This window comes from Mchenga conophoros, linkage group LG3 (genome assembly GCF_057382185.1).
Source record: "Mchenga conophoros isolate Kocher_MC1m ecotype Shallow Benthic linkage group LG3, M_conophoros_male_GT1.1, whole genome shotgun sequence".
NCBI classification, from domain to species: Eukaryota; Metazoa; Chordata; class Actinopteri; order Cichliformes; family Cichlidae; genus Mchenga; species Mchenga conophoros.
The window spans coordinates 59,665,719-59,737,807 of record NC_140528.1 but is presented as its reverse complement, the minus strand read 5'-3'; the positions used below and the strand labels follow the sequence as shown (position 1 = coordinate 59,737,807).

The window sequence follows — 72,089 nt, the reverse complement described above, 5'->3', positions numbered from 1 at the left end:
TGGTCTTTTTTGAAAGACTGAAATCTGTGAAAGCTAGGCCGGGTAATTAGCCACTGATTTCTTATTACAAGTAAAGCACAACATGAATATAATGAAATACATGAAGTGTGGAACATTTTTGGCTGGTTTATGTGTGTTTAGCAGATTTTAAGCAGTTTAGTAACTGCTATTTCAATCATGCTTGTTTCTGCTGTCTTTGGTAGTTTTAGAAATGGTTTATATGACCATTTAGCTAAAATTATAAGGCTTCTGTGGATACTACGTGATATTTGCATGGAGGTTTTTGCATAACTCTTGAGCCACAGTACTGGTGGCTATAGAGCGTAAGAGGATAATTGTAATTTTTCACATAGCTGTGATTTGTTGTGCGTTCATTGTGAGTTGTTAAATTTGCATCATGCTAATTATGCAGGTATTGAGAAAATTTTGTTATTGTCTCACATTTATTTTAGCCTTGTGAATCTGATGTTTAATTATTTTTGGTAGGTGCACAGGTATAGATTTTAACCTGAGCATAACTGGTCATTAAAAAAACCATGCCATTTATGGGTGGGGTTTTGTCTTTGTCACAATTTTAATTGCTAGGGTTAAGGTTTCTTTATTTCTGTTTCAGTCTGAAAATGACCTTTTTCTGATCTTATGTCAATAATGTTTAATTGTACAATATCTTTTTTGTATTAGGAGATCAAACTTCCTAAGGGACATCACGTACAGATACTTCAGAAGGCTTGCTGTGAACTTTCAGCAGAACAGCTGGATTTGGTGTGAACCAAGGTAAGTTATTAAAAATGCTGACTATAGCCTTACATGCTTGAGGTTTTAACAAGGGTTTTTTGACGTTTTTTGATGCTTCCTGTTAAGAGCAAAAAGTGGAAAGAGAAGGTTTAAAAAATGTTCTCCAGTATTGTTCAGTGGGTCGTTAAGTAGTCGTTCAGTGGGCTATTCAGTCGTTTGTTCAGTCAATGGCAGGGGGGGTGAGATTCTAATCTCAATGCACTCACCCCCCCCCCCCCCCCCCCACATCACTTGTATAAGTTAATAGTGTGGAGAATCTCATAAAGCCTTTAGGCAATCAAATGTAAATGACAATATTTATGAGTGTCTTATGTTTTAAAATGGTCAGGTTTGATTTGAACATGACTGGAAGGTCATGTTCCACCCCCTTACTTTAGTGTTCGTAGTCATAATAGAGATTGACAGACCACATGACTTTCATGCATTGCATGCCGGGCACTAGTGGCAAAACAATTAAAGCAATGCATCAAATGCAAGCATTTGCAGCACCGCAAAACGTTCATTCTCCGGTTCTAATACCTTCTTGCTTTTACTTTGCCCCCCAAAAGAGGTATGTACAAAAACGAAGGAGAACAATACCGCTCCGTACAAAGACAAACTTGATGAAAAGTCAAAGAAAAGATACGAGGAAAAAAATCAAAAGAGTGAAAGGGTTAGACCCTTACGAGCACACAGAGTGGACAAAAGAGTTAGCGAGAGCCCAACTTTCACCACGCTCAAATTGATAATCATACGGTTCTTGGAGTGAGTGCATACACTCATGAAGTTTTTAGTAACTTCAGGTCACTTTAACAAGCCCAGGTCTAGTTTACCGACAGATGGGTACAGGACCTTGAAATGCACCGTGTAGAATGAAAGACCATCGTACCTATCATAAGTTTACCAGTCTCACAAATCGTCTTCATAAATACACATTCGTTAACCATTTATTAATAGGACCTTTAAGCTCAACGGTAATTAATTAGTAGTGGAAATATTTTCTGGTTCATTACAGAAATGTAGCAGTGACAATAATATTGTATGCTGTAATCGTACTGGGCAATTAGTGATACAAAAAAAAAGTTTTATCCTGTGAATAAAAGTATATGTTTTTGTTAATGTACCATGGTAATAAAAGAAACGAAACGCAATATTGTGTCAGGACAATTCAGTATTTATGCACAATAAACACAGGCGCATAGCGCGACAATTTCTGTTCAGCGCCAGACTTGCTTGTAACCTATATCAACAATTCTGTTATGAAGAATGACATATTAGCTACTACAAAACACTGACCTTTGTGTAAATGCTTGGAGCAAACTAACATGTGAGCTGGAGTGTGGATGTTTGTTTAATATATTTTTTTTCTCTTTTTATTGTAGATGCCAAGAAAAAAGGGTTTTCGCATGCGGCGCACACCAAGAATCCCCTCTGGTAAGTCCAATGCTAACCCAAATGTTTGCATTTGTGCAGAGAAGTTGCAAGCATCCATTGTTGCTGGGACTGCTGTTCAATGTGCACCATCCACTTCAGATGTGAATGCCTTAATTGCCTGCAGTGTTGTGGCTGCAATCAAGCATATGATAGCTCCAGTGTGTACATGGAAACCGGAGGATGTTGATGATATATGTGTAGAGGGGTGCCAATTAGTTAGGTATATAGCTAAGGCAAGACAGGACATTGGCAGCAAGCATAGCGTTTGCAGGCTGATTGGACAGCACACTGTGTTTGGCCAAAAATGGAAAGTTGATATTGGCCCGCCAGTTTACATAGATTTTGGGCTGTCGGAAGGGGAGGCTGTGTTGTATGAAAAGCTGCAGGAACATCTGTTGAGGGATGGCATGTGTCTGTTGGATCTTCACACTGCAGTTAGTGTCATCATTCATCACAAGAATTATTTTGTTGTTGTTGATTGTGGCACACGTAATGCAGCTGGGCTGGCATCTGAGATTGGCACAGCTGTGGCTGTTTTTAACACATGCCTTGACGACCTGATGCTTCACATCAGAAATTTACAGACGTCTTTAGATGCACAATGGTATGCTGTTAGCAGCATTTCTGTGCAGGCAGGTCAAGTTGATGTTGACGTGGAGAGCAGTGCAGTGTTTGTGGACAGGGATGTTGACACGAATCTTACAGCTAAAGTTGATAACACTTCTGTCAACCTTGAAACTGTTAATGCTGTCACAGGAGTTGGAGCAGAGGATAGCTGTTGCATTATAAAGAGTGTGAGAGGATCATTTCACCAGGCTGATGATCGATTTAAATATGGAGGAGTTCAGTGTATGGCTATAGGTCTGGTTAGCCTGGCAAAACATAAAGTTGATAGCGTCTTTTCATGGGAGACAAAAGTTCTTGACAGAGTTGTAGTTTTAGGTGACCTTTTGTACACCAATTTGAGAGACTGCAACATGATAAGCAACTCATCCAGTGTGTTGTGTGTCCCTGATTTGCCTAAAAAGTATTGTATTGATGGGCAAAACTTTGAGTTTGAGTATGGAGATTTTGTCAGTGGGGATATTGATGTGCTTGAAGGGGAACTCATTGAGAGTGGTGTCTACACTACCCTGCAGACTGGGCTGCAAAAGATCTGTGCCATGTATAATACATGTCTTCTGACATTGTGTGGCAGTACATGTGCAGTCATTTCTGAGAATGGACAATATGCACTAGTTGATTCTCATGCACGCAGTGCTGTGGGTTTGGTCAGTGAGCAGGGAAGAAGTGTTGTTTTGTGCTTCAGGTCACTTGAAGATGTGGTCAGACACATCTGCCAGCTGGCAACGGGCCTGAGTCAGAAGCAAAAGCCTTTTGAAGTAGCTGGTGTTTGTGTTAGGTACCTTATGGTGTCTGATAGTGCCACACCCAAAGACAGTTGTGAAAAAACGTGCAAAACCTTTACACCAGAATCAAGTTGTGATTCAATCCAGAATGAACCAAACATCAATGATGTTATCATCGTGGAGTCTTTAATAGAGGCAGAGAGTTGCAAAACGTCTGGAAAGACCTTGAGTTGTTCTGAGTATAATTTGGGGTTATTATGTAATGATGCAACAAGAAAGCGCAAGATTTCAGTGGGTCACAGTGAAGCTAAGAAGTTAAAACAGTATGATGTGTCTCAGGTGAATTCAGATGTTGAATTTGTTAGTGAAGTGACAAACAACAAGCTGGTGTTTAGTCCCATTTCTGAGTGGGTTTGTCAGGCTTTGTGCACACAGTTAAATGTGGAGTTTGAAAAAATTAGTGTACCAGCGTCTACATGTGTTGGTTTGTTAGGTGTTCCATGCAAAAATGAAAGTATAGTGGCTGATGGGAACTGTTTCTTCAGAGCTATTTCTCAGGTTGTGACTGGCACACAAAAGCACCATCGCAAGATAAGACTTGCCATTGTGAAAGAGTTGGAGAGGAATGCTGCAATATATAGAAATATTTTAAGATCAGAGTATTCAACAGTTGCAGACTACATTCAGAAATCTAAAATGAGAAATGTTAACAGCTGGGCTACAGAAGTTGAAATCCAAGCAACTGCTAATTGTTTAGGAGTTGATGTATTTACATTTCATGATGAGCGTTGGCTAAAATACGGCTGTAATGGCAAGCTTTTGTCAGAAAAGGGAATCTATTTAGAAAATCGTCATGGGAATCATTATGAGACAGTGGTCTGTGTTCATAAGCCTCAACTGCAGACCTGTTATGGCTACTGCAAAATCAGTGCATCTGTTATCAAAGGATACAGCACTAGGTTAAAGAGTAAGGATAGTTTTTTTTTTGACAAAACACAGGATCACACATTTTGTGCAGATGAAGTAGTGTTAGATACACATGCTGATGGTGAGGTTTTGAATGACGCAAGTCAGTTTAGCTTCAGTCCCATTTCCAATGGAGTTGCACAAAGTTTATGCTATAAATTTAATGTTGACTTTCAGAAGCAGGATAACAAAGTTCACACTGTTTATGGTCATTTAGGTGTTGTTTGTAAAACAAATAAGGTTATAGAGGACAGCAATAGTTTCTTTAGGGCTTTATCTGAAGTAATCAGTGGTTCTGAGAAAAGTCATAGAAAAATAAGGCTTGCTGTTTTGAAGTATATGGAAAACAATGGTGAAGAGCACATGAAGTTCGTGGTAAAAGATTATGTTTCAATATCTGAGTATATTTCAAAGTCACAAATGAAGTATGTTGGGAATCCTGCTACTGACACAGAATTTCAGGCTGCAGCAAATGCTTTTGGATTGGACATATTTATGTTTAATGGAGATAAATGGCACAAGTATAGCTGCACAAGTACGGATACCACAAATGAAGGGATATACTTGAAATGTGAAAATAGTCATTTTGTGCCAGTAATTTGTGTGCAACATTTTAATAAGGAGGGTTGTTTTGGTTTATGCAGAGCGACTAATTTATCTACACCACAGCACATGTGTAGAGGAAAAACAAAAGAAGCAATGAAGGATACATTAAATATATGTAGTTCATCAACTAAACATATGGTTTCTAAGCATTCAAAAAAGAAAAAGTATTTTAAAAAACAAATTGCATACCAAGTAAATGCATTACATAAGGAAAAGGTGAAGGCAAGGAGCATAAAAAAATATCAAAAAGATTTGTTGCATAGGCAAAAGGTAAAAGAAATAAGCACCTGGAAATACAAGCAAAATGTATCTCATAAAGAAAAGGTTAAAGAAATGAGCATCAGGAAATACAAGCAAAATGTATCTCATAAAGAAAAGGTTAAAGAAATGAGCATCAGGAAATACAAGCAAAATGTATCTCATAAAGAAAAGGTTAAAGAAATGAGCATCAGGAAATACAAGCAAAATGTATCTCATAAAGAAAAGGTTAAAGAAATGAGCATCAGAAAATACAAGCAAAATGTATCTCATAAAGAAAAGGTTAAAGAAATGAGCATCGGGAAATACAAGCAAAATGTATCTCATAAAGAAAACGTTAAAGAAATGAGCATCAGAAAATACAAGCAAAATGTATCTCATAAAGAAAAGGTTAAAGAAATAAGCATCAGGAAATACAAGCAAAATGTATCTCATAAAGAAAAGGTTAAAGAAATGAGCATCAGAAAATACAAGCAAAATGTATCTCATAAAGAAAAGGTTAAAGAAATGAGCATCAGAAAATACAAGCAAAATGTATCTCATAAAGAAAAGGTTAAAGAAATGAGCATCGGAAAATACAAGCAAAATGTATCTCATAAAGAAAAGGTTAAAGAAATGAGCATCAGGAAATACAAGCAAAATGTATCTCATAAAGAAAAGGTTAAAGAAATGAGCATCAGAAAATACAAGCAAAATGTATCTCATAAAGAAAAGGTTAAAGAAATGAGCATCAGAAAATACAAGCAAAATGTATCTCATAAAGAAAAGGTTAAAGAAATGAGCATCAGAAAATACAAGCAAAATGTATCTCATAAAGAAAAGGTTAAAGAAATGAGCATCAGGAAATATGAGCAAAATATATCTCATAAAGAAAAGGTTAAAGAAATGAGCATCAGGAAATATGAGCAAAATATATCTCATAAAGAAAAGCTAAAAGAAATCAATATAAGGAAATACAAATTAAATGAGCTGCATAGGCAAAATTTAAAAGCAGTAAGTTTTAAAAAGTATCATGGAAATCTAGAATATAAAAGGCGTGCTATTGCTGGTGTCAGCTTGAAAAGGCAGCAAAGGAAAGAAAAGGGAGAGCAGTTTGATTTTGTGATGACAAATTTTTTAGATAAAATAAAAGATGGACCAGATTTTGTTTGCTGTGTCTGCCATAGGTTGTTATTTAGACATCAGGTGTTACATTGTAAAAAAAACTATTATAACAAAACTAAAACTGCAGCACTGATTGCAGAAAAATGTTTAACTGAAGACTATTTACACAAATGTAATAAAGATTGTACAAATCCATGTCACTGGTTGGAAACAGTTAAAGCTAAACTATGGATCTGTTATACATGCCATTATAAAATTAATAAAAATGAAGTTCCTCCAGAATCTGTAAAAAACCATTTAGAAGTTCATCCCATTCCACCTGAATTGGCATGTTTAAATAGCTTAGAACAACATTTAATAGCTTTACATATACCATTTATGAAAATGCTAGCCTTACCTAAGGGTGGACAAAATGGAGTACATGGACCAGTGACATGTGTACCAGCAAACATTGTGGAAACCACCAATGTCTTACCCCGTTCTAGCATGGAAGGATCTTTATTACCAGTAAAGCTAAAGCGCAAGTTAACTTACAAAGGCCACTATCAATACCAGTTTGTTGACACTATCCACATAAGACAGGCTTTACAATATTTAAAAGAGTCAAATGTGCATTATAAAGATGTAGAATTCAATGAAAGTTGGCAAAATCAATTTTGTATGCATCAAGAGGAAGCTGTGGAAGAGGAGAGTGATAAAAATGCAGTAAGCGGTCTTATATCTTCAAATGTTGATGACGAGCTTTTACATGACAGACAGCAGCACTGTATGTTTCAGGACACATGTCTCATGCCTGTTGATATTGGTCAGGAAGCACTAGATCAATATTTTACTAACATATTGAATCTAGCTCCAGCAGAAGGGAATAATCCTGTAAAATTACTTTCTGATCATGCAAATGAAGCCAAATGTTTCCCAGTGTTGTTTCCAAAGGGGGTGAATACATATCATGAAAACAGAGAGAAGCGTTTGACACTGTCCCGTTATTTTAATAACCGGATTTTACATGCTGATGGCAGGTTTGCACAAAATGTTGAATATATCTTTTTTGCTCAGTATATGTCTGAGATTGAACAGGTTATCTCTAATGTGTCAATAGCATTGCGAAAAGGAAAAGGTGATTGTACATATCAGAATGTTAGCCATGAGTTGTTGAAAGATGAAGAGTCTTTGAAGAAGTTGTTGGAGTTTGATGATGGGTACCGTTTTCTTAAACCTATTAGAGGTACTCCAGCTTTTTGGCAGGCAGCACAGCGTGACCTCTTAGCTTGTGTTCGTCAGCTTGGTATACCCACTTGGTTTTGTTCATTTTCGTCAGCTGACATGCGATGGACAAATCTTCTTTATAGTATTTTGAAACAGCAAGGTAGAACAGAAACAGTTGAACAGTTAGAGTGGGCAGACAGGTGTGATCTGCTGCGTCGAAATCCTGTGACTGCAGCAAGGATGTTTGACTTTCGGTGGCATTGTTTTTTGAAGGAGGTACTCATGTCTCCATTGCATCCGATTGGTAAAATTAAGGATTACTTTTACAGAGTGGAATTTCAACAGCGAGGTTCACCTCATGTGCACTGTCTGTTTTGGATTGAGAATGCTCCACAGATTGATAAAAATACAGATGAAGAGGTGATTCAGTTTATTGATGAATATGTAACTTGTGAATTGCCTTCACAAGATGAGACTTTATTGGACATTGTCTCATCTGTACAACAGCATTCAAAGCGGCATTCTAAAACTTGCAAAAAAAAAAACACAGTTTGCCGGTTTAATTTTCCCAGGCCACCATCCAGTCGAACATTTATATGTCATAGGAAAAGTGATATTTCCGAGCAAATATGCAAGTGTCAAGTGGATAAGAGAGAAGATGATTTACAACAATGTGCCTGTGAAAGTCAGCGTCAGCAAGACTCTTTTAAGATGAGAAGAAAGCAGGCAAGTGATATCTTAACAACAATCAAGAAAGCTCTTTCAGATGAGAGTAGGAGTTTTGAAAGTGTGGAGCATTTGTTTCAGAGTTTAGGTATGAATCAGGCAACTTTTGAGGAGGCATACAAATGCTTTAGTCGAAATACACATGTTGTGTTGAAAAGGCAGGTAAACGAGGTTTGGATAAATCAATACAGTAAGCCACTGTTGAAATGTTACAATGCTAATTTGGATATTCAATTTGTAATTGATGCTTATGCCTGCTGTGTTTACATAATTTCTTACATGTCAAAATCTGAAAAAGAGATGGGTTTGTTGTTAGGTAATGCTCAGAAGGAAGCATATAAAGATGGAAATGTTAGTGCAAGGGAGGCTTTGAAGTCATTAGGCAGCGTATACCTTCATAACAGAGATGTTAGTGCTCAGGAGGCTGTGTATAGGCTAACAAATATGCATCTAAAAGAATGTTCTAGGAAAGTTGTGTTTGTGCCAACAGGGGACAATGTAGTTAAAATGAGTTTGCCCTTAAAAGTGTTAAGACAAAAAGCAACATCACAGGATTTAACAGCAGAGGACATGTGGATGACTAGTATTGTAGACCGGTATACAAATAGACCAAAAAGCAGTGATTTTAATGATATGTGTATGGCCACATTTGCCTCCGAATATCGTGTTTTGAGTAAAAATGAAAAATCCACTAAGCCAATACAGTTGAACAATAGATGTGGTTTTGTTACTAAGAGAACACGGTCACAACCTGCAGTTGTTCGTTATGCACGATTTTCAGAGACTAAAAATACTGAATTGTTTTATCAGAGTATTATGCAGTTGTTTTTGCCATATCGTGTAGATCAGGAACTAAAGCCTTCAAACTATACAACATTTGAACAGTTTTACAAGAATGGTGTTGTGAAGTTTAGCGATGGATTTCTGCATTCAGTGAAATCAGTTGTTGATGCAAATAGACGTAAGTTTGAAATAAACGCAGATAAACTGGATAATGTTCAAAATACAATTGATTTGGATGGTGTAACAGAAGATGCCTGGTGTGAGCTTTGTCCAGAACAGGAGTTGGAGCGTTTAGAGTGTGAGCAGGAATGGAAAGATAAAGAGCAAATAGGGGAAGAAGACAATGAGAATATTCCAGATTTAGCTGTGTGCAGCCAACAGGTTTCACATTTAGAAAAGAGAAATGACATTATGCCCAGAAGAGACGGTTTGGCTTTAATTAGATCTCTAAATGAGACACAGCTTTCAGTCTTTTATCAGATTAGGCAGTGGTGCTTGGATAAGACAGTAGGCAAAAACCCAGATCCATTGCATGTATTTATTACTGGAGGTGCAGGAACAGGGAAAAGCCATTTGATTAAAGCAATTCACTATGAAGCAGCAAGGTTATTGTCACCAATGTGTCGTCATCCTGAAAATGTTTGTGTTTTATTAACTGCGCCTACTGGGATTGCTGCATATAACTTACATGCAACAACAATCCACAACACATTTAGCATTGGTAAAGATGTCCGCTTACCTTACACCCCTCTGGGTGAGGAAAAGTTAAATTGCCTACGTGCTAAATATTGTGATCTGCAGATCCTGATAATTGATGAAATCTCCATGGTTGATCAGAGACTAATGGCTTACATCCATGGTAGATTAAGACAGATTAAACAAATTGGAGATTTTTCGCCTTTTGGAAATGTTAGTGTTATTACTGTTGGAGACTTTTTTCAGTTGCCTCCAGTAAAAGGAAAACCCCTGTATGTTGAGGATGTTGGTATGAACTTGTGGTCTAGTCTATTTAGGGTTGTTGAACTAAATAAAATAGTAAGGCAGAGCGATGTTGGGTTTGCAGAATTATTAAACAGGTTAAGAACTCACATTAAAGGGGCTCCATTATTAGAAAAGGACATTAAAAGCTTAAAGCATTGTGAAACTGGTGAAGTTAGCTCAGCTTTACACATTTTTCCAACAAACAAACAAGTAAATGAGCATAATATGCAGCAGTTGTTTAAGATGTGTCCTGATTATGTTGAGATACCTGCTCAGGATTTTGTCAATAGTAGGAAAACAGGGAAACTGGAGTTAAAAACTGGACATCATGCCAAAACATATAACACATGTTTGAATGAAAAGCTTCTCTTGGGGAAAGGTGCCCGCGTAATGTTGTGTAAAAATGTAGATGTAATGGATGGTCTTGTTAATGGTGTATGTGGTACGGTAACACACATAGTTTATCTTACTGAGGACAAGAAGCTTCCCAAAACCATTTACGTAAAATTCGATGACAATCATATAGGTGCACAAAGGAGGAAAAACTGTGTGTATTACCCAGCACTTGAAATAGGCTCTACAGGTATTGAAGCAGAAGAAGAAAAGGTAACTGAGAAAGGTGGATTGCGGCGGCAGTTTCCACTGAAACTTGCATGGGCTTGTACAGTACATAAGGTACAAGGAGTTACTGTTGATGATGCAGTAGTGTCTCTTAAAAATGTGTTTGCTCCAGGACAGGCATATGTTGCCTTAAGTCGTGTTAGGAGTTTGTCAGGTTTAATAATTCAAGATTTCAATGAAAAAGCTATTTACTCTAAAGGTGGTGTAAAGGATGTAATCGAAAGAATGCCCCAATTTTTGTCTGAAAATACAGCATGTACTAAGACACACGATTTCACAGTAGTGTTAATGAATGTGCAGAATTTAACTCTACATGTAGCTGATCTGGTATTGTGCACACAGCATTTGCAGCCTAACTGTATTGCTGTTACAGAGACATGGATGTCTGCCGATTCTTCATTAGACACTGTAAAAATTGACGGTTATGGGTTTCAGCATAATCCACGAAGTGCATCTTACACTAGAAGTAACCCAACATTTATTGAAATACAAAGCCAACAGCATGGTGGCGTTGGCATGTATACTGCAGACAGTTTGACATCTGAAATTATAGCTATACCAGATGCCAATTTAGAATGTTTACTTTGCAACTATTGTACATGGAACATTTTAATAGCAGTTATTTATCGGCCTCCTTCTTATACCATGGCACTGTTTAAACAAAACCTAGGAAAGTTACTTGATTGGCTAGATAAAAAAAGTAATACAGTAGTAGTAATGGGAGATTTTAATGACAATGTTCTAAAATCTTCAAGTATTTGCAAGTTTGTCACAGACAAAGGATTCATTCAACATGTAACACAGCCCACCACGGAGAAGGGCACATTAATTGATCATGTGTATGTTAAAACAACACATTATGATGTAAAAGCTGTAGTCTTTCCAACATATTTTAGTGACCATGAAGGGATTTTTTGTACGTTTAAATCCAAGACTCCTACATGACAAAAGGGCAGTGAGCAGCAGTGTATGTGTGTGTGTGTGTGTGTAAATTTATGTAAATAATGACCTAAAAGTACAAAAAGCACAGCTAACCATGAGAGAAAAGAAATATTCCGCTCTTCTCCTCTCTACTCTTCTTCCCTTTTCTGGAACGCAGTGGGGAGGTAGAGCGTACAGCCTAAACCGGCGGGGAGGTGTGGGAAGCCAGACCAGGCGCCCCCCTTCTAGCTCCCTCTCTGCTCTCTCCTATCTTGTCCCTTTTGTCTTACTTCTCTCTATCACCTATTCTATCCCGTTGAAGAAGTTATCCTCCGTAAATCCTCCGTAAATCATGAAGCAGATGTGAGGAAGCAGTTTAAGAGTCTGAATGCTCGGAAAGCTCCCGGCCCAGACGGTGTGTCTCCTGCCACCCTCAGACACTGTGCAAACGAGCTGGCCCCAGTGTTTTCTGGCATCTTCAACTCCTCACTGCAGGCATGTCATGTGCCTGCCTGCTTCAAGTCCTCTACCATAATCCCTGTCCCCAAGAAACCTAGGTTCAATGGACTAAATGACTACAGACCCGTGGCTCTGACATCTGTGGTCATGAAGTCATTTGAGCGCCTAGTTCTCTCCCATCTCAAGACCCTCACGGCCCCCCTCCTGGACCCCCTGCAGTTTGCATATAGAGCCAACAGGTCTGTAGACGACGCCATCAACATGGCCCTACACTTCATCCTGCAGCATCTGGACTCCCCAGGAACCTACGCCAGGATCCTGTTTGTGGACTTCAGCTCTGCCTTCAACACCATCCTTCCAGACCATCTCCGAGACAAGCTTTCCCAGATGAATGTGCCTGATCCCATCTGCCGGTGGATCACTGACTTCCTGACGGACAGGAAGCAGCATGTGAGGCTGGGAAAGAATGTCTCGGACTCCCGGACCATCAGCACCGGCTCCCCTCAGGGCTGTGTTCTTTCTCCTCTGCTCTTCTCCCTGTACACCAACTGCTGCACCTCCACCCACCAGTCTGTCAAGCTAATCAAGTTTGCAGATGACACCACCACCCACCAGTCTGTCAAGCTAATCAAGTTTGCAGATGACACCACCGTTATTGGACTCATCTCGGACGCCCCCCTCCTGGACCCCCTGCAGTTTGCATATAGAGCCAACAGGTCTGTAGACGACGCCATCAACATGGCCCTACACTTCATCCTGCAGCATCTGGACTCCCCAGGAACCTACGCCAGGATCCTGTTTGTGGACTTCAGCTCTGCCTTCAACACCATCCTTCCAGACCATCTCCGAGACAAGCTTTCCCAGATGAATGTGCCTGATCCCATCTGCCGGTGGATCACTGACTTCCTGACGGACAGGAAGCAGCATGTGAGGCTGGGAAAGAATGTCTCGGACTCCCGGACCATCAGCACCGGCTCCCCTCAGGGCTGTGTTCTTTCTCCTCTGCTCTTCTCCCTGTACACCAACTGCTGCACCTCCACCCACCAGTCTGTCAAGCTAATCAAGTTTGCAGATGACACCACCACCCACCAGTCTGTCAAGCTAATCAAGTTTGCAGATGACACCACCGTTATTGGACTCATCTCGGACGCCCCCCTCCTGGACCCCCTGCAGTTTGCATATAGAGCCAACAGGTCTGTAGACGACGCCATCAACATGGCCCTACACTTCATCCTGCAGCATCTGGACTCCCCAGGAACCTACGCCAGGATCCTGTTTGTGGACTTCAGCTCTGCCTTCAACACCATCCTTCCAGACCATCTCCGAGACAAGCTTTCCCAGATGAATGTGCCTGATCCCATCTGCCGGTGGATCACTGACTTCCTGACGGACAGGAAGCAGCATGTGAGGCTGGGAAAGAATGTCTCGGACTCCCGGACCATCAGCACCGGCTCCCCTCAGGGCTGTGTTCTTTCTCCTCTGCTCTTCTCCCTGTACACCAACTGCTGCACCTCCACCCACCAGTCTGTCAAGCTAATCAAGTTTGCAGATGACACCACCACCCACCAGTCTGTCAAGCTAATCAAGTTTGCAGATGACACCACCGTTATTGGACTCATCTCGGACGCCCCCCTCCTGGACCCCCTGCAGTTTGCATATAGAGCCAACAGGTCTGTAGACGACGCCATCAACATGGCCCTACACTTCATCCTGCAGCATCTGGACTCCCCAGGAACCTACGCCAGGATCCTGTTTGTGGACTTCAGCTCTGCCTTCAACACCATCCTTCCAGACCATCTCCGAGACAAGCTTTCCCAGATGAATGTGCCTGATCCCATCTGCCGGTGGATCACTGACTTCCTGACGGACAGGAAGCAGCATGTGAGGCTGGGAAAGAATGTCTCGGACTCCCGGACCATCAGCACCGGCTCCCCTCAGGGCTGTGTTCTTTCTCCTCTGCTCTTCTCCCTGTACACCAACTGCTGCACCTCCACCCACCAGTCTGTCAAGCTAATCAAGTTTGCAGATGACACCACCACCCACCAGTCTGTCAAGCTAATCAAGTTTGCAGATGACACCACCGTTATTGGACTCATCTCGGACGCCCCCCTCCTGGACCCCCTGCAGTTTGCATATAGAGCCAACAGGTCTGTAGACGACGCCATCAACATGGCCCTACACTTCATCCTGCAGCATCTGGACTCCCCAGGAACCTACGCCAGGATCCTGTTTGTGGACTTCAGATCTGCCTTCAACACCATCCTTCCAGACCATCTCCGAGACAAGCTTTCCCAGATGAATGTGCCTGATCCCATCTGCCGGTGGATCACTGACTTCCTGACGGACAGGAAGCAGCATGTGAGGCTGGGAAAGAATGTCTCGGACTCCCGGACCATCAGCACCGGCTCCCCTCAGGGCTGTGTTCTTTCTCCTCTGCTCTTCTCCCTGTACACCAACTGCTGCACCTCCACCCACCAGTCTGTCAAGCTAATCAAGTTTGCAGATGACACCACCACCCACCAGTCTGTCAAGCTAATCAAGTTTGCAGATGACACCACCGTTATTGGACTCATCTCGGACGCCCCCCTCCTGGACCCCCTGCAGTTTGCATATAGAGCCAACAGGTCTGTAGACGACGCCATCAACATGGCCCTACACTTCATCCTGCAGCATCTGGACTCCCCAGGAACCTACGCCAGGATCCTGTTTGTGGACTTCAGATCTGCCTTCAACACCATCCTTCCAGACCATCTCCGAGACAAGCTTTCCCAGATGAATGTGCCTGATCCCATCTGCCGGTGGATCACTGACTTCCTGACGGACAGGAAGCAGCATGTGAGGCTGGGAAAGAATGTCTCGGACTCCCGGACCATCAGCACCGGCTCCCCTCAGGGCTGTGTTCTTTCTCCTCTGCTCTTCTCCCTGTACACCAACTGCTGCACCTCCACCCACCAGTCTGTCAAGCTAATCAAGTTTGCAGATGACACCACCACCCACCAGTCTGTCAAGCTAATCAAGTTTGCAGATGACACCACCGTTATTGGACTCATCTCGGACGCCCCCCTCCTGGACCCCCTGCAGTTTGCATATAGAGCCAACAGGTCTGTAGACGACGCCATCAACATGGCCCTACACTTCATCCTGCAGCATCTGGACTCCCCAGGAACCTACGCCAGGATCCTGTTTGTGGACTTCAGCTCTGCCTTCAACACCATCCTTCCAGACCATCTCCGAGACAAGCTTTCCCAGATGAATGTGCCTGATCCCATCTGCCGGTGGATCACTGACTTCCTGACGGACAGGAAGCAGCATGTGAGGCTGGGAAAGAATGTCTCGGACTCCCGGACCATCAGCACCGGCTCCCCTCAGGGCTGTGTTCTTTCTCCTCTGCTCTTCTCCCTGTACACCAACTGCTGCACCTCCACCCACCAGTCTGTCAAGCTAATCAAGTTTGCAGATGACACCACCGTTATTGGACTCATCTCGGACGGGGACGAGTCTGCCTACAGGAGGGAGGTTGAACGTCTGGTGTCTTGGTGCAGCCCCCCTTCTAGCTCTCCTCTCTGCTCTCTCCTATCCTAAAGCAATGCATTATCAGGGACTGTAATATCTAGTCCTTTAACTGAATCACAATGGCTGAGTAAGGGAGGGAAGTGGAAAGGTTACACCTCACTTCTAGCTATGCTTTATATGTTAGTCAGCCCAATTCTGTGCACACTCATTCTTAATGACTAACCTCAGCCAATTGCTATTACAGTGGTTTTTTTTTCCTGCATTAAGTGACTTTACCATTAATTAATAAACGCAATATTTTAAAGTTTTTTGTAGATATCTTTGGGTATTTCACAAAAATTTACTGGGTTCTTGTGCACATGAGGAAATTCTGTCCATAGACTTCTAAATAACTGTAACTGTTTTTTCATTCATCTTTCAGATACAATGTATGCATCACACATAGAAAAATAAAATGTACAATTTGCTAAAGATAGCAGTAAGTATTCACTTTTAAATAGCACATAGTACAGTTGTGCTATCAAACAGAGTAGTCATGCTCACATGTTGTTAATGCAGGTTTTGCTTTATCCACTTAGCCTTAAAAAGCAAAAAGACACTGGTAATGGTACTCCTGGTTTACTGGGATAGGGTTCGACTCCCTGTGGTGTCCTTGCTTATGGCTATAACGGACTAATACATGCTATTGACCATTACATTTACATTAAAGTAATAAACAACCATGTCAATCCAGTTACATCTATATCGAGGGTGCTTCTGATTGATGATTAGTGCTTCGAGTTTGGTTTGTAGCTTGTAATTAGCTTTCTGGCCTGGGCAAATAAAGTCTAATAGCAAAGTGTAAAGTAGGGTTAAGTGATATGTAAAAATTTGCCAACCAACAATTTTAAGTCCAACAATCAACAATATAAGATATATATACATGCATGTGCATACTTTTTGATGGGCGGGGCAATGTAATCATGCACAGACTGATTTGAACGTTTACAACAAAGAAGTCCAAACTAATTGCCATAAAAAATAAAGTCACCAATTTAGGATTTTATTTGACTACCAAAACAGTGTGCTACTTGTGCAGATGTATAATGCAAGCAAAGGAATCAAACACGACTAACTTGCATGAGCATGTATGTGTCCACCATCCAAACATTTTTTCTAACATAGGCTCGTGCCTTTCTTTGTGTCTGTTTTGAATTTCAGTAATTAAATCACTGCACTTCGGCACACTCTGAGGAGAGTGCAAAAAAGGTGGTGTTCAAACAGTGCTGTAATTTCTATCCTGTTAACTGCTTCTATTAGCTCCATCATTGTTAGCAAACTTACTTATGGGCAAATAAATAAATCGCCCATATCATCGAATTGCGAAACCTTAGCAGACAGATGGAGAGGGATGACGTAAGAATGCACCAGCAGAACTTTATTCCTGTGGAGGCAGTGAACACAATATACAGCTGAACACTAATATTTCACCCAAAACGGGCTCTTGAGAAACTCTACAGTAACTTTTCTTTTTGTCACTCTCTGTAAACTTTAACTTCAAACTCTCACTCACTAATGTGCAAACACCACACAAAGAGAGGTTGTCCTTGTCTTCTCTACCACATTGAACCTGTGGCACAGATTATATTATGTTTCAAGGCTATTAATTAATTTGTTTTTTATTTGTTTTTATGTTTTTCACCCAATTCTTGTAGAAGCCACAGCTGAAAGGGAAAGGAACTCCATGTGACTCGCAGACCTCTACAATGAGTACAAAAGTATACAATCTGGAAATTGCAAAAATGTGTCATAATGACCAAAAAAATTCCAAATGGAACACTAAATTCTGGTTGAGGGCACATTTCTAACACAATTTTGTATATGTGTTAGGATGTTACATGAGGGAAATTACAAGGCCTAAAATGTGAAACAGAATGCTGCAAGAATCACATTTTAAAGTCAAAAACATGCAAAAATGTTTGCATTGATCCATGACACTGACCATAAAACATGAATAAAATAGGAAATCAGATAATTTTTATGGCAATATATCAAAACTCACTGTGGCACCATGGCCAAACAACTAGCTAACATTTAATCTCATTCAACAATCATTATTTTTGTCCCACTAGGTGGCGCTCTAACATTACTGATAAATGGCATATCAAAAATTTCTGAGCTTGACTCTCGACTCATGCCTGCGATGTTTGGGAGAGATTGGACATTTTGTTTTGGAGTGACAGCAGATTACTGCTTTTTGGCGAGTGATTGAAACTCTACGTGCCGCCATGACCACCCCGTTTCCCTGAATGTAAAAAGCTTCGCAATTTAACATCACAAAGGTCTTTAGATTCCACAAACTTCAGATCGGTCCAATCTGATGAAATCCCTTGGAGGAGTTCGTCAAAGTACGGTGCCTGAAAAGATGGGAAAATGTCGCCAAAATTACACATTAACTTTAAAATGGCTGACTTCCTGTTGGATTTGGGATATTGCTCCAAGAGACTTTTTTGTACATCTTAAGATCTTCCATAAGCTTACCAAGTTTCAGACTCATAGATAAAACACAGAGCAGGGGCTGATATTTTGGAATTTTGTAGGGGGCGCTGTGGAGCCATTTTGCGCTATTCAAGGAAAATGGTTACATAACAACAAAGCCTTCATCACATTGGAGGCGTGGGCCAAGTTTAAAGCCTCTATAAACTTTCCAAGCCCCTCAAAAGTAACTTCATCTTTCATGTTGAACAGCGTTGCCACCAGGGTGCGCCGTTCAGTTTAAAGTCACATTTTTTGCACTGAAGCATCACGAGGGACTGATGGTGATATTCACCGCTTTTGAGGTGGCCACGATGAACCTGTGAAAATCAGTACAACAAAATTAAAGCCATGACATTTCCTGTTGCCACTAGGTGGCGCTGTCCGTATTTCCGACAATGGGCACATCAATCTGTTCAGGGCGGGTCTGACATCATGCCTGTAAAGTCTGGTACTGATCAGACTGGATTTCATTGAGTTATACTAATTTGTTTCTTCATGGCGTGACATCAAAGTTCGCCATGCTGCTGGGGTCACACCCTTTCGCGAAAAGTCACAGTTTTCACTGTAACCCAAGACCAACTCCTTAAGGCTTTCCTGGAGAAATTTGAGGCTGCAGATGTCACCCATCACTATACTGTACCCCAAAGTGTAAAACATGACATTTCCTGTTCCCACTAGGTGGCGCTGTCCTTGATGTCAAATATGGCAGTTGAAATATGTTCAGGGGTGGAGCCTTATCATATGTGTTCACTTTGGTCAAGGTCAGAAAATGTATGACAAAATGAGAGGCAATAAGATTTTCATGGCGAGTCATCGAAATTCGCCATGGCGCCACGGCCTCATGGTATTGTGAAAACTCAAAAGCTCCGCAATTTAACATGGCACAAGGGTGTAGTTGACACTGTCCAAATTTGAAGTTTATAGGACCAAATCCCAAGGAGGAGTTCGTTAAAGTTCGAGGCATGGAAATGGCAAAATTAGAGCCAAAATGTCACGTTCTCTTCCAAATGGCGGACTTCCTGTTGGGTTTGCGTCAATGGGCCCACAGACTTTTTTGTTCGTCTTGGAATGATACACATGTGTGCCAAATTTCATACATGTAGCTCAAACCATGTGGTCGTAGGGCTGCATTTAACAAGGCATAGGTGGCGCTCTAGAGCCATTTCCCAGTGCTCATATGTAAAACCATTAAAATACAAAATTTTTCACCAGACCTGGCATGTGTGCAAAATTTCATGAGTTTTTGAGCATGTTTAGGCCCTCAAAAAGGCCCTTGTTTGGGGGTGAATAATAATAATAATAATAATAATAATAATAATAATAATAATAATAATAATAATAATAATAATAAGAAACGGAGCAGATACAATAGGGCCTTCGCACTCTCGGTGCTCGGGCCCTAATGAATAAAAGATAATAAGGAATAACCTGGTTATTCAAAACCTCATCCAGACAGCTCCTCAAAATAACAACCAAAAAATGCACACTTTACAGAGGAAACAAAGACATTTTAGAAGTACACTTCCTGACTTATTCTGAGTCATCTGTTACCAAGCAAACTCCAACGCAGCAGGTTGCTGAATACACTCAGGCCTTTATTCAGGCCTGCTTCTAGATTATATGTGATATATGTATTGTAAGCGTGTATGCAATCCTTCCATAGCTCTAAGCCCCTTACACGATAGATTGGCTGTACATATCGCCAGCCAAAGCTTTTGACCTTCAATTAATAGACTGAGCCACAATTCTTTTATAGGCACAAAATGCAATGTGTATAAAATGATTACAGTTGCACCTGCAATGAAAGATTATTATATGATTATGATACCACCTGTAATACAGACTTTAATGTAATATCAACTAGAGATGGCACGATACCACTTTTTTATGTCCGATACCGATACCGATATCATAAATTTGGATATCTGCCGATACCGATATGAATCCGATATAGTGTTTTTTAATCAACAAAACTGTTTTTTAAAATATCTTGCTGCATTTTGCAAGTCTGCAAGTTCATACTCAAGTTTAAAACAACAACTACACTAAAGCTATTCTGTTATACCTGTATACAAAAAAAATATTTCATAGTTCAGCAATACTGATCAATCTAATAAACTTAGACCTACACCATCCTCCCTATTCTGGTATTTTAAAGAGTACTTAGCGTAAATATTAAGCAACCTAACTAATAGGGTTCCAACTCCCAGCAACAACAAAAATAAATAAATAAAAAATAGGGAACCACCCCTCACACTCCACCTCATGATGCTTAATCGACGTAATCAACCTTAATTTGATGCAGTGTGAAAAAAAAATGCACAGAAATCAATTATTTTTCAAGAAATATTAAATAGATTCAACATCTTTCTTCAACAAAATTGCAGACTGCACAGATGGTACCTTCCCAAAGTAAAAAGTACTATAGCTTACTAGGGTATATATATTAGACTTAATAGTCACTATATACAGTAATTGACTTCTATTCATTTTACATCAAATTAAAACTTTGGGTGTCAGATAATTATTTATTAAAAGCTCGACATTTTAAATGAGAATAAGAAAGAAAAGTATGTCTTTGTGCCCCCTTTTCCCAGTTAATGCCCTATCGGCCCCCCTGGCTAAACTTTGCTAGATCCGCCCCTGCACAGTTACAGCCGTCAGCTACGTAGAAAAAGATCCTGGCGTAGAAAGAAATATTAAATAAATTGTAACAACAGCTGATCAAGCTTAAACGTGCTGCTGTTGTTCAGCCGCTGGTTTCCTCTTTCTGGTGCAAAGTGGACCAAAAACAAACAAGAGAGACGGACTCGCGACAGAAAAGCCGATCAGCTGATCAGTTTCAGATTGAAGTAGCAGCCGGAGAGCGAGAGGCAGTCGCTCGTTAAGCTTAACGCAGGAATGCTTTACAAACATTCAGAGATGGACTTACACACTTGCTTTACTTCTCTCGGGGATAACTTTGTCGGAGATGAAATGCCAGGTTGCTAGCGAAGCTCCAAATGCTATCCAGACCACCGACAGGTCCGGCATGCCACAGCTGCTCTATCACGTGATGCATACTGCTCCGACGTGCTAACGTTCTGAGGTGAGTTACGGCGTGTTGCAAGTTTTGTGAGGTGCTTTCGTGATATTTAATGGATCGGATTACTTTTTTTTTTTTTCTCCGATATCCGATCCAGTAATTTAGGTCAGTATCAGACCGATACCGATACGTAATATCGGATCGGTCCATCTCTAATATCAACAGCTCCAATAAATGCTTTAATGCAATGCTTGTTATGTGGTTCTAATGCAATGATAATGACTTAATGCAAGGTTAATTAATACAATGATAATACAGATAATAAGTATCAGTGAAATAATTTATCCCACACCATGTTGCAACGAGCTTAGCTTCTGTCTCGCTAGCTTGCCCTGTGCTCAGTGGATCTGCGCTCGACAGTGCAGCCTAGGCGGAGTAGTCGAACGCAGATCCACTGAGCTCTCAACACAGACAGCATCGTCAGAAGAAAAGTTGATAAAATAAATAAAAAAATTTGTATTGTTCGATACATATGAGTACCGAAGCGAAAGCACTGGATCGAACGGTTCAATATCGCTACGAGTATCATACACCCCTAATATATATATATATATATATATATATATACACATATATATATATATATATATATATATATATATATATATATATATATATATTAGGGGTGTACGATACTCATATATATATATATGAGTATCGTACACCTATATACACCTACCTATCGTACACACATATATATATATATATATATATATATATATATATATATATACTTTTTTTTTTATATATATATATATAAATACATATATATATATATATGTATATAATATATAGATAGATAGATAGATAGATAGATAGATAGATAGATAGATATCACATATATATCACTTATATATCACTTATATATCACTTAATGATTTTGCAAACAGCACAATACTAAAATTTGATGTTCTTGACGTCATAAGTTCTAGTTAGACTTGCCTGAAGACTGTGACTGGCTCTTTAAATATCTTATGGCACACCTGTAATCAAATAAGTTTCAGTGTCTTCATAAATGCTTTGCATAATGTGTAAATAAAAAGACCTTCAGATTTACAGGAAGCTTTAGAAACAAAACAAATTGGTGGACTATATCAGGGATGTACTCAGGTATGTCTCTGATTATAAATTATTTTTATAAATCAATTATTACCTTTCTTTACTTCTTGGTACTTGTTGTTACTGGTCACGAAATTTAGTTTTAAATTGTAAATGGATATGCTGTAGTTTAGAAAATTGAGTTTAAGGTTGCTGTTTTGCTTCTTTTCTTTCCAGACTATTTCTTCTAAGCTATGGGTCATAAAACTCTCATTTGTGCAGGTACGTCCAAGCAGTGAAAACTCATTTTTGTAAATTATTTTGAAGAATGATAATAAAAGAGTTAACTAAAAAGTAAACAATGTTTAACTATGTTGCAGTTCTACTCTTAAAAACTCATTACAAGAGAAAAACACCCAACATTTGCATTATTACATTAATAATGTTTGTTGTTTTTGTTTAAAAAACATTTGGTGAAGGAGTTGAAAAACTGCCTTGAATACTATACTGAAAATATTATGATTGAAAGATTTTTGAAACAAACACTAAGATGGATCTATAGGCATTCAAATGCTGCAATCCTGGAAGCATCTTTTCTGGGTTGAAAGAAGGCACCTAGTCACAGAGATTTTTAGTTTAGCAACATTCAGTGGATCAGTTCTAGTCATTCTACTTTTTTTTGTTGCAGGAATTTTCATAATGCATTTGATGACCACCACCAGAATTGCACTGCTTTCAGCAGGTTCCAGTATAACAGGTAAGTAAGCATGCACCTCAGCAACTTAATCAGTGTTTTGTTTTTTTAAAGCACATTTTTGATCATTGAAATCAACTGGATTTCGTTACAATTGTATTGCATATGTAATCATGGAGATTTTTGGGTGATTTGTAATGACACTCTATCAATACATTATCATAGTTAAATGGAAATTGTAACAAATTTAAATTAGTTCCATGTGTAAGAAGTGATTATTTTATTACTACTATATTTATTTTTACACTTTTGAGAATTATTGTGATGGGGTTTTCTTCACAGAATGAAAAGCATGTAAAACATGACTGAGCTATGAATCATCAAAAAGTGAAATAGTAAAATTAGAGGTGGATAAAAGTAGTAAGATTAGTTAAACCCAAAAATTTCTTTTTTTTATTTCAAGCTAAGAGGACACAGTGAACTAAATGATTGGCCAGCATTATTTGCTGATATGTTTCTGACTGAATATTCCTGAGACACACTAGGTTAGCATTTTCATCAGATTTGCCACAACCAATAAATATTTTACAATTCTAGACTGCACTCATCCAGGTTGGAGAACAAATTCTCAATAACAGATCGGGATATTTGTGCAGGCCATGCGCTGACTTTATTAGGTACATCTTGCTAGTACCAGATTTAAACCCATTTGCATGACTCATTAGCTCTTGGCTCTTTGTGATGGAGCAGCAACCTGTCCAGAGTGTAACCCGTCCTTCCTATGAAATATGAGGATGTATGGATGTTAAAAATCACCTTAAATTATAATTTTGAAAAATGCATTTAAGATAATTTCAGTAATAAGAATAAAATGAAATCATGTATTCTTTTTTTAATTAAAGGAACATTTGTTAGCATTTGCAAACACAGTACCCTAACTTTTAAATGCTTAAAACTTTGACCATTAAAAACTCATTATTTTCATCTCTTAAAACTGGGTACCCTCTAAACATTTAAACACACACACACACACACACACACACACACACACACACATACACACAAATTGAATGAAACAATGCTGAGACAAGGTTATTTGAACAGACTCAAAAAACGGTATTATGAAATGAAACCAGTTATAGGACGAGACACAAAGCATATCTTTATTGTGTATTCCTGTTGGTAGGTTTAATTAGAATAGTCAGGTTTGTAGTTATGCGTGACAAACTTGATGCTCGTTGTTGATGCAGTTTGTCTGTTTTCATTGAAGAATGAAAGGTTAACCTGTTGGGGGTTTTTTTTTAGTACATCAGCAGTATCACTTCATCAATAAATCCCTGACCTGGTATGAGGCTCAGAGCTTCTGCAGATTAAAGTACACCGACTTAGCCACCATAAATGACATGGATGATGAAAACCAGCTGATCAACACACTGGGCGGTAACGTGACATCGTCATGGATTGGACTCTACGATGGACAGATCAACAGGTGGCTTTGGTCTGATGGCAGCGGTATAGCGAGCTTCACCCAATGGAGCCCTGGTGAACCAAACAACGCTGGAGGCATTGAGTCATGTGGAGAGATGTATGATAGCCTCTGGAATGACGCGCCATGTGGATTTGCCATGGCTTATGTGTGTTATGAAAGTGAGTAAATGACACACTGATTTTTGTAAATGTAAACTGATGTAATTACACACAGTTATCAAAATGAACAAAACTTATAGGAGTTTAATATGAATTATTTGATCATGAATTCATAATGCTTATATCTTAAACTAGACAGGAAGTCTTCATCTGAGTAGCACACAAAATAATGGCATAGGCGTGGTTCTTTTAAATGTATACATATATATGAATACATACTTTACACAATATAAACAATTGAGGGCCCTTTTTAAATATAACCCCACACACACACACACACACACACACACACACACACACACACAAATAATAATAATTAAACAAATCACACTGAAGAGAAAGTCTTTAAGAACTTTAAGACCAATTCTACTAACTTCAAAATGAATACTAGTATTTGTTTTAACATCTCATTGTGCAAAAACTGATATTTTTCTTAAAAAGAAGTCATTAAAGCTCTAATTCTGTGTCTATAAGACAATGTCCTTCTTATGTGTATTCAATTCATTCAATTTATACGGAAAGTTCTGGTTGTTATCCAATGTGATTTTTTTGACGTAACAAAGCAAGCCTAAGTTTTCCATCAGTATTTATATGAACAAACGTCATGGCCTTGCTGATCATAAATCTGACTCTAAATCTCTTACCTGATTTCTACTTTTCTTGGAAGAAAAAAGATGTCTAACTTCCTTTTATTCCTCTCTCCTTGTATGTTTTTAGTTCAGCAGGATGGCAGCAAGAAGTATGTGGTTTACACACAGGGACAAACCTGGCCAAACAGTCAAGATCTGTGCAGGCAGAAGCACACTGATCTGGCATGTGTGCATACAGCACAGGAAAATTTAGCGATTGCTGCAGTTACAAACGTAGTGTGGTTCGGTCTGTTTAAAGATTCCTGGTACTGGTCAGATGGAACAAAGACCTCCTTCAGGTACTGGAAAAGAGGCGGAAGTTATAATGGAAACTGTGTTACTGTGGAAGGATCACAGCAGGGACGCTGGATACCAGCTGACTGTAACCAGAAAGGAACATTCATGTGTCAAGGAGGTAAGTTCCTGAAATACAAAAGCAATAAATGAGTTCCTAGAAAAATGTGATGTTTTTAATTAGGTGTCTGAACTTGGATAGAAAAATAATAATATTCATAATAAGGATCGCAATCAACACAACAGCTTTCTTCTTCCTTTCCTGGATGTAAGAGCATTCATCAAGACAGTCGAAATAATGGCTGAGATTATATTTCTGGGTTTGTATTCTGCAGGTCTCAAGCTAAAGAAGATGGTCATAAAGATGAAGGTGCAGTCTGATGTGGATCTCACTGACTCTACTACTTCCAGCCTATTCCTACAGAAGGTACAAACATAGCTTCAAGGGTCCACCAGGGGAAACTGGTTATACTGCAAGAGTTCATAAAATTACAGTAAACAGAACATCAACCAAAAACTACCTACAGAAAAAAATAATACCAGTATGCAAAAAGTCTTGAGTAGAGTCAAAAATATAAAAAGAGTAATATTTTCAGTGAAGCACACCTGAAGCACTTTGTTATTTATGACATCATGAACTCATCCCTGAGGTCTAGCAAGACTGTCAATTCTATTTTTATACATAATACATTATGGTCTGTGTGCATTTGTTTTTGAAAGCAATAGAGACTGTTACTACATATTTAAATTCAACACTCCAATAAGTCCAACTGATGATTTAAAAATGGTTTAATTATTATAGTTATCTTAATGTTACACAGAGAGGTATGAAGCTGTGTGCTAAATCTGGAGAGTATGTCAAACAATTCTTTTCTTTGATCGTATTTTTCTTTTAGTTGGAAGCAATCCTGAGAGATCAAGGGGTGACTGATGTCCAACTTAAATATAAACGTGTATTTCAACCTCAGTTGAAGACCACTGAGAACACGGGTACGAGAGGCCTCCGTACAGGGAGCATCTATCATGCTAACCTTAATTCGAAACATACCAATCATTTTGTGCAAAGTAATTTAGTAAAAGAACAAACAAACAATCAGTGAAAAGGTTTTTTTCCTCTCTTTACAGGATGCTGAGTGCAGAAGTGCCAATGTCGTTTTACTGCAACATTAGTGGTTATAGTGGTTTGTAGAGCTGATGGATGGAAACAGATTATTTAAAGATTGTTGCGTTCCTCAGCAAATTTATTTACCCTATACTTGTGTAGTTCATAACAGCTGATGTATATTCTAATCTACTTATTAAGCAGAGTAAACTTCTTACAAACACTGGATCTTGTCTCCAATTTCCCCCTTAAGATTTTTGGTCATAATATTGTAACTATAGAAGGGAAATAGTTATTATGTAATAAAATATTAAATATTGCATTAATTTGAATTCAAATTCAAATCACTTTCAAACTTTGCAAAATAAAGCACTTAAACGCAATGTCCAAAGCACTGGTAGACACATTTTTCAAAGATCAGCTTAAAAAAAATGTATAATAAAAAGTTTTCTTCTTCCAGTCAGTCAAAAAAAATATTTATAGTTGTAACCAGACTGCTCTATTACCTTGCTAATGAATCGAGACAGCCACCTCTCTTAATCCATGTTTATGGAGGCATGTGGTCTGTCTACAATAAAATAACTTTCTGAATGTTGAACCTTCTTATCCAGTGTTTTTCTTTGATATTTATTTCCATGCAGTCCCCCACACCAGTTCTTGTTTTGCTTTTTGACCTTTGATCCAATATCTAAATCAAAAAAACATATGTATATGTTTTCTTTGTTTTGTTTTTTTAGATATCTAAAGTTATTCTCAGACTTGTCTGATGATGCAAGTCTTAGATGACACTTACAGGAAGATAAATATTGAGAACTCAATCCAACCACAGCATGCAAACTCAACTCACACTGGATACTGCATTTGTCATATCTTTTATAACATGTTATAAAGTGAGTGAGTGTATCAGAGGCTAGGGTTGAGCATTTTTAATAGAAAGTTAGAGAAGCAAGACATGTACATAGGAGAGTTAGTGGATATTTTGGACAACTGATGTTGAAGATGGATTTTTTAATCCATTAAACAATTTTTCCTAGAATGGCTTACTTTACATATATCACCAAAACACTGTTTGAGATGACATTATGTGTTGTAACAATTTATTGTGACTCCTTATTTCAAGACCTCGCAGTAACAGTTCACACTTTTGTTGTACAAACATGGACAGTACAGAGCATGTCTGCCACACAAAAAGATAGCCCTGGCTTTGACTGCGGGCAAGCATGAATTATATTACTGCACTGGCAAATTATTTCACTTGATTATTGTCTGGATCTTCTCAAAGTATATTTTTCCTGATATTTAGATAGTGTGGAGCAGGGAAATTATTTTACTGCTATTGTTAAATAATCATCATTATTACCATTGCATTAATAATATAATCTGCAGTATGATCATTGCTTTAACAATGTAACAGATAGCTTTAAGATGGCCTTAAGATGTTTATGATGATGTTAATTTTGTATTTCAGATGCAGTTATAACTATTGTGTACACAATGCATATCTGTGCTTATTTGAGTTGATGTTCAGGTTCTTTAAAGGTCTTAAGCTTCACTGACGTGACTGTTCAGGTGATACATGCTGAGGGAAAGCTAGAACATAGAAGGAATTGCAATACATGCTTATAAAACACTTATATATCAGGTCATTTCATATTAAGGTTTTAGTAGAGGTTCTTGGTTAAAACATTTATTTAGTAGAAGACATACACATAGTCTCAGTGAGCCTCTGGTCTAGTGAAAGGTCAGAAGTGCAACAGGTGAAGAGGTGACACAGAGAGCATGTGAGGTCGTGACACACACACATGAGTTAGATTTATTTAGAGGAGAGAGAGATTAGTCATGTCTGGATTGGAACTGCGAAAGTGTCTCGGTAAAAGAGGAACCGTCCTTGTCGTCTCGGCAAGAAAGAGGAACTGAAAGGTAGAAAGGAAGTGCCGGCCATGAAAATAGAAGATGATGTTCTGTCTTAAAAGTCATTGTGGTGTTGATTTGACGTATGTATATATCCTGTCTGTGACGTATGAAGGGGCGTCAGTAAATCAAACCCTGATGCTATAAAAATCTGTTTATGCTTTGATTAAGTTGAAGATCACTTGCTGTCTGCGTACAGAGTTGTCTTCCCACATGTGTGTATTCATTAAAAATCATTGTTTGACCAAGAGCTTCTGGACCATGGGTGGTTTGTACTCTCCCTCCTCAATTTTTGAACCTTAACAATAGTGAAATGCAAATGTCATGGGAGGTGCTTCATATAAAATGCACTTTTCTTTTGAATTTGCAACGGCCTTAATATTGATTTATTCAATTTTTAAGGTTTTTATTTTTTAAGTTATAATAATAAGTAATTCATTTCACATGATATGCAGAAACAACGACAAAAGCACAAGCAAAGTAGAGAGTGGAACATGTGGTAGAGGGTAGGAAGGCTACTGTAGGGCAGTCCTGCAGTAACCATTATACAGTATATTGTTGAGAAAGATGGGATTGAAAGAGAACAAAGCCCTCCTGATATACCTCTCATTATATCTGAGAGGGTAAAAAGTCTTAACATCCAGCCTCATATGTTAAAAATGATAAAGAATGCTATGACAGAGTTTATCTGTATGTGCTTTTGATAATAGTTATTCATCTTTTATTCTACATTAAAGTATATGTTTAATTGTGTGTGTGTGTGTGTGTGTGTGTGTGTGTGTGTGTGTGTGTGTGTGTGTGTGTGTGTGTGTGTGTGTGTGTGTGTGTGTGTGTAAGCATGGCATACAACCCATCTTGTTGTATGCCATGAGGGAGAGAAACCTTTAGATGCTTGGTCAGGATGACAAAGAACATTTTTAGAGAATGTCTGATATATACTCTTTTGAGTATATCATAACAAACAGAGTATAGAGAGGAAGAGGTCAGAAAATGTATTCTTATATATTTGAATCAAATAGGAAATATGGTGAAAAGGAATGTTCATGTGAGAAGGAGCTAACAATAAATCTAACTAAAGTGAAATGGCATAAACTGAATGATGTGAAGTGTATTCACATGTGGCTGAACTGTAATGGAATTAATAAATAAGTCATGTTAAGTTCAACATACAAAAGAAGAAAATGCAATGAAATTATTTTAAAGTTTAAAAATTTGCTTCATTTACGTGGAATAGTCTGAGAAAGCGAGGATGATGAGGTGTGACTGTACATCAGGTAATTTCTGACTGGAATACTCCCAAGAACTTGGCTCCTTTCCTTACTGGTGTATGTCCACACAGAGACAGGTGCATTATTAGCAAGGTGTATGCTTTCTTTCCAACCGCTCTCCACCCAAAGATCAGAACAAAGCCAGAGGCAGAGGCGCAGGCGAAGCAGGTTCAGAGGCCGACAGCATGGAAAATGGCGGCTGCGAAGCTCCCCGGTAGATGGTCTGGAAGGTCGCCAGTGTTTGTGTGGTTTGGTTGATGGATGAGCAGGCTGTGCTGGAGGTGACAGTGGGCATGCAGGCCATGCTGGACATGGACATGGATGTGTAGGACCAGACAGTGGAGTAGCAGGCAGTTGAAAAGTCGTTGGGAAGGTTGTTGCAGGTGGTGGATGTGATGGCGACATGGCTGCTGCAGGCGGTTGATCTGGTGGTTGAGTGGTAGATGGAGCTGATGGCTGGACAGACTCACCAGATTCGCCAGCAGAAACAGACTGCGGTGAAATGCTCCAGTTTTGCATGGAGGAATCGGACCACAGAAAGTGAAGGAAAGACTAAAGACTGGGGCAGTAGCAGAAAAGTTGGTTCAGTTTTTTCACTGTCAAGAGATGTGCATTCGAAAGGACCTTTGGAGATATGTCTGCAGATGTCACAACAAACCAAAAGAAGATTATTTAGGTAAGCAACCTGGAAGAACCGAAGAACTTGACTCTGGAGCCTGCATCAGCAGATGTCAAGTGGTGTGTGCAAGCTTGGTGTCATAAAACAACATGAGGTGCCTCAGTTGAGCAAAATGACAATTATTCATTTTGTCTAGTCCCTCTACAATAAATGCAGACAAGACCCTACAAAGTATGAATATACTTGACAGAAGCTCAGTGAAGTGGGACGTTTGTCGTTGTTTCTGAGCACAGAATTCTCAGTACACAACTTGGAGGAAGCTGTTAGGCCTGATAACTTTCAGAGAGTTTTGCAAGAAGAAAAAAAAGTTTTAGCTTTCAGTGAAGAGACACTGTCATACACAACTCAAGCACTGAAAATGGGACATACACTACACAGAATCTCTCATATTATCCATTGTCAATACCCCATTACAGAACATGAAGCCTTAATCAAGTCCATTGACACATTCAAGAAGTTGTATGTCTCCAAGTGGTCTTAAATGGTGTTTCACTGTCCCTTGACACATCTCTGCTGTTCCCAGAGTCTTCATTTCTATCATTGTGGTGAATGGTGATGATGTAGCCAGGTCTCTGTGATGATTAACCCTCTGAGGTCTGGGGTATAATTGGCCATTTTTGACTACTTTTGATTGTACTTCTATATTTCACCTTTTCAAACTGTTTACCCTGCCTTGTTGGGTATCATTCTTTTCAGCACAACCTCAAATGTCTTAATTTAAAAAGTTGTTTTTATTACTGCAAAAATCAAAAACATGTTTAACAAATCATTTTAATAACTTGAAATACAAATTAAGATGGAAAATTCTAGAAACCTGCACAAGTTTTGCAAACAACAAAGTTATATCCAACTACTTACCTAAAAATGCTGCCAGGCATTTTAACATGATCATTTAAAACTATTAAATGGTCAAGCAATCGGTTGTTCTGCATCAAATAAGATGCCACACAAATTATTTTTGCCACTACAAAAAATAGTTTTTGTCCACTATAAGACAGAGAAGCACATCAAAAGCCTGAAAGTAAGAGGTGAATCACTCCCCCTGTTTTCCACTTGAAGACAGTATTTACATTGCAAACTGACTTTGGTTGTTTATTGGATCCCAAAACTTCCCTCCTCTTCCTAAACATCCAAATGAACTAAACTTTAACTGAACTATTTTTCTTTTCCCAGGGTGGAGTTCTTCTACAGCAGTAATGATTTTTTTAATAACTGGGTATGCAAGTTTGAATTTGTTTAGGATTTTAAAGAAGTTAACAGTATTAATAATTTTTATGTTTCTCTAAAAGTTAGAGAAATATGTTTGAGTTGTTTAACTACTTGTAATATTAGAATGCAATTGTAGCTGATGGTTCACAGTAGATGTAGATGGCCTCTTTTACTCCTCTTTCAGGGTATGTGTCTTCTCAGTCCAAAATACGACCATATACATCCACAAAGGGTCTCCTTTGTCATTTGATTGCAGCTGCACAGCTGAGTCTTATTCTGCTAAAGTGGCTCTCCTGTGTTGAGTCATGCCCCTGTGGAGTGGTTGCTTGGTCTCTCCTATACAAAGGTTCAATCAAATGATTGAGTTACTTTTTAGTATGGTATCAAGTTTGGCAAAAGGCTGATAACAAGCCATTCATTTGATTCAGCTGTGCAGAGGACTGGAGTTGGAGAGCCTTAATATAACAAATGGCTGATATGATGCACATAATTAGATAAATAAAACTGCTGGGCACTTATAGAAAGTAAAACAAGCAACAAAACAGTTTTAAAAAGAGGGAAAAGTAAAACAGGATTTAACAGATATCTCGAAGGAGATATTGTTGTGATTTGGTGCTATATAAATAACACTGAATTAGTTTAACTTCATTCTTTATGATAAAATATAAAGAGTTAAGTCTTGAAAATGAAGATGGACTGACCATTCAGACATTTTGCACTGCAAAGCACCAAAACTATTTTCAGTAAACAGTTCTTAATTCACCCATTTCAATCTAATCTAATAAATTGATATAATTTAAAAGAAAATTAAAAAAAAAACAGAAAAATAACAATAATTATAATTACAACTCACTATTTTGATCTATCCTTTAAATTTCTTTAAACACTGATATTGTGCTAAAGTTATGACCCACCCATCAGTTCACTATATTTTGCACTAGACAGGCCAGATTTTCAACCTACTGTAACTGCTCTCCAGGCTTTATGAAGGGGTTTGATTGATTGGGTGGCACTAAGTCCTGTTGCTCTTAAATCTGTTTTTTATCAGGAGTGGTGCAGGTGGAGCATTGTTGGTGCCTCAGCGGTCATGTCAGCGTGGGATCCGGGGGTTTCTCTGTGAATTTCACATTCCCATGGCAGTGTGCTGGGTACTTGCTCAGATCTGAAGTTTAATTTTTCGGTGTAGAAAGAAGTTTTCTTCCCACGCAGAGTGAACAGCGGACACTATTTTTTTTTCACTTTTTAGGGAATCAAATTCAAAGTAAGGTCAGTACTTCCACGCACTCTATCCATTGTTGATCTGCACGTGTCTGTTACCACAGAGGTCGCACGCGCTTACATCATTGTCATGAGACACTCTCACAAACAAAATCGCAGTTTAGTAACGACATAACGCAGCATGCTTACAGGAAAGTAACAGTAATCAAATTACTTTATTTGCAATAGTATTATTTGCAATAGTAATAGTTGCAATACTTTACTCCTTACTTGAAAAAAGTAATCAGATTACAGTTACGCGTTACCGCCCATCTCTGGTTGTTAGGACAAACAATAGAAGTAACAATAGAAGTAAGTGTCTGTGAAGGTTCTCAGTCATCCAGGTCATCGTAGTCAAAGGAGCTTGCAAAGAAAAGCGTCTGGACTTCTTTAAAAATGCCCAAGGCGAAGCGGTCAAAAGTCTGGCTGTACTTCACAGCAAAAGATGAAAACTCAGCAGCCTGCAACAAGTGCTTTAAGCTGATACTGTGATACTGTCAAAGGAGGTAACACCTCAAATCCGATGAAACACCTGGCGACGCATAGCGTTTTTTTTAAAAGCCCAGAAATGCGCCATATGATAGCTTGCTGCGAGACCTCACACCAAGCGCATCTACTGTGCGTGGGTTGCCTGTTATCGGACCCGGAGTTAGCAATATCCCCCAAAAACACGAAGAGGAGAGTCCTGGCCCCTAGCCCTGCCAGTGTAGCAGTAATGATGACGGATGATGATGGCAGCAGCAGCCGTTCTTCTCTGCGTGAGTAGCTTAATGTTGTTCGTGTGTAATTTACGTTGAGTAGGCTAACCACGTTATTACATTAATGCATGTAAGGTGAACTAGCAAACATCATCATAGCTACATGCGGCTGTCTTCTTGTTTGATGGCAGATACTCCCTTCACCCTGGCCAAAAAGGCTAAAATGACCAAAGGAAAAAGAGGGAAACAGCTGAACATGAGAGGTTTTGGACAAAGTTTGTGTTTTTTCCATTGATTAAGCACTGCTTCCAGCCAAGAGTGATACCATATATGCCACATAGCTGCAGAAAAGGCTAACGTTGTTATCTTTTTACAAAAAACCAGCTGAACATGAGAGGTTTTTGGACCAATTTTGTGTTCTCCATTCTTTAAGCACCGGTTTGAACACCGTTTAAGCACCGGCACCGTTTCAAAAGTACCGATTTGGCACCGGTATCGGATAAAACCTAAACGATACCCATCCCTACTTATTCCTCTAATACATAGCTGTAATGCCTTTTACATAGTTTCATTTTGATGCTTTTCTTCATTTTTAGACTGCAACAGTTTACTTTGGCTAGACAACTTCGTCCTGCATCATGAGAAGAAATCAACACTTGCCTTCCTGTAAGAGGAAAAAAAAAAATCCTGCTCATCTCGCTGTAACTTCCTGCAGATCACATTACACTTTTTTTTTAACCTTACAACATTTACACAAGACACACAAACACACACGCTCGTTCAGCTGTCTTAGTGAGGACCTTCATTGACATAATGTTTGCCCTAACCCCTTACCCTAACCATTAAAAATTAATCCCTAACCTTGACCCTTAGCCTAAACCTAACCATAACCTAATTGTAACCCTGACACTAAAACCACATTTTGAGTCTTAGAAATACCTTCAAACTTGCAGGGACGAGCATTTTGTCCCCACAATGGACTCTTGGTCCCCACAAATATAGTAGCATACCAATTTTTTGTCCTTACAAAGATGTCTAAACATGTATACACACACATGCACACACACAAACCAAATCTGCCTCCCTGTGTCATGTTTCGGCTGTGTGGCAGGCAGGAGAGGACCCAAACGCAAACTCACAGGGACAGAACTTGAACTCAAAGGCACAGCTTTAATTGCTGGAAAAATAGAACACAGGTAATACAAAACTAAACTGGGAAAGCTAATCATAAAGTATACCAGGAGCCACGGGGAGAATCACACACAGCATGAGGGAGACTACGACACTGACAAAGAGAAACACAGGGCTTAAATACACAGAGAGATAACGAGGGAATGAGACACAGAAGGAGAGCACAGCTGGGAGTAATCAGGCTGGACGAGACAAGGGAAGCATAACTAGAAATACTCACATGAGACATGGACCTTCAAAGTAAAACAGGAAACACACTGACTGAACTCTAAACATGCAAACTTAACAGCAACTGAGAAGACAGACTATAGGGACCAGAAACATGGTACAAAGAGGTCACAGTAGACACAACATTGAACACAGGGAAGCCATATTACAAAGCCAAAGAACTAAACCTATGATAACCATGACTGAAATCTAGGGAAAAAAGAAACAGTACAACAAAGGACTCAAAACGTACTCCATAATATAAAAAACACGAGATTTCTTCAAAATCAAACAGGAAACATGAGAGGAAGACATGGCAACATAAGACAACAGACATGAAACACATGAAGGGCAAGGGAGACTTCACAGGGGTTGAAAACACAAGGGGGAGCTAATAAGCAAATGAACACAGGAAACCTAATAAGCTTAAACATACACTATGAACATCAAAATGAACTAAAACTCAAAACACTGGGTCATAAGACCCAGGATCGTGACACCCTGCTTACAAAAAACATTTTTTATCATTATTTATATCATTATTGTACTCAGGTTATGGAGCAGCAGGTCAGCATTGCTGTCCCTATACCAGCTGAAAGTTCAGGAGACAAAGTGGTGACAAACTGCCAACAATGAGCTACTATCAGCTGCAGCTCTTTGTCACAATGTAACAATGTAACATCCTTTGTAGACCATTGAATTCATCCTGGGCTCACACAACAAACATGACTTACTTGATCCTGACAATGTGAAGGCTTCACTCCATTCTGTTGAAGAATATGAGTCATCTCTGCATCGACTCTTACACATGTAGTCTCCACTGCTGGACTCAGAAACTCTGAATGTCACATCATTATTGTGTGTCCACTGTGTGGGTGTCCTGGGTCCTCTCCATCCATACTCCCACTCAGTGGTTTCACCTCCTTCCTGCACCTCACATGTCAGAGTGATCGTCTCACCTCTGAATATCTGAGGCCAGTTGGGTTGTTGTTTTACAACAACTTTATTGGAAACTGTTCACACATATTAACAGTACATAGGTTAAAACAGAGATACAAATAGAAACATGAAATCAACAGAGAAACCTTAACATTGTATGTTTGATAATCATGACTGAATGTAGTAATTTAGTTTACTGTATATTTAGTAAACTAATTTACTGAACTTACGAGTTTTCTTAATGGTGACATCATCACTTCTATCAGTGTAGTAATCTGGGTTTCCTCTTGTTCCTCTGCAGCGGTAGATTCCTCCTTGAGATACTCTGATATCTCTGTTTTGTTGATCTCTGATTTGAAGTTCAAAGGTTCTATGGGTTCGTCTGAACCACTCATATTTCCATCCATCAGAGCTCTGCACAGAGCAAGTCAGTGTCACACTGCCCCCTACTGGTATGATTGTTGTTTCTACTGTCAGTGTGGCCCTGGGTTTATCTGCTGTTATGAAAATTAAAGTAAAACAGATACATACATTTAAAAAAAAAAAAGCATATGTTAATGTCATAAAACCTGCTACTTGCAGGAAAATCTTCAAAATTCTTCTATTTTATTTAGTCAAGAAGCAACATGTTCATAAAAATTATAAATGTGTTGCAAAAATGAGCAAAACCAGAAAGTGCTTAAAACTGATGCAGTAGGCTAAGATGAATCTTTACTAAATGAATAAAAAGAAGTCAATAAAATAAAGTGAAAACTGTTCAGTCACCTTGAGTGTGTCCAGTGCAGAGGAGTGTACAGAGCACTACAATAAAGACAGAGACTTCAGACATTGTCAAACTAAACAAACCTTTCTTAGATAAACTAAACCAGCTCCACTCTGATCTAAGTCAGTGCACTAAAATCTAATCCAGTCTACAAACAAACATGTTGGTAACAAACATGAGTCCTCTGATCACATGACCTGAAATGGTACAAACGACTGATGCTCTGTTCTTCTTACTAAAACATGTTTATGGATCAGTATGAATCAAACAATAGGAGTCAGTGATGTACTCACAGAATAGGCCCAGCTCACAGAGCAAAGTGGCTCCCATCCTCACATCCAGCAGTGACACGTCTGAAAACTTCTACAACTTTCTGTAAAGACAGCGAGTGAAGCAGCAGCACAGCAGATACCAAAGAGCTGTGAAGACCACAAACACTTTTTATAAGTTTTTGCTTCCTTCCTTTTACACAGACAAAGCAACAAGATCTGACCAGAGGTGTGGACTCGAGTCACATGACTTGGACTCGAGTCAGACTCGAGTCATTAATTTTATGACTTTAGACTTGACTTGAAAAAATGTTCTAAGACTTGTGACTTGACTTGGACTTTTACACCAATGACTTGGGACTTGAATTGGACTTGAACCGGTTTACTTGAAAAGACTTGATATTTCACCCCAAATATAAAATTTAACATGCATATTATATAGAGATTGAAAATGTGACGTCATTCACGGGTAGAACCGCAAAGGATTCTGGGAACTCGTGGCAAGCGGTACTAGCGCTTTCAATTAAAATCAGTCACACAGCGATAAAAAGAAACACAAAAATGTCAAGAAGCTGTTGTATTATTAACTGCAATAGCCGGTCGCATGACAGCCACGGGAAGCCGACGGGTAAAGAGATCGGTTGTTATCGGATTACGTCGTTGAAGAGAAATTGTTCGAGCCATGTTTCCGAAGTAACAAAGACGCGACGGGTGGCCTGGATTGCAGCCATTCAAAGACCAAATATAACGTCCTAGAACACTCCAGCTCACAGATTAGTCTGCTCCAAGCATTTCCACAAAGGTCAGTCTGCTGTTGTAGTTAATACGTCATTTTCATAACATAATTGGTGATATAGGTTACAAGCAAGTCTGGCGCTGAACAGAAATTGTCGCGCTATGCTCCTTTATTTATTGTGCATAAATAGTGAATTGTCCTGACACAATATTGCGTTTCGCTTCTGTTATTATGGTACATTGACAAAAACATACTTTTATTCACAGGATAAAACAGTTGTTTTGTATCACTAATTGTCCAGTGCGATTACAGCATACAATATTATTGTCACTGCTACATTTCTGTGATGGGTACCAGAAATTATTTCCACTACTGATTAATTACCGTTGAGCTCAAAGGTCCTATTAATAAACGGTTAACGAATGTGTATTTATGACGACGATTTGTGAGACTGGTAAACTTATGATACGTACGATGGTCTTTCGTTCTACACGGTGCATTTCAAGGTCCTGTACCCATCCGTCGGTAAACTGTACCTGGGCTTGTTGCAGTGACCGGAAGTTACTAAACTTCATGAGTGTATGCACTCACTCCAAGAACCGTATAATTATAAATATCCATATAAATATGCTAAGATGAGATAGCTGACTTCATCTAACTAGCAAATGTTGTCCAGGCTACGTTGGTGATACAGTTTTTTTTAATGTGTATGATATTTTTGTCATGCGATTTTAAAGCCAGTCCTACAACCGCATCCAAGAATAACATGCAGCTTATCTCAGAACTGTCGGTGAAAATTATTCTTGGAGCTAGGTTTAATTGAGCTGCATTTTAAAGAGGTGCAATTTCACAATTTGTGTATATTTTCTAATTCACTATTTTGTATGTGTTGAGAAAAACACAGATTTTAAAATTACATGGTCTAATATTTACATTTAGCATAACTGCAACATTATTTTTTCGTTTGTTTTTTTTAAAGACTCGAAAGGACTTGAAATTCAAAGTTTCAGACTTGTGACTTGACTCGGACTTCTACACCAGTGACTTGAGACTCGACTCTGACTTGCCTGACATTACTTGAGACTTGACTTGAGACTTGAGGATAAAGACTTGAGACTTACTTGAGACTTGCAAAACAATGACTTGGTCCCACCTCTGGATCTGACCACAACATACTGTCACATGTTTATTGTCTCCTGCTGCTGCAGAGACATGTTAGGCAGATTTTTTATGAGGAGATCACAAGTTAAAGTTAAATGTGAAGTCCTTTATTTTACACCCAGAAACACAACAAGAACAGAGCTCTGGCTGCACCTTCACATAACATAACATACTCCCTCTTGCCTCAAATACCGGGAACATTTTGGTTCTACAAGTTAATTGTTTATTTCATAATTACTTTGTGTAGTATGAATGATCATACGGGAAGTTTTTATCAGTAGGAAAAAGTGTAAAAGCTGTGAAAATATAAATAAAAGTCCAAAAAATTTTTCTACTTGCTTATTTGTGGTGAGCAGCAGATCAAATTGAGTAAGAATTATAAATGGCTTCATGCCACATTCAGGCCAGTGACTCATTTATGCGCTCAGACACGAGCAATACCTCTGTGCTACATGCACACATTTCTGCATCTCTGCCATTCAAAGACACTTTGTACATAGTTTATTTTATGTAATATTCAATACTGAACTGTACATTTAGTCTTTTTCAAGAAGAAATTTTTTATTCAGTGTTTTCATAAAAGCCTTGTTTTTATGCATTCACTGCTAATAGGGAGAACGTATGAGGTTTAAAGCCTGGAAAAGTTTGAAACCTTTTATTCTCCACAATGGAAAATGGCTAAAAAATAAAAATGCGTATCACATTATCCATCTCATAATTTTATAAATCCTGCATTCAGCTTTGCAGTCTCCAACATCAGTGAAATGTAGTCAGATGCTGCTCATTTTATGTGTTCACTTGTTACTTTTTCTGACACGCTTGCATTTAAATGCGGCTCCCCGTCTCTCTGCATACCTGGCCTGTACCACCGTCTTCAGAACGTCTGCCCTTCTTTCACATAATGGTGTGATCTCAGTCTTTGCATGTGATTGGCTGATTGTGTGCCCATAAAAATGAAGTTCCACCTCTTCCTGCATGTATTCTCTGCAGGACTGAAGACTCAGCTCCCACACACCGACGGGCCAGACACATGAAGCCACTGTGGATGACTGTATTTTTTTGGGATAGACTAGAACATCTTACCAGAGTTATGGGAAAGGTTTTATCATGGCTGAGATTCTACCTGTCCGGGTGATCTCAGACTGTTAGTTTTAAAAATGATCTCTCTCAGACCTGTGCTGTGAGGCAAGGGGGGATAAATACAACAGAAAAACACTGGATAAGAAGGTTCAACATTCAGAGAGTTATTTTATTGTAGACAGAACACATGCCTCCATAAACACAGATTAGGAGAGATGGCTATCGTATAACAATATGGTAACCAAATGAAAACATCAGAGTCACTACAAAGTAATGGAGCAGTCTGGTTGCAGCTATAAATATGTTTTTTTTTTCTACTGACTGAAAGAAGCAGAAAAAATTTTTCTTCACACAATTGTTTTTTAAAAATTGAAAGTCTTTTCAAAATAAAGTACTTAGATGCCATGTCCAAAGCACTGTAATGCAAAGTTTTCAAAGCTTGAAAGTGATTTGCATCTATTATTAGCACTTTGATTTTATTATTACAAATATTACAATATTTAATGTTATATTGCATAGGTTCTTCTTCCCACCCATAGTTACAATATTATGACCAAAAACCTTAGGGGGAAAATGAGGACAAGATCTACTGTTTTAATTACACTCTTAAAGTAAGTAAAAGTTTAATTTACTTAATAACTTAGGTTAGAATATACATCAGCTGTTATGAACTACACAAGTATAGGGTAAATAAATTTGCTGGGGAACGCAACAATCTTTAAATAATCTGTTTCCATCCATCAGCTCTACAAACCACTATAACCACTAATGTTGCAGTAAAACGACATTGGCACTTCTGCTCTCAGCATCCTGTAAAGAGAGGAAAAAAACCTTTTCACTGATTGTTTGTTTGTTCTTTTACTAAATTACTTTGCACAAAATGATTGGTATGTTTCAAATTAAGGTTAGCATGATAGATGCTCCCTGTACGGAGGCCTCTCGTACCCGTGTTCTCAGTGGTCTTCAACTGAGGTTGAAATACACGTTTATATTTAAGTTGGACATCAGTCACCCCTTGATCTCTCAGGATTGTTTCCAACTAAAAGAAAAATACAATCAAAGAAAAGAATTGTTTGACATACTCTCACTCACCTGGAAAAAGGGAATACATATGCAAGGATGCTCTTCATCGACTACAGCTCGGCATTTAACACCATCATCCCCTCAAAACTTGCCACGAAGCTCGTCGACCTCGGGCTGGGTAAAACAATCTGTAGATGGATTCTAAACTTCCTCACAAACAGGCCCCAGGTGGTGAGAGTTGGTAAGCATACCTCCTCACCACTCATCCTAAACACAGGGTTGCGTGCTCAGCCCCCTCCTATATTCCCTGTTCCTAAACACGAGTCCAACATCATCATCAAGTTTGCGGATGACACAACCATCATAGGCCTCATCACAGACAATGATGAGACGGCCTATAGAGAGGAGGTGATGGTGCTGTACCAGTGGTGTCTGGAAAATAACCTGACTCTCAACATCAGCAAAACTAGAGAAATTATAGTGGACTACGGGAAACAACCAGTCAGGGAACACCAGCCCATCCACATTGTGATGGCATGCCACACATGGTAAGCTCCACACCTCACCACCCGTTGATTCACTTTAGTTTAATTTACAGTCACTACTTTAAAATAGTCTACTTATTGTTTCTTTATTAAATGTATTTATTTTTCCATCACACCTTCCAATGTTTATATGGCGTGCACACATATTAACCTTGCAAGGTCAAAGTTCTGTTTTATGTTATATTAATACATCTTTCTTTGTTTGAGTTACCTGGGGGTTGGCTTCTCCTGTCTGGTAAAAGGTGTGGCAAAGGGCTGCGAGACCTGAAGTACCACTGACAGCCTAATTGGATTGCACCACATGCTTCATTGCCTGGGGGGTGTTTCATGTTTGTTTAATTGTTTTGTGTTAGTTGGTTATATGGCAGCCATCTTGTTTTCCCCCGTGTGCAGTGCTTTAAGTGGGCCGGTACGCACCGGTACTCAGTACCGCCACCTCTCCATGCGCCCAGAACGTGCTTTTAGCGTACCGGTACTCTCATTTGCACATCTGTTATAATCGTTTGGCTGCGCTGCCGCTTTTCAGAGCGCCCTTCACAAGCACGCTTCCTAATTCGTCCCACCGAGAGCAGAGACTACATTACCCATACACCAATGTGTTTTACAAGTGAAAAGCGCATGCGTCGCTTTTGCCGTTGTCATGTCAACAACTCAACGTGGTCCGGAGAGGGTGTGTAAAACGCGCAAACAGCTGCTCGGTTAAAATACAAAAACAATGAACACTTAATATGCTCTCCTGGCTTCAGACTCTGAGTAGTAAAAGAACAAGGTCAGAATCAGAGGACTCACTGGCTGACACCCCACCGAGCCAGAATGATATCGCTGCAGGTCAGACGCAAGCTAATGAAAGCTGCACTAGTGCCGCAGCCGCGGACGACGGCACTTTTGGCGACGACGAGGACGAGAATGACACCATTTCTACCGATGACAACAGCCGCGTTAGCGAGCATGAGTGGCCAGAATGTTGGTCCCAAGCACAAGTCCGGTATTTCTCCACAAATTACAAGTGGCTGATCAGCAGAAATCAAAAGTTGGGTTGTAGTGTGTGTAGTCAAGTTTGTGCTCGCGTGGACATGCAGCAAGGGCAGAGAGTGTCGCAGGAGTGGAGTGGGTGCTTAATCTCGTCTTTTGGAAGGGACAAGGCTGCACAACAAAACTCACTACGAAAGAAAATAAAAGAGCACAGAGACTCAATTTATCACAAGAAAGTAGTTGAAATAAAAGAGAAGGCAACACAAAATACAATGCAAAAACACATTGAAGATATGAGAAAGGCTGACTACGCTTCAACTTCAATGTGTTTAGAGCAGCTTATAAGATTGGCAAGCATGGGCGTCCCTTTACAGACATGCCAATAGATGTCCAGTTGCAAGTCTTAAATGGTGTCAAGATGGGCAGAGTTTTGCACTCTAATAACTCATGTGCAAATATACTGGATCACATTGTAGCTGAAATGAAAAAGAAGGTAGTCAATGACATAGTGATGAATGAAAGAAAATTGTGTGTGCTCACTGATGAATCCACTACAATAAGTGGAAAGTCTGTGCTTGTCGTGTGCCTGCGGTCAGCTATTTCCAGTGAAAATCACCAACGTCACCTTGTCATAGGCCGTGTTTTATCAGTGCGTTGGGTTGCTTCAAGTGAGAGAACAGTGAAAGCAGTATGGGAGAACTACCAAGCTCTGCAGGTACACTTTACAAGTGCTGCTGCTGATACCAGCAGGGACTCAAGAGAGAGAGCAAAATACAAAGGACTCAATGATGTTCTCACTACTGTTTCTTTTGTGGTCTTGGCATCATGTACAGTATGACGCTCTCACAGAACTCAGTGACCTCTCAAGAATGCTCCAGAGACGGGACATGACTTTGGATCAAGCCGACAGGCAGCTGGACCGACAAATCCGGGTGTTTGAGTCAATGGTATCCACACCTGGTCCCTACACACAAACTGCCATTGAAGCTGAAAAGGAGAAAATCTTCAGAAATGTATGCCTGCATGAAAATCAGAGGGTTATAAAAATCAACCATGGTCAATTTTTCCGTAGCCTGGCTGAAAATGTTAAGTGCAGGATGACTCCAACAACTTCCTCCCATGTCAGTAAAACCTCATCTGAAAAGACAGATAGTCACCTCCTCTCAGACATCAAGGTCCTCCAGTCTGACTCCTGGCCTGCATCTCTAGATATTCAATATGGGGATGCAGCGGTCAGACGTTTATGTCAGAGATTCAGAGTTGGGGAGAGGGAAAGTGTCCTAGGATTTAGGGCGTATAAAGACCTTAAAGCTTCCAAGACACCAGCAGCCCTGAAGCCGCTTCTTACAGCTGTCCGCACCATTGCAGTATCAACAAGTGAATGCAAGCGAGCTTTCAGCTCAATGAATGATACTTTGACAGATAAAAGAAACTCTCTCGACATCAAAAGGCTTTCAAATATGATTTTCCTGAAATGCAATGGACCACCCTTGGATCAGTTTAACGCACAAACATATGTGCAGACATGGTTGGCACTAGGGAGGAGAAGTGCAGCATCCACAAACTGCGAAGCCCAAAGTGAAAGGAAAGTGGAGCCCAAAACGTGCTGGAGCCTTTTCTAGGTAAAATGATTTGTACAGTATTTCTCATTTTTCATTTGGTGTACTGTGATTGTATTTTGCTGAATCTGCTTTTGTATATTTTTCAGGGGTAAAGAAATGAACCATCTTCAAGACTCATTAAGATTATGTTCTACTGTTCTATGGTTATTATGTTTGGGTTGCTTCAAGTGAGAGAACAGTGAAAGCAGTATGGGAGAACTACCAAGCTCTGCAGGTACACTTTACAAGTGCTGCTGCTGATACCAGCAGGGACTCAAGAGAGAGAGCAAAATACAAATTAGTTTATAATTTATTTTATGTACATTTTGTTAAAAAAAAATTTCAATACCTTTTTGCACATTTTATTTATGTTCAGTAGCTCTTTCTAGCTCAAGCAAATCCACAAACTAATAAAATGATTTATTATTTTGTATAAGGTTGTCTGTTGACTGTTGTATATAAAACCCATTCAATATAGTTGTTGTTACCTCAGGGGAGGCGGAAAAAAAATAGAGTACCGGCACCTCTTTTGGGCCACTTAAAGCACTGCCCGTGTGTGTCATTTGGTTTAGCTAAACTGGTATTTAAGTTCCCTTGTGTGTCATTTCAGCAGGTCAGTTTGTCATATGTTTGTTTGAGGCTTTAGTTTAGTCTATTGAGTTGACCTCTTTTATTGGTCTGCCTGTTTAAGTTTTGGCTTTGTTAAATATATTTTTGGGTCAATAAAACCCCTTTTTTGAATTAAAACCACCTGTGTCCTTTATGCTTTACTGCTTGGTCCCTGACACCCATCAACAGTGTCAAGGTTGAAAGGGTCAGCAGCTTCAAATTCCTTGGAGTCAACATCACGAGGACTTCTCCTGGACCCTTCACACAGACACTGCTATCAGGAAAGCTCGCCAGTGGCTTTACTTCCTGCGGAGGCTGAGGAAGTTTGACATGAACGCCAACATCACCTCAAATTTCTACAGGTGTGCAATTGAGAGCTTGCTGACGAGCTGCATTACAGTTTGGTACGGAAGCTGCTCTGCCAGCAGCCTTAAATCACTACAGAGGGTGGTGAAGGCAGCAGAGCACATCACTGGCATGAGGCTTCCTGCCATTCAGGACATTTATCTTCAGCGATGCCTCCGTAAAGCACACAGCATCATCAAGGACCACAGCCGCCCAGCACATCAGCTCTTCTCCTTGTTACCATCTGGCAGACGTTACAGGAGTCTGTCTGCTCGGACTACAAGACTTAAAAACAGTTTCTACCATCAAGCCATACGACACCTCAACCACAACACTTAAACACACACAACACAGAAGCTACCCTGCAGCTTCACAAGTACTCTGTATAATCTGCACTGGTCACTCCACTCCACAAAAAAAGTGCACATCTGCCCTCCCCACACATTCCTATTTAAGATTTTCTTTATTTAATCACTAGTGTGTACATATATTTATATATACACACACACACACACACACACACACACACACACACACATATATATATATATATATATATATATATATATATATATATATATATATATATATATATATTTAGTCAGTTAACTGAAAATCTCTTTTTTCTTTTACTACATGTTATTAATATTTTGCTCTTACTATTTTTCTATTTATTTTTATTATTTTTTTTTCTACTGTACCAGTCTGCTGAGTGACTGTCTTCTGCTCATCAAACACATTTCATTGCGATGTTGACCCTGTGCTAACTTGCATATGACAAATAAAACTGAACTGAACTCTCCAGATTTAGCACACAGCTTCATACTTGTCTGTGTAACATTAAGATAACTATAATAATTAAACCATTTTTAAATCATCAGTTGGACTTTGAGGAGATACTTAAGTGTTGAATTTAAATATTTTTATTTAGTTTCTATTACTTTCAAAAACAAATGCACACAGACCATAATGTATTATGTATAAAAATAGAATTGACAGTCTTGCTAGACCTCAGGGATGAGTTCATGATGTCATAAATAACAAAGTGTTTCAGATGTGCTTCACTGAAAATATTACTCTTTTTATATTTTTGACTCTACTCAAGACTTTTTGCATACTGGTATTATTTTTTTCTGTAGGTAGTTTTTGGTTGATGTTCTGTTTACTGTAATTTTATGAACTCTTGCAGTATAACCAGTTTCCCCTGGTGGACCCTTGAAGCTATGTTTGTACCTTCTGTAGGAATAGGCTGGAAGTAGTAGAGTCAGTGAGATCCACATCAGACTGCACCTTCATCTTTATGACCATCTTCTTTAGCTTGAGACCTCCAGAATACAAACACAGAAAAATAATCTCAGCCATTATTTAGACTGTCTTGATGAATGCTCTTACATCTAGGAAAGGAAGAAGAAAGTTGTTTTGGTTCATCTGAGCGTTGTGTTGATTGCGATCCTTATTATGAATATTATTATTTTTCTATCCAAGTTCAGACACCTAATTAAAAACATCACATTTTTCTAGGAACTCATTTATTGCTTTTGTATTTCAGGAACTTACCTCCTTGACACATGAATGTTCCTTTCTGGTTACAGTCAGCTGGTACCCAGCGTCCCTGCTGTGATCCTTCCACAGAAACACAGTTTCCACTATAACTTCCGCCTCTTTTCCAGTACCTGAAGGAGGTCTTTGTTCCATCTGACCAGTACCAGGAATCTTTAAACAGACCGAACCACACTACGTTTGTAACTGCAGCAATCGCTAAATTTTCCTGTGCTGTATGCACACATGCCAGATCAGTGTGCTTCTGCCTGCACAGATCTTGACTGTTTGGCCAGGTTTGTCCCTGTGTGTAAACCACATACTTCTTGCTGCCATCCTGCTGAACTAAAAACATACAAGGAGAGAGGAATAAAAGGAAGTTAGACATCTTTTTTCTTCCAAGAAAAGTAGAAATCAGGTAAGATTTTTAGAGCCAGATTAACATTTAGGAGGGCCATAGTGTGGCTAAATGCCTTAAACCATTGTAATTGTGTATTGATTCATATATGTGCACACATTTAAAAGAATCACACCTGGGCTATCATTTTGTGTGCTACCCAGCTAATGATTTTTCTTTCTTTGTTTTAGATATAAGAAATATAAATTTATATTTATCTTCACCATTAAATAATTCATATCAAAATCCTGAAGGTTTTATTTCAACTTAATCACTGTATGTAATTGCATCAGTTTACATTTGCTTTAAAGATCACTGTGTCATTTACTCACTTTCATAACACACATAAGCCATGGCAAATCCACATGGCACGTCATTCCAGAGGCCGTTATCATTCATCTGTCCACATGCCTCAACCCCTCCATAGTTGTTTGGTTCACCAGGGCTCCACTGGGTGAAGCTCGTTACACCGCTGCCATCAGACCAAAGCCACCTGTTGGTCTGTCCATTGTAAAGTCCAATCCATGATGATGTCACGTCCAGTGTGTTGATCAGCTGGTTTTCATCATCCATGTTATTTATGGTTGCTAAGTCGGTGTACTTTAATCTGCAGAAGCTCTGAGCCTCATACCAGGTCAGGGATTTATTGATGAAGTGATACTGCTGAAGCACTAAAAAAAAACCAGCAGATTAGCCTTTCTTTCTTCAATTAAAAACAGACAAAGTGCATCACCAACGAGCATCAACTTTCTCATGCATAAATACACATCTGATTACTCAAGTTAATCCTACCAACCAAAAATATATTTTGTTTCCCATCTCATAACTGTTTTATTCTAAAATACATTTTTTTCAGTGAGTTTGTTCCAATGAATTATCTGTCTCGTGAAATCAAGAAACATGAAATAAGGAATTTAAGAAACAAGCTGGTTTTAAGAGATGAAAAACGTCTGCAACTTTAAAATATTAATTGGTTGGCAAATCTGAGGACTATAAATACCTTGGAGTACACATTGACAATAAACTGGACTGGGCTACAAACACCACAGCACTTTACAGGAAGGACCAGAGTCGTCTCTATTTTTTGAGGCGACTGAGGTCCTTCAACATCTGCCAGAAAATGCTGAGGATTTTCTATGAGTCTGTTGTGGCCAGTGCGATCCTCTATGCTGTTGCATGCTGGGGGAGCAGGCTGAGGGTCGCAGATGCCAACAGACTTAATAAACTGATCCGTAAGGCCAGCAATGTTGTGGGGATGGAGCTGGACTCCCTCAAGGTGGTGTCGGAGAGGCGGATGCTGTCCAAGATAAAGACAATGTTGGATAACACCTCCCACCCACTCCATGACATGTTGGTCAGTCACAGGAGCTCGTTCAGTGAGAGACTGAGATTACCGAAAAGCACCACTGAACGACACAGGAAATCATTCCTGCCTGTGGCCATCTCCCTGTACAACGCATCCACTTAACACACTGGTTACTGCTACAACTACACGTTTCTTTTCTAGCTATTTATTAATGAGTGACTTATGTATATATATATATATATATATATATATATATATATATATATATATATATATATATATATATATATATATATATATATATATATGTATATATTGTACTATTCTTAGTTAGCGTATTGTCTGTCTTGTCTTAATGTTGGTTTATGTTGGTTTATAATGGAGCACTGTAACAAAAAAATAATTTCCCCCAGGGATCAATAAAGTATTCTGATTCTGATTCTGATAAACACGTCAATCCAGTAGGTCTCGGGAATATTCAGTCAGAAACAGATCTGCAATAAATGCTGGCCAAGAATTCAGTTCAGATATGGCTCGAAACCCAACCGTGTCCTCTTGGCTTGAAAAACAAAAACAAAACAAAAAACTGGAAATTATTAGATTATGCTGATCTTACTACTTTTGTCTACTTTTAGTTTTCCCTTTAAGTATGACAATGTATTAATTCACTGTCATTATAATCACCAAAAAATCTCCTCAATTTTAGTAAAATCCAGCTGGGTTTATCATTGCTCAAAAAAAATATAAAAATGTATTTGAAATAACTAACAGACGAACTCTCCTCTCCAGCACCCTGGCATAGACTTTCCCAGAGAGGCTGAGGAGTGTGAGTCCCCTGTAGTTGGAACACACCCTCCGGTCCCCTTTCTTAAAGACTGGATACTGGTCATGGAGGCTAACAAGGGCTGCCCAAAGAACATCTGGATTAAGACATACGGCTTCAAAAAGTTTTGGTGCTTTACAACAAACCTTCTCAGTCGCCATTGCCATTGGCAAGCAGTAGCCGCATAGACACCAGTAATTTTCCCTCACTCTCTCGTCCTTGTGTGACGGATTGTTTTCATCTTCATCTAAACTAAGTGCAGTTGACTATTTTCATTCTCTCTCTCGGGTTGCTCTGGTTCAAACTGGAAAGGTTACCCAGAGTGCATTGAGAAGTAAATAACAATGGCGGCCTACTGGTAAATCGGTTTTATGTAAAATGTGCTTAAAAGGAAAACATTTGGCGTATTTTAATACCACATATGTGTTATTGAAAGCACAGTACATATTTTAGCGCAAGAATTTCTTAATAGCCAGAGTCCTATCGGGCTTGGTTAAGACATTCTTGACATTCTGTGTTTTTTGGACTTGGAGAAGACTTTCGACCGTGTCCCTCGGGGGATGCTGTGGCGGGTGATCCAGGAGTAATGGGTGTCTGGCCTATTGCTACGGGCCATTCAGTCCTTACACAACCGTTGCAAGAGCTTGGTCCCCATCGCCGGCAACAGGCCAGACTCGTTCCTGGTGGGTGCTCCGCCAGTGCCCACTCCGGGTCAGGGACAAGTTCCTGTCCCAAGTGGAGGAGTTTAAGTACCTCTGGGTCTTGTTCACAAGTGACGGGAGAAGGGGGTGGGAGATCGACAGACGGATTGGTGCTGTGGCCGCAGTGATGCGGACACTGTACTGGTCTGTTGTGGTGAAGACAGGGCTGAGTGTAAAGATGAAACTCTCAATTTACCAGTCGATCTACGTCCCTACCCTCACCTATGGTCACAAGCTGTGAGTAGTGACCAAAAGAACAAGATCGCGGATGCAAGCAGTGGAAATGGGTTTCCTCCAAAGGGTGGCTTGCATCTCCCTTAGAGATAGGGTAAGAAGTTCGACCTTTCGGGAGGGGCCCAGAGTAGAGCCGCTGCTCCTTCACATCGAAAGGAGCCAGTTGAGGTGGTTCGGGCATCTGACAAGGATGCCTCCTAGGCGCCTCCTGGATGAGGTGTTCCGGGCATGTCCCACAGGGAGGAGGCCCCGGGGCAGACCCAGGACACGCTGGAGAGATTATATCTCTCGGCTTGCCTGGGAACGCCTGGGTGTTCCCCCGGACAAGCTGGAGGAGGTGGTTGGGGAGAGGGAGGTCTGGGCTTCTCTGCTTGGGCTGCTGCCCCCACAACCCGGCCCCGGACAAGAAGAACAAAATGGATGGATGGATGGATGAAAAAAACTAAACAAAACACTGATTGAGCTACTGCAGTGCATGCTTGTTTACCTGTTATATTGGACCCTGCTGAAAGCAGTGCAGGTCTGGTGGTGGTCATCAAATGCATTATGAAAATTCCTGCAAACCAAAGAAGAATGACTAGCACTCATCTACTGAATACTGCCATATTCAGTTGATGATATATCCAAACTGAATGTATAAATATATCATCTTTTTTGTTATTTTCTATGAAGTTACAGAAAGAGTAAAAAGAGTAACAATTGTTTTACACATGTATGATAATTAATTAATTTAAAACTGAACACATATCTTGACATATAGTCTTTGAATCACCTAACTAAATTCCTAAGTAATTCATTATTCAATGATGCAGGAGGTAGTAAAGATGAATAATAAAAAGAATTGTTCATATCTAATGTATTGTAAAATGGAAAGTTACAAAAATTCTAACTTTGACACAATAATTTACCATCCATTTTTTTTCTTCTTCTTTCTTCCCCATTTGTACAGGACGCCTAAATCTTTCTATAACGATTACACACAATAACTCTCCTTTGATGTCGATGACACCAATTAACTGAGCAAGCTTAACATTTCCTATAAATTGTTTTATACTGTTTTTTTATTTAGGCTTGCAAAAACCTTGGTGTTAGATTTGTTATAAATGCAGAGAATCATATCACATTTGGTCTCTTGACATGTCTTTTTAATGGGGGGTGTTTAGAGTTCTCTAAATACCATTTTCAAATCTTGGCTCGTGTGATTTGGCATTTATCAATAGTTGGTCCACGACCCTGTCAGGGACACTTCCAATAGGGCTTAAAATCTGGGACACTCCACCAATTCTTCTCAGAATGGTAGAAGCTTCTCAGATGATAGATGAAACATCGCCAAGAAACTTAAAGAAGTCCAGACTCTTTCCAAACTCCTTAGATTGCACTGTACTCTGTCATAACACAGTTAAACTCTATTATTCTTGTGGAGTTTCAATGACACTGTGGGAATTGTATGTAAAATGATGCAAATGAGTCACTGGATGAAAAGATCTCTCTGACTGTGATAGAAATTGCTTCTTAAAACTCTGAAAAGATGAAGTTTGCAAAATTTCAGTGTTTATAGACCAAGCTCACTGTTTGTTTCAAAAGTTTGGTAGCGTATTGTATCACCAAGCTAAACTCTACCATTGTTATTGAGTTTCTATGATACTGTGGACTTGCATGTAAAGCAATACAAATGAGTCAATGAATATAAAAATCTCTGTGACCAGATGTCACCCACAAAAAATGTTTTTACTGTTTGGATTTACCTGCACAAATGAGAGTTTTATGACCCATGGTTCAGAAGAAGTAGTCTAGAAAAAAAAGCAAAACAGCAACTTAATACTCAGTTTTCTCAACTACAGCATACAACACCACATACACCATTTAAATATTTTGCAACCAGTACAGCAACAAGTACCAACAAGCAAAGAAAGTTAACGGTTGATCTATAAATAATTTATACTCAGAGATATACAAGTACCTGATGCGGTTCAATGACTTGATTTGCTTCTGAAACCTTCTCTGAATCTGAAGGTCTTTTGATTTACACACTATGCAAAGAAACTATGCAGACACAGAAACTTATTTGCTTATAGGTGTGCCAAAAGAGATTTAAAGAGCCAGTGATAGTCATTAGGCTAGTATAACCGGAGCATGTGACATTAAGAAAATGAAGTAAGATTACATTTTAATACAATAATAATTTTAATAACAAATACATTTTAACTGGCTAAGATGGCGCCGAGTATGGCAGCCTCGTCGCGAGCTCCCCAAGCAACAGCTGTTTTTTGTGTTTAATTTTACTTTTCCTTTATTTTTTCACGAGTAGCACATGTCTCCTTGTGTACGACTGACAAACCTTACTGGACATAAAAGACGGACTTTCTCATCACTTTCCGGAGTTCAAGTTTTGCAACACGGACGCTCCGTTTGCAGACCCCCCATTCATCTCACCTGAGACGCCTTTGTTCTCTGACCCTGGAGGCCGCAAACGCCGACGCAGAGGGAGAAGATCTGGCGTTCTGGTTCGACTGAGACGGTGCACTAGCAGACCACCGTTACCCAGTTTATTACTGGCTAATGTGCAGTCTCTGGAGAACAAGCTGTGCAAGCTTCGGGCACGGATCTCATTCCAGCGAGAGATGTGGGACTGCTGCGTGATCTGCCTCAAAGACACCTGGCTATCGGATAAGGTACCGGACTCTGCAATACAACTACCGGGGTTCTCCGTGCATCGCGCCGACAGGTCACAGGATCTTACTGGGAAAAGCATGACTGGAGTGTTTACACACATCTTCAACCTTTCCCTCTCTCTGTCTGTAGTCCCAGCCTGCTTCAAAATGGCCACCATCATCCCTGTACCCAAATCCTCCACCATCTCCTCATTGAACGACTGGCGACCTGTAGCCCTGACCCCCATCGTGAGCAAATGCTTCAAGAAGCTGATCAGGGACTTCGTTTGCTCTTCACTACCCGACTCACTGGACTCTCTACAATTCGCATACCACCACAACAGGTCCACTGATGATGCCATAGCCCTGACACTACATACTGCCCTCTCACACACAGAAGAGAGACACGTATGTGAGAATGCTGTTTGTAGATTACAGCTCAGCATTCAATACCATCGTTCCCTCGAAGCTGGACAGGAAACTGCAGGATCTAGGACTGAGCAGCTCCCTCTGCAGCTGGATCCTTAGCTTCCTGTCTGACAGACGCCAAGTGGTCAGACTGGGCAGCATCACCTCATCCCCCATCACACTGAACACTGGTGCTCCACAGGGTTGTATACTGAGCCCTCTCCTGTACTCACTCTACACCTATGACTGCACGGCCACTAACAACTCCAACATCATTGTGAAGTTTGCGGACGACACTACAGTGGTGGGTCTTATCACCAACGGTGATGAGACGGCTTACAGGGAGGAGGTCAACGCTGTGACCCACTGGTGTCAAGACAGGATATGTCCTTCAATGCACATATTAAACAATTATGTAAGACTGCTTTCTTTCCATTTGCACAATATCTCTAAAATTAGAAATATCCTGTCTCAGAGTGATAATGAAAAACCAGTTCATGCATTTTTACTTCTAGGCTGGACGACTGTAATTCGTTATTATCAGGAAGTCCTAAAAACTCCCTGAAAAGCCTTCAGCTAATCCAAAATGCTGCAGCAAGAGTCCTGACAGGGACTAGAAAGAGAGAGCATATTTCTCCTGTTTTGGCTTCCCTCTGTGGCTCCCTGTTACATCCAGAATTGAATTCAAAATCCTGCTCCTCACATACAAGGTCTTAAATAATCAGGCCCCATCTTACCTTAATGACCTTGTAGTACCATATCACGTCATTAGATCACTTCAGGTTTCTGCCTGTTAAAAGAGAGTTTTTTCTTTCCACTGTCACCAAAGTGCTTGCTCATGGGGGGGAGGTCATATGATTGTTAAGTTTTGCCTTTATGTAATATTGTAGACCCTAGGGTCTACCTTAAAATTCAAAAAATGTGTCTGTTGTTGTGATTTGGTGTTGTATAAATAAAACTCTATGTTTAGATCCCAGGGACCCATCCCTGTTTCCCGGTGAAGATCCCCAGTATTGGATGATTGGAGAATAGCTGGAAGCAAGCAGTGAGTGAGTGAAGAAGAACGAATGCTTTCCCCCCGTCCTCTCCACCTTGGATTCCCTGGAGTCCTGACCCCTGTCACACTTGTATATAGCACAGTTCCCTGCACTGTCAGACTGACAGAAGCGAGGCTGCCATATCGCGCCATCGGCCCCTCTGGCCAACACCAGTAGGCAAGTACTAGAGCTTTTAATTTTACTTAGAAATTATATTTTGAAATTTCTTATATGAGTGAGCTTGGAGGAGTGAATATGTTCTCCCTCCTTCAGCTATCTGAGCATGTAAACACATGAGCATTTGGTGTGGCTGATTCAAGTATTGCACTTGTTAAATCTGTCAGAATTAATGCACAATGATACAATAATAATAAAACCAAACAAAAATCACACTTTCACTTCACGTTATCAACCCATATATCATAAAAAAAAATTCATAAGTAAAGCTTTATCCACCAGAACTGAAACTGTCACCTTATTTGTAATTCACATCAATAAAACAGGGTTTACTAAGGGCCAACAAGCTAATAATAAACATATATTGTTTAATAAAATTCATCAAACAAATCACATCTACAAAGAAACGATAGTAACTACACTGGAGGCAGCAACGTTTTTGATGGTGTCAGCTGTAAATTACTTCTACATTACAAAATTTGGATTTGGAAAAGTCTGTTATCATGGATCAAAACACTAAAACTCACCACAGACTGTAGTCACAATCACTGGGTTAACATCTTCAAGCACCACACTTCACAGGGGAACAAGACAAGGGTGCCAACTTTCTTCTGCCCTTTTTCCTATCTAGACTGCACTACATAACCCACTGAACCCACAAGTATGGACTGATCTTTATATCATAAGTCCTGCACGAGAAAAAAAAACATAATTTGAGCAAATCATTTCGTTTTAAGGGTGCAACTGAATTCCTTGTGTGCAAATTGAACAATCCGTATGGGTAGAAGTCGCCAACAAAACACTGCGCCCATCAGAGTTTCTCCTTTGCTCGCACTGCAGTAGTTTTACAGCGGATGTGGGCAGTTTATCTGCTCATGAAACTCAACTTTACTCGCACAGATCACTTTGACTTTTGACAGTTTGGAGGCGAAGCCCAAAGGAGGCCAGAGTCCTAATGTGATTGGTCACTTTGATGGACCCTTCAGGTTACTGGGTTAAAATGAGTTACACTGTGACAGCGACAGAAACGCTGTTTTAACCCTCTGGGGATAAAAACATAAAGTTCACCAGGGAAGACACAAAAGATAACAGTTTGCCATTTTTGGAGTGTGGCATGTGCATTGAGGAGAATGGAAACCTCAACTCTGAAGTTTACCAGAAACCCACACACACGGACTAGTATCTCCTCTTTGACTCCCACCTCCCCTTTGTAGCAGATTTGTCAGAGAAACTCAGGAGAGTCTTCTCCAAGCACGACATTCCAGTGTACTTCAGACACAGCCACACACTCAGACAAAAACTGGTTCATACCAAAGACAGAACTTCTAAAAACAAATGTAACAATGTGGTGTATGCTGTACAGTGCAGCGAGGAATGCCCAGACCTCTACATTGGAGAGACCAAACAGCCACTTCACAAGTGAATGGCACAACATAGAAGAGCCACCTCCACGGGACAAGATTCAGCAGTCCATCTGCATCTAAAGGACAAAGGACACTCTTTCAAAGATGCCAATGTTCACATTTTGGACAGAGAGGACAGATGGTTTGAAAGAGGAGTGAAAGAAGCCATCTATGTCCACTGTAAGCGACCATCTTTAAACAGAGGCAGGGGTTTACTACACCAATTGTCTGCCATCTATAATCCAGTTTTGAGATCCCTTCTCAGACGCCGTAACACCCACTCACACCCTGGGCCATCTGACCTTAGTGAATAACATGATAGGGTGGGGCCAGGTTTCACAATGGGTTCACTAGAAATCTTGACTGATTGTGACCCACACCCATTTTTACATCTTGGCTCGTGTTATTAGATAGAGGCCTTAAAACTGCAAAGGTGGCATGACGCTGTCAAGCTGATGGTAAAAACACTGCCCTTTTCTGCAGTGCCGCGATCCCAGCCACCATCAGTGAGTTGGAGGCCCCCGGTGAGACAGGAACTATTGCCTGGATACCGAAGCTCCTGGTAGCCAGGAGAATGGCTAGTGAGTGGTAATCCTTTGTGGCCAGCAGCAGGGAGTTGGCAAGGCCAGCTCGCACTGGCAGCTGTCGAAGGAGTGCGTGAGTGAAGAGGAATCCGCTGTCATCCATTCCTAGCAACGGCAGCATGCTCTCCATGAACTCGAGTGCGGTACCATCACTTAAGCTCGAGAGAGAGAGACAAGTTTCTCGGCCACTCTGCTTTTCAAAGAGGGAGTAGCGCAGCAGCAGCACCTTGAGAGTGGTGTATTTCCTTTGGGTGGGGGGATCCCGCAGGAGGGTCATCACACGGCGGGTGGACAGTGGATCCAGCGAGGCCACCACATGATGGTATTTCGTGTCATCGGCCGAAACGCCATGAAGAGCATGAACGTTTCGACATGGATGATCACAAACACACTCACTTCCTCTTACAAAGCTTTTCACAATAACACAGGATACTTGTAAAAAATGAACTGTATATAATTCAAATTCTCTCTTAAGATATTTACTTTAACCATTATTATTTTACATTTTAAAATGGATCTAAATGTTTTCAACACATTTTACACATTTACATTTAACCTGGTTACAAACAATTAAGTTAAGGAAAATGTAAAATAACCCCCCAAAACTCACCCACATTTACTGAATAAATACATAATCCGTATTCATATGTACCAAATTGAAAACATCAATATTAGGATTTGTAAATTTAAAAAAAATATTACATTTATTCATCATGTAAATGTCCTGCACCCTTCATAGATGTTCAAAAAAATTACGCAGTCCAAAGTTCAAATGTTGACCGTCATGGTTGGATGTAAAAATTGTGGAACTTGTTTGGATGTTGTACAAATGTCCAGAATTTGTCATGGACCAATTGACCAAATATAGACATGATCTGCACGTCTATCCGATGTCCAGTGTTTAGTGGGAAGGAGCAACTACGCAAACAGCCCTCACAGACTACGAACTTTTAGACGATGCAATTGGAAGATTATTAAAAGCTGATGCCCATTTTATAAATTTTCTAAGCATTTTCATATGACCCCACCCATCCCCAATCCTGATGATGAATAAATAAATAAATAATATTAATAGCACCATTTGTTACTTGTATGTAGATATCTTAATGGTAGTTTTACTTAAAGTTAAGGTTGTCATAATTTGAAAATACAGTTTAAATGCATGCTGTGAACCACTTTTTTTCCCCTTTAAACTCACTCACTTAACAACCGTTACAGACAGCTAAGAGAGCCCAGACTATCATTTGCATCCCAGCAAATTTTAATTTATGTAATGACTTTCAAATTTATATAAAAAATGGTTTATATGGTGTACATAATCAGATAACACAATTAAAACTGCTGGATGCTTACAGGAAGTAAAACAAGAAAAAATATGTTTATTAATTCATAAAATAGTCAATCAAAAAAGAGTGAAAAGTAAAACAGGATTTTAGAAATAAATCAAACGATAATTAATCCATTAATGAAAACAAAACTACTTCAATCTTTTTTTTACATTTTTTGTTTTCATACAAAGGGGAATAAGTTTATTATCAGCTTTGTTTTCAATGCTTTGTTCAATTCAGATGAAATAAACTCAGTTTTGTCCTCCGTTCAGTTGGTTTACAGACGCAGATCTTCTTCTTGATCTGAAAGAATTAATAAAGAATAATTTGGTGGTTAAAGGTGATTTAGGATTAAATGTACTTACTGTAAAACTTATTTGAATTAAATAACTCTCATACTGTGGTATCTCTTCTCATCTGAGAAGCTTTCTTCAGTTCTAGGGTCAAATGGTGGAGAGTCCCAGATTTAAACCCAGTGGGAGTGACACCCCAAAGAGGGACAAAGGACCCCCTCATGATCCTCTACCTAATCACATGAGCCAAGGTGTCACTACCCTTTAACAGCAATGATGTCATGGTAATGTTAAAGACTTTAATTGTTTGGTGTCAGGGGTGGGAAGTCATGAGATACAAATACTTTGTTACTGTATTTAAGTCCACACGTAAACGCAAAAAAGGAATTTTAAAAAATCTCAGTTTTTGGTGATTCGAAACGCCGTTTACATGAGGACGAAATAGCTGCGTTTTCAAAAATACCCGTGTAGGTGTGGACATAGCGTAAAAGAGTTAGTAGTTTATTTTCTTACTACCTGTAATTTATTGCAGATTACTGTTTGAGGTGTGAAATAAACCACAATGGAGCAAAATATGGATGTGTGTGGTTGGAGGATGTGTTTGTGCGTGCGTACGTGTGCGCGCGGGGGAGGGACATTTTCCTTGTAAAACAACGGGGGACCCAGCAAAAAAAGTTTGGGAACCACTGTAGACAGTGATCGTGATTACCATCCGTGGGAGCGCGCGCAGCTGCTTAAAGCTGTCGCGTCCAGATTACTTACAGCTACTCCCCTGCAACTGATATAAGATGCAGTAAGCTGGACACAGCTTCAACCGTCTGTTTGTTGAAAAATAGTAACGCGTTTTCTTGTTAGTAACTTGTTAAGATTCAATATTGAGGAAGGGTACAAGAGGTGATCGAAGAATAACCACACCGATCCGGCCGGGTGAAGTCAAACGATGATTTTAATGAATACACGCGTGGGAAGACAACTCTGTACGCAGACAGGAAGTAGTCTTCGACTTAATCAAAGCATGAACAGATATTTTATAGCATCAGGGTTTGTTTACTGACGCCCCTTCATGCGTCACAGATACATTTTATACATAGATCAGATCAACATCATCATGACTTTTCACCTAGAAAATCATCTTCTATTTTCATGACTAGCCCTTCCTGTCTACCTTTCAGTTCTTGTCTTGTTCCTCTTTCTTGCCAAGACACCAAGAAACGGTTCCTCTTTTACCAAGACAATTTTGCAGTTACAGCCAAACATAACTAACCTCTCCTCTAAATAAATCTAATTTAAAGTGTGTGTGTGTGTGTGTTGACCTCACATGCTCTTTGTGTCACCTCTTCACCTACTGTCTGTGTCTCGTCCTCAAATGCTCTTTCTCAATTCACCTGTTGCACTTCTGACCTTTTACCAGACCAGAAGCTCACTGAGACTATGTGTATGTCTTCTACTAAATAAATGTTTTAATCAAGAACCTCTACTAAAACCTTAATATAAAATGATCTGATATATAAGTGTTTTGTAAGCATGTATTGCGATTCCTTCTATGGCTCCAAGTCACTTGCACAATAGATTGTCCGAACATCGCGCCGAACAAAGCTTCCGACCCCCAATTAATTGACCGAGCTCCAACTCTTTAATAAGCACAGATATGCATTGTGTATAAAATAGTCATAACTGCTTAAGGCCTTCTTAAAGCTATCTGTTACATTGTTAAAGCCTCGTCTTAGCCTGCGGCTCAAAATAACTTCCTGCTTCTTTCTACATACAACTTCCTGTCAGCCTGCAACTCAGTCTTTCTGAAAGAGACACTGTTTAAACCTTGGAATGCAATATCCATGCTGCAGATTATATTATTAATGCAATGACAATTATTTAACAATAGCAGTAAAATAATTTCCCTCCTCGACACTCCCCCTTTTGACCTCTGGAACACCAGAGGTCACAATACATTGTGTCCTCACGCAGACCCTTCTCTGGTGGTCTCGAACCTCGAGATCTCCAGGATCCTCGCCCCTCCTGTGGTCGCCGAGATCGATCTTCTGCAAAGGAAACAAAACACCTTTCCTGCATCTCCCTAACTTATCCTATCTGGGACTCTTTAATCAAAAGCCTGATCCTAATTATCTTCTTAACTTATTGACTTGTATTTATGTATACTCTTCAACGTTACTCATCACTTTAAAATTCTTTTAAGCGCTGGTTTCACGTCCAGTTGCTCGCTCTACTTCCCCTTATCTGATCATCAACATCCTGTGCACAAGTTGTCGCTGCTGCAAGTTAATCTACTCCAAAAGAAAACAACCACTTTAATCAATTAAGTTTAAGCATATAAGCAATTACTCCTGTATACATTTCATCATAGCTAAATGCTGCCTTGAGACAACTCCTATGTGTTAACACTAACTTCATTTTAAAACCTCACATTTCCTATGTTATCACCTGTTTTGGTATAACCTTTTTATTTCATTTTGCTCCCTTAATGTAACAATACCTTCTAATTCTAATGTATCAGACTTAACCAAAATATATGCTTTCCTTCCTCTTTGGTCCTTCTTTAAGTTCAGTTAAAAGCTAAATGAATTTAGGGCCTTTTGCCTGGAATCAATACTGTCATGTGTGTTTCTTAACTCTGTGTCTGTAAGCGTGTGCAATCCTTCATGAACTCATATTATCCTCACAGTAGATTGGCTAATCATAGCGCTAGCCAAAGGCTCGTGACCCTCCAGAGACAAATTTGAGCCACAACTCCTTTAAAAGCACAAAATGCAATATGTATAAAATAGTTATAACTGCACCTGAAATACAAAGTTAACATCATCATAAACATCTTATGGTCATCAAAGCAATGGGCAGGGCTGCGACCCAATTTAGCCCTGTCTGCGCACAAATTTTAGCCAACTTGTTTTTCAAATTTAGGTTCATCCTCTCTACCTTTCCTTGAGATTGAGGATGAAAGACCGTCCCGAACTTATGTTGCACTCCCAACATCCTCTCTACCTCTTGCAAATCTTTATTCTTGAAGTGAGTACCATTGTCTGATCTAATTCTCTTGGGAAACCCATGCCTTGGAATGTAATGATTGATTAAGCACTTAATCACGCTTTTCGCGTCTTCACATTTGGTCGCCCATGCTTCGGGCCATCCAGTCAAAACATCCACACACACCAACAAATACCTCACCCCACCTGGGCCTGTATCAATCATGTCGGTATAATCAATCACGACCTCTTCTCCTGGCCTTTCTGGCATGAGAAACTTACCAGCTTCAGGTTTTACTGCTGGCTTTGGGTTGTGTGCCCCACAAATTAGGCACGTTCTGGCCTTTTCCAGTATCATCCTTCTCAAATCAGGATGCCACCATCGGCACAAATTTCTCTCCATCTGTTTCACTCCCACGTGACCAAGCCCGTGAGCCTCATTCACCTTTTGTTCCGCCATTTTGGCCGTTAAAGCGGGACGCCCATCTGGCCCCCTCCACAAACCGCCATCTTGCCAGGCTCCTTTGTTTTCCCACACCCCCTTTTCCTCTGGGGATGTCTCCTCCTGAGCCTGTCTAACTTCTTCCATGCTGTTAGTGCTAACCTCCTCTTCTGGGGTTACCTGCACCAGTTGTCTCTGTCCTTTGTAGCCCGCTGCTTCCTTTGCGGCTTCGTCAGCTTTCTGATTTCCTCTTGCCACCATACTGTCTGCTTGTGAGTGGCCTTTGCATTTTATAATACTTACCTCGTCTGGGTCCTCCAGGGCCTTTTTGTGACAGATGGGTGCATTAGTGGCCGTTCTGAACCCGGCTCCCTTCCACTGAGCCAGTTCCACATGAGCTGCTCCAAACGCATATGCTGAGTCAGTGTAGATGTTCACTCTCATGTTTTTAGCCAACCTCAGGGCTCGAGTTAGGACTATCACTTCAGCTCTCTGGGCCGACTGTTGTCCCTCGATTTTTCCTTCAACCTGGGCTTTCTTAATACAGTCATGTGGTTCTCCTGACCCCATTAGGTCTGCCATATTTATTCCTTCATGTGTGAATATCAGATTTGGCGCCTCTAAAATTTTGCTGAACCTTTGTTGCGTCAGTGGAGTCATTGTGAATGCCTGTGAGTTCACATAGGCCACTACACTGTGTGTAGTAAGCACTTTCAGTGGGTGTTCCCTCACTATATGTGCTGTTTTCTGAATTATCTTTGCTACTCCTGCTGCGTGTTGTGTGCATGTGGGATGCCTTGCTTCTGTTGAATTTAATCTTATGCTGACATACATAAGTACATCCCTACCTCCCCCTTTTTTCTGAAACAACACACCATTCACAACTCCCTTTGTTTCTGAAACATCAAGATAAAATGCCTCATCATAGTTAGGTGTGGCCAGATCTGTGGCTCTTGACAAATCCTGTTTTAGTGAAATGAACGCTGTCTCTGTGTCCGGCGTCCAAGGCAATTCAGCCTTCAGATTTCGAACACCAACTTTCTTGATCAGGTCCCTTAAAGGGGCCGTTTTACCCGCATAGTTCGGAATGAACTGCCTGCTGTAACCTGTCAAGCCAAGAAAGGAAAGCAACTCCTTCACAGTTCTTGGTTTTGGATGTGTCAGAATTTGGTCTCTGTGTGTGTTCATTAACCCCACTGATCTGTGTGCGATCACCCGGCCCAGGAATGTTACCTCTGGCCGGACCAACTGCAGTTTTTCTTTGCTCACTTTGAAGCCACACTCCGCCAATCTGTTCAACACCACGAGCGATGCTGCCGTACAGGCCGCTGCTGACGGGGCTGCAATAAGAAGATCATCAACATACTCTATTAATGTACAGCCCCCTGGCAGTTGACATGGGGACAATGCCTCTTTCAACACCTGATTAAAAATTCCTGGTGAGAGTGCAAAGCCTTGTGGTAGGCGTGTGTACCTAAATTTGCGGCCTCTGTATGTGAATGAGAAAATGTCTCTGAGTGACTCGTGCAGTGGGAGACAAAAGAATGCATTCGCTAGGTCAATACATGTGAACCACTCTTGGTCTTCAGTTTTGTGCTTCTATTATGGTCTGTTAAATGGTATGTCAGACTTCAGCTGGAACAGGACAGGCGAACAGTTAGCTAGACCTACATCTGTGGGCCCTGCGGACCACAAAGTACCAGGCAATTTTGAGAGCTCAGCTACTGCATCAGGATGATCCATTCTTTCCCTGCCATGTATTCTGGAGATTTCTTTATGTTCTAAGATCACTGCATCGTTGGACAAACAAGTTATGCGATATATTTTACATTTTGGTGCATACCAGACATTTGGAATTTGGGTGCCTTGCCAGCATGCGTTGTCCAGCGCCCGCTTGACCATTGGTCCCAGATCTCTTGGCCCATGACCCTCGTGGACCGCCAATGTAATGTGAGGGGCTGAATCCTCTCCCACATTGTACCAAGGCAGTTGTTCATCAGTAAATTTCACAGCCGCGGCCACACCTTCTGGTCCAACATAAATGTTATGTGTTTGCACATTCCACGTCTGTCCCTCAAGATCAGACTGGAACTGTTCCCGATAGATATCATTATCTTCCCTATCATAAAAGAGTGTAACGTGGAAAGGATCTCGCGGGGGGGAATAGACGGCCAGGCTCATTATCCAGGGTTTCCACAGCTGATAATGTCTCAGAATGCCTTCTTCCACTAGCCTCCCCCAGTAGATTTCGGCAGTGGGTTGTTCAGAGTTCTGGACTAAATATTGAGTCTTTGAAGGTGATCCCAGTTTCACAAGCAGGTCCCTGCCCATGAGATTTTCCAGGCACCTGTGAGGACACCACATATTGGTGCTTCAAAGTCTGTTTTCCCAGCTTTGTCAATGCTGGATCATCATCATTGACAGCATAGGTTCTGCCGTCCCCACGCTGTTCAGTTTCTCCGGGCTCCATCAGTATTGCTCCCCCTCCCAGCCCCAGTCGGCTACTGGGTACTGGGGGGCTGGTGCTGCATTCGGGTTTGGAGCTTGATGTGCTCCCCTGTAAGCAACTCTTTGTCTTGGGCCTCCTCGTGCCTGGGGTTGATAGCCTCGCCTCTGATAATTTCGCTGCGATTCAGGGCATTCTCGGGACCAGTGTCCTTCTGCTCCACAGCTGTAACAGCCAGTCCAAGACACACTGCCAGGATTCCCCGGATTCCGAGCCCTTTGTCCTCCCCTCACGGATCCACCACGCCCTCTCTGCGGTCCACCGGTCCCCCAATTCCCTACGGGTTGACGCTGCCTTGGTGCATTGGCGGGCCAACGATCATCAGGGTAGAGACCCGGATCCTGATCTGACCAGTCAGGCACAGGATCGGGCTGAGACCTTGCCACCATTATTTTCCTTGCGCTCTCTTTATCCTCTTTCTTTCTATCACCTGCCTTGTTTCTCGCCTCCGTCAGCTGTATCTTTACCAGCTGCGCCTGTGCCTCCTCCAACTCTTTCTTTTGTTTGTTTGCCAAATCCTGTTCCTGCTGAAGTCTGTGGGTCACATGTCTCTCCCACTGCACCGAGTCTGCAACGGCAAAATCTGGGTTCTTTTCCAAGTCAACTGCAACCTGGTTGGGCAGCCCTGCCAGCACTGCCGAACGAAACCACGCTCTACTTTCACCCTCCTTCCCCGGATGTATTCCTGTTCCTAACAACCATTGTTCCTTTGCTTTAGCTAAACACTCTCTGGGTGTGTTTTTAGGATCCCAAATAATTTTTGGAATGGCTCCAAAGTTAGGAGTTGGGTCCTTCTCCCGAACTGCATCTGCTAAGTCACTCTGCACCTCATGATATTTCAGGTCATTTGCATATCTGGTTGTTTGAGCTATCTGCTCTACATCTGCTAACCCACCACCCAGAATACAACGTCCGGCCAAAGTGCGAAAGTCGCCCAGCGCTAATTCTTCTCCTTCCCAATGTTCTCCCTTGGTTATTGGTGGAAGTTGTTTAACCAATGCTTCCAAATCTCTCACCTTATAGGCGCGATAAACTGGTTCGTTCTTTGGACCTGCTATTAGAGGCAGACTTAAACCAGGGTCAGGAGCTCCTTGTTCAAAACTCACTCTTCTACTCTTCCTCAACTTTCCTTTCCCCTTTGAGCTCTTAAATATGGGCTGTCTCTGTGCTTGGTCTCTCTTCACACTTCTTTTCCTCAAAATTAGGCTTGTACTTGGTTGGGGTTCAGCTCCTCCATCTTCGTCCTCCTCATCGTCTTCTTCTTCTGATGACGTCGCACGGTCTTCATTCTCCTCTTCTGGCCCTCCCTGCATTACTCTCTGCTTTATAACCTCCAATGCCGTTAATGCCTCTATGGACGCACGTAGGGCCTCATGCATTTGTCCGTACACTTCTCCTTCAGTTTTTAACACCAAGCTCAGAGGTATTTTATCACCCAGCCCTTTCTGTTGGGATGTAATAAGTTTACTTACCTCAACCTCCATCGCTTGGCACTCTTTCTCTGCTGCTTTTAATGCTCCAGGTGAAGCCAAACGAATAGCTTTCTTAAGCTGTTCAAGCTGATCCTTCAGAGGTTTGCATCCCCTTTTCCCACTAGGTGTCGCACCCGAGCTGTCAGCCATTCTCTGAAACACAGACTTACCTCTTCCAATGGCGTTGGTCGACTCCACCTTCTTGGTCTAGGTCACCCAGACACGCTTAACTTTCAGTTTCAGTCTTCATCTCGCTGTCCTCGCAACCACTGGCTCCTCTTCCCCTGCTCGGTGATACACAAAGTTTAACCCAGCACTTTAGACGCTGCCCTCGCGTTCTCAAGCGTTGACACTCAATCAAAATTATTCGCCCTCAAAGTGTTAATATATGACACCAGCAACCCTTATGCGCAACGCGCTCACCTCCGTATACTTACCTCTCCAATAGTTCCTCGGATTAGTGTTTTTTCATTTATTTTAAACCCATTAACGGCACTGCGCGTCCCTTATATACTTTACAGCAACACACCCTCAAGGGTCCCTCAACTTGTCCCGTACTAATAAGTCTAAAACCAAGAAATCACCTTTATGACATTATGTCAAAGCTTTCTCCATGTTGCACAGCCTGCCACAGGTTTAACAAAAAAATCGCTGCCCGAGAAGGCTCCCACATATCAAGGTGGTCGTTTTCACAAACTTCCAGCAGACCCTCAAATAAACAAAAACAACGACCCAGGCAGGCTTCCAGTTCAGCCTCCTCAATTTCTATGCACACTGAAAACTCATGGGGAGATTCTTCTGTCTCCCCGTGTCCTACACAATTCACCTCCAAATGATCCCCTACAATTGAAATTTCAGTGTGGAATGACGCAGAGATTAACATTTCCTTATTTATTCACTATATGTAACCTGAATTTTCTCTCTCTTATCAAATAACCAAGGTTATCTTTACAATTTGTTATTGAACTACTAATTAAGTTGCTTTTTATTGTGTCAGTGATAAACTGCCCCTAAAAAGTCCACTTTATTGCGTGCTCATTGAGTTACTTCTATCAAAACTATTTAACAAGTTCAATTTACACATACTCATTAATTTGTCACGCTTATTAGTGGCTCATGGTTGCTTAAAGCCTATGTCTGACTTGACCACAGAGTTAGAGCATCATTCAATCCTCCCAAGATGACCACTCCACTTACTCTGCATCCAGTCAGCTCATGCATTAACAACCCTTTTATTTTTTGTTTATGCCTTCAAATCCACCTTAAATCTTCTTACCTAAACGTTGGTTTTAAACACAAACAATTCTTATATTCTATTTTGAAACGCTGTCACCATTCATATATTTACAATGTTATTATTTACTAAGCCAGCATTTTAATTGCAGACATTTATCCACATTTGCAAACAATAGTTATAGAGCTGAATGACACACAAAACCGAAAGCATAGTCCTCTCATGCGCTCTGCATCAGCTGCCTCATTTGCATGCACACACACTCTTCATCTAAGAATAGCAGCAGGCAGTCAGTGCATTGCTGACTCGACCCACAGAGATCTTTTTTAATACAGAGACGTCTTATATTTACAACTGCACAGATTTTAAACCTTTTAACACCTATCGAATTTCGACAAATTTAACATAACCGTTTTTTGCGATCAATTAACCAGTATCAAGACTTTAACTGTTTCTGGCCTCATTTCTAAAATCCCTAACTCAATTTAAAAGCGTCAACCAACCCAAACTTTGCCTGAAGCTCTATTTTTGGCATTTCACAGCCAAGGCTTACCCCGAAGTGTTAAGTTAAAGTTACACGCCCGAAGACCACTTCTGCTGGCCAAAAAAGCGCAGATACCGTTGCAAACGGTAAGGAGACTCTAACTCCTAGCTTAATTCCGGGATGCCCTGTACCCCACAGCTAAACCACACTGAACTAACCCTCTTCGCCGAGAGGTCAATGTCGCGCGTCCACGACAAGGAGGGAGCGTAACCTCCGGGCTCTGCGCTTCCTAGCAGACTCGAACTGCCGTTCTAGAATAATTTATAATATTTTGAAACAACAATCAACACCCAAAACAAGTGTATAACTGAGGCAGGTGCAACCTAGTGGTCAAATGGAGACTCCAACTCACAAAATGACCGCTCAGGTCCACTCTTATGACCAAATTTGGACTCTAACCAACACAATAACCAATTCCCTACCAAACTACTTGAGACTCTAACTCAATTTCTTTGGGACTTCAACCCAATATTTAAACTTTTTCCTGGCAGACTCAAACTGCTTTAGCAGACTTTACTGCTTTCATTTCTTCTTAGCAGAACTCTAACTGTTTCAACTCATGAAATTTTCATCAAAATCAAAACAGACATCCACCAGTAATTTCAGTGAGTAGACTTAAATTTTATCATGTCCAATTTGGCACACTTTGGAAATAATTCAACAGGTAGTGCCTTACCTTTTGGATAAGCCGGCTTATGCCCACTCACTTCGGCCACTGGAATTCATGTCTGCCCGTCAGACCACCCAAGACCCCGGATTTCTCCGTCCAAACCTCCAACTCTCCCTCCTCAATAACCGGACGAAGCCCCCAAATGTTAAGATTCAATATTGAGGAAGGGTACAAGAGGTGATCGAAGAATAACCACACCGATCCGGCCGGGTGAAGTCAAACGATGATTTTAATGAATACACGCGTGGGAAGACAACTCTGTACGCAGACAGGAAGTAGTCTTCGACTTAATCAAAGCATGAACAGATATTTTATAGCATCAGGGTTTGTTTACTGACGCCCCTTCATGCGTCACAGATACATTTTATACATAGATCAGATCAACATCATCATGACTTTTCACCTAGAAAATCATCTTCTATTTTCATGACTAGCCCTTCCTGTCTACCTTTCAGTTCTTGTCTTGTTCCTCTTTCTTGCCGAGACACCAAGAAACGGTTCCTCTTTTACCAAGACAATTTTGCAGTTACAGCCAAACATAACTAACCTCTCCTCTAAATAAATCTAATTTAAAGTGTGTGTGTGTGTGTGTTGACCTCACATGCTCTTTGTGTCACCTCTTCACCTACTGTCTGTGTCTCGTCCTCAAATGCTCTTTCTCAATTCACCTGTTGCACTTCTGACCTTTTACCAGACCAGAAGCTCACTGAGACTATGTGTATGTCTTCTACTAAATAAATGTTTTAATCAAGAACCTCTACTAAAACCTTAATATAAAATGATCTGATATATAAGTGTTTTGTAAGCATGTATTGCGATTCCTTCTATGGCTCCAAGTCACTTGCACAATAGATTGTCCGAACATCGCGCCGAACAAAGCTTCCGACCCCCAATTAATTGACCGAGCTCCAACTCTTTAATAAGCACAGATATGCATTGTGTATAAAATAGTCATAACTGCTTAAGGCCTTCTTAAAGCTATCTGTTACATTGTTAAAGCCTCGTCTTAGCCTGCGGCTCAAAATAACTTCCTGCTTCTTTCTACATACAACTTCCTGTCAGCCTGCAACTCAGTCTTTCTGAAAGAGACACTGTTTAAACCTTGGAATGCAATATCCATGCTGCAGATTATATTATTAATGCAATGACAATTATTTAACAATAGCAGTAAAATAATTTCCCTCCTCGACAAACTGTAACGGCGTTGTAACGATAGGAATAGTAATTAGTTCGATTACTTGTTACTGAAAAAAGTAACGCTGTTAGTAACGCCGTTACTTGTAATGCCGTTATTCCCATCACTGGTGTACAGTAATTTTCATGTCTTGCCACAGATACTCAATGGGATTTAGGTCTGGACTTTGCCTGGGCCATTCTAACACGAATATCCTTTGATCTAAACTATTCCTTTGTAGCACTTGCTGTAATTTTAGGGTCATCGTCTTGCTGTTAGGTGAATCTCCTTCACAGCCTCCTACAGGTTTTCTTCCGGGATTGACCTGTATTTAGCACCATCCATTTTCCCCATCAGTTCTGACCAGAGTCCCTGTCCCTGCTGAAGAAAAGCATCCCCACAGCATGATGCCACCGCCACCAGAGTGACTATGGGCCTCTTGGAAGCTTCTCTGTGCTCTCCTTGCTCGGTCTGTCAGTTTAGGTGGACGGCCATGGCTTGGTAGGTTTGCAATTGTCGCACACTTTTAAACAGTGCTCCTTGAGATGTTCAAAGCTTGGGGAATTTTTCTTTCTTTCTTTCTTTTTTTTTTTAATAACTTAACACTCCTTTAAATTCATCTACAACTTTATCCCTGGCCTGTCTGGTGACTTCCTTGGGCTTCATCATGCTGTTTGTTCACTAATGTTCTCTAATGTTGTGTTTGTTTGTGTTGTTTTTTTTATTGCTAGAGTCAACTCTAGGAGGACTAGCGGTTGTTTTTAAGAAGCAGTATAAATGTAAACCACTGCCCTTATCAACATCACCTAGTAGCTTTGAACTGAGTGTGTTTGAGCTAGGTCGCTCTCACACAGTGCTCTGTGCTGTGGTTTACAGACCTCCAAAATACAATAAGAACTTCTTAAATGACTTTTATGATCTGTTGGCTGAAATTGTGCCAAAATATGATCATGTCCTTATTATTGGGGGCTTCAATATTCACGTGTGCTGCCCTGACAAGCCAATGGCAAAGGACTTTTTTAAATCTTATTGACTCTTTTGATCCTGTGCAACCTGTGTCTGTGCCTACACAAAAATATGGGCACACGTTGGATCTTGTTTTAACTCACAATCTACCTGTCTCTACCTGTAGGCAAGTTAAAGCCAAATTTGAACCCTGGCTGAATGAAGACACCCGTGCTGCCAGAAGAAAGTGTAGGAGAGCTGAACGCAAATGGAAGAAGGATCAATTTCAGGTGTCATACCAAATATTACAAAACTACTGGAATTCCTATCAGAAGACTGTAAAAGATGCTAAGAGGAAACATTTCGCTGCTATTATTCAGTCAAATTGTCGTAAGCCTCACATCTTATTTAAGACTATTGACAGGGTCCTTCATGCTCCACAGACTGTTGGTGTCGAGTCCTCTCAGGAAATTTGTGAAAACTTCCTACACTTCTTTATTGATAAAGTTCTATCTGTCAAAGCGCAGATTCCCAGTCCATTATCGACCCTTCTATCCCTGTCCCTAGCTCTGCTGTCTTTGACAGGTTTGAGCCAGTTTCTTTGCTCTGCCTGCAGGAGTTGGTTTCTCGCCTGAAGCCCTCAGGTTCCCCTTATGATGCTCTTCGTCATCAATTGTTCAAAGAGGTTTTTCTAACTATAGCGCTAGTTGTACAATCCATTGTAAATAGCAGTCTTTCCTCTGGTGTTGTACCTGTCAATCTTAAACATGCAGTGATTCAGCCTCTACTCAAGAAACCTGCTCTTGATCCTGATATTATTGCAAATTACAGACCTATTTCCAAACTGAATTTATAACAAAAATTCTCGAAAAGGTAGTTTACAAGCAATTAATGTCCTTTTTAGAAGAACGCGGTATTTTAGAAGTTTTCCAGTCTGGTTTTAAAGCTTTACATAGTACCGAATCTGCCCATTTAAGAGTTTTTAATGATGTGTTTTTAGCAACTGACTCAGGTGACTGTGTTATTATCGTGCTTTTAGATTTAACTGCTGCAGGATGTATACCCCACCCCTGGCGTCGTTGCCCACCTCTCAATTTTAAATACACGTAGACATTGAGGGCTAGCAGGAGGGACTATGCGCTTACCTGCTGCTCTCTGGCAGGTAGCTCCATGCCCTCCTGGGTTTTAAATGCACCTTAGAACACACATGCATCAACACTACAATGAGCGGGTGGAGGGAGGTTTGGATTCTTCTCTCACCCCCGTTCTCTGCGACCTGTTGGAGCGGGGGGGCTAGGAGGAGGAGTTGGCCGTCCGACTGCGGTCTGGAGTGTGGGGCCTCCCTGCTGCTGCGGAGTCGGGGCGGTCTGCCTCTCCCCACCGCAGGGAAAAGGGTAACACCACCTGGGTCTGGGTGCAGTTCCCCCCTCCAGGGGCAAGGGTACCTAGACCCGGTTCGTAGAGTACGCTTGGGGAGTGTGATCGTGTGTACAGCGTCTCTTTATGTCTGTCTCCACGTTGGTTGAGTGTGGAGTAAGTGCATATGAGAGCATGAGGGGGGGAATGGATGTTTGTATCTGTGTGTGCCTGTATGTCTGTGTCTATATGTCAGGTTGGGTGTCAGGCGCCACCTCTCTGGGGACATCTCAGACCCTCCAAGGTTTGGAGGCCTATCTCCCCCCACCACTTCCACTGCCAGTGGCGGACTCCCTCAGACATCGGTGCGTTGGTGGTTCTTTGTGTCTGGGGGTGGGCATCCAGGTACACACCGGCTCACTCCTTGGCGGCCGCTTATCGGGGCCTGGAGCCTGGGGCTCGCTCGGGCCACTTCGGAGGTGGGGTGCCCCTGGCCTCTCGGCCTGGGGCTCGGTCACTCAGGCACAGCTGGCTGCCGGCGGAGCTCACGGGCGCGTCACTGCAACTCCCCCTGGCTTCTGCTCCGCGGCTGCTGAGTGAGCCCTCATCTGGGACTCTCCTCAGCTCTTTCTGGGACAGTGGCGCGGCTGCCCCTCTGTTGGTCTTCCTTGGTCTGTTGTGTTCTGGGGGCCTCTGGATGTCTGGAGTTTTGATCTC

At 40.5% G+C, this 72,089-nt stretch overlaps 2 protein-coding genes and 2 pseudogenes across 2 annotated transcripts; 3 read left to right on the top strand and 1 right to left on the bottom strand.

Moving 5' to 3' along the window:
• The first annotated feature begins 22,575 nt into the window (after positions 1–22,575).
• Positions 22,576–26,962, top strand: LOC146579790 (macrophage mannose receptor 1-like). Its single transcript, XM_085265049.1, has 7 exons — positions 22,576–22,623; positions 23,030–23,098; positions 24,341–24,682; positions 25,400–25,726; positions 25,941–26,032; positions 26,502–26,595; positions 26,731–26,962. Exons 1-7 carry the CDS (start codon positions 22,596–22,598, stop codon positions 26,736–26,738), a joined length of 960 nt encoding a protein of 319 aa, XP_085121175.1. The 5' UTR covers positions 22,576–22,595; the 3' UTR covers positions 26,739–26,962.
• Positions 26,963–40,596: 13,634 nt separating this feature from the next.
• Positions 40,597–51,943, bottom strand: LOC146579788 (macrophage mannose receptor 1-like). Its single transcript, XM_085265060.1, has 7 exons — positions 51,916–51,943; positions 50,658–50,726; positions 47,439–47,777; positions 46,728–47,054; positions 46,404–46,495; positions 41,021–41,114; positions 40,597–40,885 (listed from the first exon to the last, which is right to left on the bottom strand). Exons 1-7 carry the CDS (start codon positions 51,941–51,943, stop codon positions 40,878–40,880), a joined length of 957 nt encoding a protein of 318 aa, XP_085121186.1. The 3' UTR covers positions 40,597–40,877.
• Positions 41,195–44,329, top strand: LOC146579789 (uncharacterized; annotated as a pseudogene).
• A 3,500-nt stretch (positions 51,944–55,443) lies between the features above and the next one.
• On the top strand, positions 55,444–56,256 carry LOC146579787 (uncharacterized; annotated as a pseudogene).
• Positions 56,257–72,089: the final 15,833 nt, after the last annotated feature.

Coding starts and splice junctions, on each gene's coding strand:
- LOC146579788 (XM_085265060.1), bottom strand. CDS start 51,943: ATGGGTCATAAAACTCTCATTTGTGCAG. Junction 47,778..50,657: donor AGCAGGGTCCAATATAACAG/GTAAACAAGCAT, acceptor GTTTTTTTTTAG/TGCTTCAGCAGTATCACTTC. Junction 41,115..46,403: donor CCAGCCTATTCCTACAGAAG/GTACAAACATAG, acceptor TTTTTCTTTTAG/TTGGAAACAATCCTGAGAGA.
- LOC146579790 (XM_085265049.1), top strand. CDS start 22,596: ATGGGTCATAAAACTCTCATTTGTGCAG. Junction 25,727..25,940: donor AACATTCATGTGTCAAGGAG/GTAAGTTCCTGA, acceptor TGTATTCTGCAG/GTCTCAAGCTAAAGAAGATG. Junction 26,033..26,501: donor CCAGCCTATTCCTACAGAAG/GTACAAACATAG, acceptor TTTTTCTTTTAG/TTGGAAGCAATCCTGAGAGA.